The sequence below is a fragment of the Phalacrocorax carbo genome, chromosome 1 (genome assembly GCF_963921805.1).
Source record: "Phalacrocorax carbo chromosome 1, bPhaCar2.1, whole genome shotgun sequence".
Classification (NCBI taxonomy): domain Eukaryota; kingdom Metazoa; phylum Chordata; class Aves; order Suliformes; family Phalacrocoracidae; genus Phalacrocorax; species Phalacrocorax carbo.
The window spans coordinates 30,006,043-30,078,131 of record NC_087513.1 but is presented as its reverse complement, the minus strand read 5'-3'; the positions used below and the strand labels follow the sequence as shown (position 1 = coordinate 30,078,131).

General features: G+C 40.7%; 2 protein-coding genes across 2 annotated transcripts; both read right to left on the bottom strand.

The window, feature by feature from the left end:
* Positions 1–43,753: 43,753 nt before the first annotated feature.
* On the bottom strand, positions 43,754–48,443 carry GPR85 (G protein-coupled receptor 85). The gene is made up of 2 exons (XM_064447290.1): positions 47,949–48,443; positions 43,754–46,306 (listed from the first exon to the last, which is right to left on the bottom strand). The coding sequence occupies exon 2, from the start codon at positions 46,129–46,131 to the stop codon at positions 45,019–45,021; it is 1,113 nt and encodes a 370-aa protein (XP_064303360.1). The 5' UTR covers positions 46,132–46,306; positions 47,949–48,443; the 3' UTR covers positions 43,754–45,018.
* Positions 48,444–66,282: 17,839 nt separating this feature from the next.
* On the bottom strand, positions 66,283–69,792 carry SMIM30 (small integral membrane protein 30). The gene is made up of 2 exons (XM_064447276.1): positions 69,613–69,792; positions 66,283–69,076 (listed from the first exon to the last, which is right to left on the bottom strand). Exon 2 carries the CDS (start codon positions 69,003–69,005, stop codon positions 68,820–68,822), a length of 186 nt encoding a protein of 61 aa, XP_064303346.1. The 5' UTR covers positions 69,006–69,076; positions 69,613–69,792; the 3' UTR covers positions 66,283–68,819.
* Positions 69,793–72,089: the final 2,297 nt, after the last annotated feature.

Sequence of the window (72,089 nt, the reverse complement as noted above, 5' to 3'; positions counted from 1 at the left end):
TCATTTATCGTTCCTAAGGCCTTGCTTCTAATCTCCTCAGAAAATTAACCAAGATGTTAACAGCTGAGAAAAGATACGAATGCTCACGGGAGGAGATAGGAACACAGTCATAGATCCTCTCATGAACAGCTCTTGGATACTAAAGAGCAATTCCCACAGGCAATGAGGTGAATGCCAGCATGTCGAACACTTTATGCAAGAAAAACCTCTGCAGTATTTCAGAAGTATTTCTACCCAAAAGTCTACCTGAAAAACCATCTCCATAAAAATGTTTTTAAGACATTAATTGTTGATGTTTCTTATGGGAGCTGGATTTTGTGCAGCTCTGAGCATCCACAGGAGCCACTCCCAATTCTGGCAGGTCTGTTGGGGCATGCAGGCACCCATGGAGAGCTCGTGACTTCCCCCACACCATGGGCTGCTGCATTGAAATGCTGCTGTCACCCCTAAGAGAGTCTCATCTGGATCCCACCTCCTATGAGAAGAACCAAAAAGAAGGGCAGACTGGACCTGCGCAGGCAGCCCTGTGTAATCCCCAGCCAGGTGGGGCAGCAGGAGATGTGCCTGTGTACATGGTACAATTCATGCCTCTCACAAGCACCGTGTGTTGTAACACCTTCCCTTACACTGACGGAGCCAACGGTATGAGATTCAACAAGGCCAAGTGCCAGATCCTGCACTTGGGTCACAACAACCCCATGCACTCCTGGGGCAGAGTGGCTGGAAAGCTGCCCGGCAGAGAAGGACCTGGGGGTGCTGGTTGACAGCTGGCTGCACATGAGCCGGCAGTGTGCCCAGGTGGCCAAGAAGGCCAACAGCATCCTGGCTTGTATCAGGAACAGTGTGGCCAGCAGGAGCAGGGCAGTGATCGTGCCCCTGTACTCGGCTCTGGTGAGGCCACATCTCGAATACTGTGTTTGATTTCAGGTCCCTCAGTACAAGAAGGGTGTTGAGGTGCTGAAGTGTGTCCGGAGGAGAGCAAGAAGCTGGTGAAGGGTCTAGAGAACAAGTCTTATGAGGAGCGGCTGAGGGAGCTGGGGTTGTTTAGCCCGGAGAAGAGGAGGCTGAGGGGAGACCTTATCGCTCTCTACAACTACCTGAAAGGAGGTTGCAGCGAGGCGGGGGTCGGTCTCTTCTCCCTAGTAACAAGCGATAGAATGAGAGGAAATGGCCTCAAGCTGCGCCAGGGGAAGTTCAGGTTGGACATTAGGAAAAATTCTTTACCTAAAGCGTTATGCAGCATTGGAACAGGCTGCCCAGGGAGGTGGCTGAGTCTCCATCCCTGGAGTATTTAAAAGAAGGGCAGATGTGGTGCTTGAGGATATGGTTTAGTGGTGGACTTGGCAGTGATAGGTTAGCGGTTGGATTTGATGATCTTAAGTGTCTTTTCCAACCTTAACAATTCTATGATTCTATGATTCTATGAAGTCACATGGATGTATAATGCATATATGGCAGCTGCACAGGATGCCCTGAAAAAGCTTGCCCATTTTAATTGGTGCTGAAAGGCAGACCAGCTTATTTAGATTCATCACTGCTATGTGAAACCATGGGTTTTGATTCTCATTCAGGGTGCTATAAGGAGAAATCCCACTGGAATTCATCTGAAAACTGGGTAAATGCGAGAAGAATCAGGCTCATTTTATGCAGTTATTTCCTGAATGTAGATAAATGCAGATCACCTCATGCTCTTTATAAATTACATTGTTCAGCTGATGTATAACTCCCTCGTGGAAAGCTGCAGGATGCTGAAGTGAGTCTAGATACAGTCTCAGCTGTTTTAATTTGCTTTGCATCTGTTTACTCGCAAAGATATTAAAGGACAAAGTTTTACAAACCTAAACGTATTCTTGGTGGCTTAAGGAAGAAAACAGTCCCTGGGTCTATTTGCCTAACTGAAATGGCAGTATCTTCTGTCTGCACACGTTGAAAGCTTTATACCAGGGAAATTGCCACCTCTTTTCCAGTTAGGTACCATCAGGATTACTAATGGCTACACTTCTTCCCTTTGTTTGCTTGTTTTGTGTCCTCTCCATTGTGCACTGTCTGAGTAATGAGCTGTGCAACGGCATTTGTTCACAAAATGAAACTCAAGTGATTTGGTCCCACTGAAGCAGAAATTCAGACATTTGCTTTTACCTGTAAAAGAAGCTTTGTTCCAAGAGTTACAAAGTTAGATAAGAATAAACAGCAAACAAATAGCAAGTGCCAAATACTTGGAATCCCAGCATGGTCGACAGTAGGGATTTGTAAAGCTTTATTTGTTCAAAAAAACAAACAAGCAAACAACAAAAAAAAGGTAAGATAGCCCCTGAATTTTGTGGTGCACGTCTAAGTGCAAAGAACAAAATCCTTTCCGTAGACATAGTCATACAACAACAGCTGGAAATCCAGAAATGGCTTGTGGTCCATATTAGGAAAAAAAGAATATGCCAGAACCCCAGTTAACAGAGCCCAGGAGTAGAATTGGTCAATATTTTCTGTGAAGGGAGCACACCAACATATCAGAAGGCTCCCAGACTTGGCATAATGCAGGTTAATAAAGTACAGAATGTTAATCCTCTAAGAGGGCAACTGGAGGAGGCATTAAATACCAAGATTTGAAAACAAATCTCCCTGCATCTTTTCAGGACAAGTCTTTTCTTCCAGTCTCACTTTCCAACCCAGTAGCTTCCAGGGGCTCCCTTTGTACCCCTACTTCTCTGAGTTCCCTAGAAAGCTTCCTGCTTTCCACCACCCTTGAGGTTGACATCGTTCCAGAGCCCAGCTCCTTTCAAGCATCTCCTGGATTACTCTGACTCCCTCCGACCTGCCCCATCCTGCAAACACAAAGCTTCCTCCATTGGAGCAAGCACAGCTGCATTTGAGGAAAGCACAGTTCCTTTCTTTCCCTCCCTTCCTCTAGTTCCACCTCACCATCCGTGGTACTTTCCCCTCTGCCACATGACCACTGGGTTATTTTATATAAACCATACACTATACAGTACCATTTACTGTAAACAAACACACTGATCAAATATTGCAGAGGGCAGAAAATGGGACAGGGGAGTCCTATACATAGCTGTGAACAGCCACGTATCCTGCTCCCATGGAGGAAAGGAGTATGGAGGCAGTTAAAATGAACTAGCATTTGAAGGAAAAACATATTGTTTCCTCCTGCAGAGTTCCCCATTGCCCAGCCACATTCCTCAGCTGGATGCACAAAATATTTTAGCCTGAGGGAGACAAAAAAAGGAGAAAGATTATAAAGGTTAAGACTGAAATGGCTTTCTAATCCAAATATCTAGTCCTTTTAATTTCCTGAGAAAATTTTGTATTTTAGCCTGAGTGTGCTTCAGGGCAAGCCAAATGAATTTGTTGTTTGATCTACGAAGACAAAAGCTAAGCCATGTGAAAACCTCTTGTGCCCTCTCAGATATCTACCAAATGCTGTGCTCTTCCAGGATCACGAAGAAAAGACACGCAGTAGTTGTGGCAATCTGATGCAGATGGCTAACTCCCACTCACAGTGCTCCTGCATCATTCTTACTTGGAGAGTAGATGGGTGTTTGGGACTACGTTCCACTGCAGAAGAATTCTTCCAGGAATGGGACAACTTGGTTTGTGGCAGAACTGTCTTGGCATAAGGCTAGTTGGAAGCCTACCCTTCATATGCATTTTTTGAACAAAGAGAGGCACAAGGCTATATTTGCAAAGTTAGATGTCAAAAACCGGGACCTCTGAGTAAAAATTAATGCAAATAATCCATTATTCCTAATCTCTAGGAATCTACACCCCAGATTGCATCCAGTGTATTATCTAGTAAACAGTCCATGGGAAAAGCACTTGACCAGTGCCTTAATGAGACCACTTGTATTTAGGTGAGTTCTGGCAGGCATTCGGCTTGTATAATTTTCTTTTTCGAAGTTCTAAGCTTGCCAAGGTGGCATTTAGTTGGAACATTTCATCTGCTTTAACACTTTTTAACTCCCAGAGAAGTTTCTCCCTTATTTTGTTGAAAGCTGCCTTGGGTAGAGTGGAACAGAGGATAAGATGTTAGTGTGGTTAGCCCGAGACCCAGGAGAACCAAGTTCAATTTTCAGCTCCACCATAATCTTCCATATGACAGCTCATTGTTTCTGCTTCATTTTTATTGCTTTTGAAACAGAGCTGAATAACTTTCTAGATTTCTTTTCAGACCATGGGTTGTTCAGCTCAGTCTAGGAATCACTAAATGAAACTGAATGGCCTAAAAATATGAGAGGCTAGAATAGGAAAGTTTTGTGTCTCTGGGAAATAGTGATGACACTATTTTCTTACTTAGAGCTGTAGAACATACAGAGATATCAGTAGCTTGGCCATTAAAGTACAATAGCTAAAAATAGAGTGTTTGGTTAAACATCTCAAAGAACAACAATAAAAATTCTTTTAAAATGGAAATCTTTAGAATTTGCTAAGGAAGGGAGAAAGTATCCAATTTTTCCAATTTTTGAAAATACTGTGTCAATGGCAATAGAGTTCATAAGACATGTGAGTACATGGTTATGTAAAAATACAAAAAAATAGTCACTAATTGCAGAAGATTCATTGAAATTTTATTTTAAGAAAGCTCTGATTTTAATACACTTGTGTGGACTTAACATTAATTTTCCGGCACAACCAGGTAACTAAGAAAACAGCCACTGAAGCTTCAAAAAATCCAAAGAATTTACAATCTTAGTGAATCAATGACAAATCATCTGTTGGCTCAGTGGGGCCAGAATTTCACTTACAATGTTTTAATTCTTCTCTGGTCTCTGAAGTTGTGAGAATGGAAGTGTAGCAGACATGGATAATGTTTTGGAAGGGTTTTCATTCATTCACATCAGTGACCGTAAAAAATGTAGTTAGAGTCTGAGGTTACAATTTCTGGGGTTTTTTTGGAAGGGTATAAAATGTTTCAAAGCCTTTAACACATCTAACATTCCCAGGGTTAGTAGGTCCTTAGATGAATTTGACAATCCATTTCACACTTTATTTTCCCTTACATTAGCAAAGTGATGCCAGTGCGTTTAAAAAATATTAAAAGTTATGTCTGAAACATGATTACTCAAAAAAAGAAACCATGGGAATTTATCTTACTAAGGTCTGAGAAAGGGCTACAAAACTGAGATTATTATGATGCAATTCACAACAAATAGATTGCTTTGGATTAGAACTGAGAACCAGTGATTGGAGATCCCATTCTAACATTCTTGGAAAAATACTTAACATGAAGGTGCTTGTCACCCATCAGTTGGAGAGAAATTTATTTCTTAGTTTTGAGAGGAGGGAAAATATGCACTTTAGGCATGTAGTATTTCCTAGGGCAAATCTGAAATAATGGTGTCTTTGCCTTGTTAGTAACAGCTGAATGGATAAAGGTGCACGAGCCAGCCTCCTTCCCTTCTCTACCATCCCTTGGCCAGTACAGTTGTTCAAACTCTTGTTTGAAGAACTTTTGATGATGCCAAGTGTGCAGCACTGCTCTTTCCATGTCATTGAAAGAGACCTGTCATTTGCAGAGCACCTTCCAGAAAGGATTAGACCATTTCAAGGATCAGCCCCAACTTTATAGCTGATGCCAGGTATTTTACATGATGCAACTTTGACACTTTTGGGAAAATGTTTTGTAGAAATAAATCTATCTGTACATCTGTCCTTCATCCGTCCATCCATTCATCCATCCATCCATCTCCCAGTTTTAAAAAAAGGCTGACATTTCACACAGAAAAATTATGGGCCACAAATGAATCTTAAAGGTGACATCTTTGTGTAGTAAAATGGATGTCTAAAGGCATTGTGAGACATAGTCTTTAGTTGTTTACATCATTTTAATGACTTTACATGAATCTATTAGTTTGTATGTGAGTTTAATACAAATGATAAATCTCTAGCAACTTTTAACTGTTTGCAGTTTGGGAATTAATTAATTTGCGAATTCATCTGTAGTTTTGACCTGTCCAATTACGCTGTAATCCAAGAGCATTATGTAATCATAAATTGCAACAGAAGTAAAATTCTGTGATTAGTCTGACTTTTTCTGTATTTTGAGCACGACTGAAGTTTTCTGTCTTACCTTGCATCATCAACAACATAACTCTTCCAGGAACCATCTCAGCAGGAAATTGAGTTAAAGTTCTTCATTAACACCTCTTTCACCTTATGGAAGATGGGATGAAAACCTGTTTGATCCTTTCTCGGGGCTTAGATTATTTCTGAAAAGACTCTGCACTCCCTCTGCACAGGTGTCCTTCTAAGCCACTTCTCACAACTTAATTTCTCTTTGAGGAGTGGAAATTAATGCCTCATATTTATGTTCCAGTATTTCTTGTTGTGTCAGTAGGAACCAGACAACAATGATCTGGAACACTTAGCAAAACCAAACCATACAACGTGATTTGGTTAAACAAGTTTGACTCACTAAGACACAAGGTACTTACTTGAAGCAGGAGAAGATTGTTAGAACAGGTGTTCACAGGTGTAACTCCATCCAGGAAATAGATTAACAGTTATATACAAACATGTAGACAAGAGATACAGAAAAATTTGCCTACTCTGCTGAGTCAAAATAACAGGGCTATCTTGCATTTCTCAATATTCTATTGATGTTAGTAGATAGCAGTTAAATAATTTCACAGATACAACAAGCTCCGCACCTAATGGCAAAGTTCTACAGAATTTAATTTGGAGCATATTTACGACCTTTTTTTAAAAAAACCCAAATATATAGAATTTGGAATGATTTATCATAGTCCATTACATTCCAAAAGTTTTTAGAATCACTGCAGTTGGACCATATTGATTACCAATGGTTCTCTTGGTCTATAATTATACAGTTCTGCTGGACTTGACAGCCCTTGTCAGTGACAAAAAACAGCCTCACTGACACTGGAAATAGGTCAGACTTTATGAAATAACACAGTCTCATTAATGCTTGATCCAGAAGAGCATCCAGATGCTGTCCTTAGTCATGACTGACTTTCATTTAGAGTGAAATGAAGAAACATAATACGGTGCAAAGACAAACAGTAAAGTTCATCTTCTCTTTGGCAAAATTGTTATTTTACTTACAGCTTTCATCACAATATACTTACAATTGAACTTGAGCTTACCAATTTATCTCCAGGCTTTTGCCACCAAGCACAGGTATGATGACCCTACAGCAGGTGGCAGTACAAGGTGTAAGCCAAAATAATATAGTAGCTGTAACTAACAAAATGATGGAATTGTCCTTAAACTCTTCAATAACAGTGGTTCTTAAATTCTTTCACAAAATATGAAAAGGAGCATAAATTAATCTCTTTTTAGGTCAACACTTATGCATGTGCTTTAATTTCAAGTTGTGTGCAAATCTTGTTGAGTCCAGTAGAATTTATCACACTGATGCTTTCCTGGGCAGGAGCCTGCAGGAAGTGTGTGAGGGAAGGTGTGAGCCAAGCTACAGGACCGTGCTGCGATCACAGTTTAAGTTTAATTTTCATGGCAAAATATTATCCAGCAAATAAAACAAGTAGACATCTGTAATGCCTATTGCCTGCCCTGCATAGTCAATATCATAATGTATTATTTATCTCTTTCTGCCCCCCCAAAATTAAATGAATATTGTTAATAGAAGCAGTAATGCATACACACAGAACTTGTCATCTTCAAAACAGTTTCATGAACATGAATTAATCTACAAAGAAACGTGCTCTTTGAAAATTTCATGAAATATGGCCTTTAGCTTTTTTGATATATTTTATAACTTCATACTGTCACATCTTGTGGAGTTGGGTAAATTGTTGGCATTAGCATCTTGACAATATACTTGCCTATAGAAATTAATTTATATAAATATATTATCTTGCCTATAGAAATTTATAAAAGAGAACAGGATTTTCCTGAGATTTTGGAAGCGGTATCTTACCCTGGGATACAGGAGTTTTGCATCTGACAATTTTAGAGAAAATTAAGAAAAATTATACAGTGAGCACTAACATGTATTTATTTTGTCACTGTAGTTGTAATTTCTGGAGATCATGCTAAGATTTTTTTTCCACGATCTCTAAGGTAGCTTGACTTTCAACCACCCAGGCAATTTTACAGGTCTGAAGTATCACTTAGTAGGAGTTTTATTGAGTGAAATAAAGGTTATTCCCCTCCCCTCAACATTTAAAAGAAATTAATGGTTAAAATCAACACGCTAAGAAATGGTTATTTTCTTTCAATGGTGGGCAGATACTAAGCAGGTAAGGAAACAGATGGGGTATGGTGCCTGGGACCTCCAAGTATCTAAGGCCGTTTTAGACATGATAGAAAACACATGACAGAAGACTTGAAATGTGGAGAGGGGCTCCAGGAACAAACCAGTCTTCACATGTCCGACTGGGCAACTAGAGCATGACATACTCAGCGGCTTTTCTGAAAACGTTGACTCATTTTCAAAAGTGTGTGTTTTCCTTCTCTATACAGAGCACACTGTAAGATGATTCTATTTCTAGACAAACAGATGCCAGTAACTTAATTTATTCTTCTTAGAATTCACATCTTATACTCTGTTTGTGAAAGTTGTGCCCAGTTCTATGTGCTGTTTTTGCTACTGCTGTAGATACTCTAAAAATAACATATGTGAGGGTGATATTTTTAGTGCTCATTTTAAATTACCTCGTCATTGGTTGCAATCACATTAATCACGAAAGTTTTTGGGTGCTCAAATAAATGTATGTACCTCCATAGGAGCACTGTTATAATTTAATACCAACATACTTTTAATACAGGTCTTAGTTTTACTGAGAGAAATATATCAGTTGTGTGTGAGACTGAGGTGAATTTTTGGAAGGGATTAACTTCTATTGTTTTTCTCAGATGAGGATGTCAGAATAAAGAATAATATGAAACTCAAGTAGTCTAGAGAAAGACAAAAAAAAGTCTGCTGTGGACAAAAGCACTTGTAAGAGTTACAAATCTTGAACCATGAGACCATTCTCTGTGTTTCCTATCTTCTTTTCTACTGGGAACTGGCCATTTTAGGAGGGACAGAGGCTGGGAGATGTTCTGAGTTATTGGCAGGGCCCCTACAAAACCTGGATAAAATACAGCTTTTGTCCCCCAGTGGAAGCCCACAGAGAACAGTGACACAGCTGCTGCCTGCCATCGCTGGGAGAATCAATCCCCACCAAGAAGAGCTGCTCGCATGGGGATGCGATTTGCATATAAGCACTGCTCCCATGGGTAAATCGCCACCAGGTAAAATAAACCTTTACAGAGGTCTGCCTTGTGTCATCCTCCTACATGGCACAACGTGTATTAATAAAATATCTCTGTTTAACAAAGGGATCTGTCTGTAGCCCAGCTCTTTGCTAAGTTGCCATAAGCTTCTAATTTAATTGAGGATTCCCAAGTTAACAGCATTTTCTTACTCAAGGAAAAGGTGGTCATTTTCTGTCTTGAAAATGTCTCACACTAAATTCCTTTCCCATCAGTTAAGAGATCCTTTTTGACATCTTTAAGCCACTGATATAATAATTTCTGACAGCATCAGTGTGCTTTAGCCATGGCATCCTGGAATGCTACTGCTTCTAAAAATGTAAGAGAAAATGGCTGCAATTTTTTAAAGTACATTGGAGGTAAATAAGCATATATATTTATTTTAAAGGTATTTTAAAGGAGTTTAGAAAATGCAGGTTGTACTTCAGCATCTTTTATTGTGAGAAAGTGAGCTGTTATTTCTGTCACTTGCTGAGAACTGATGTCTTAATGATACAGACCTGTGCTTTGTGGCAGAGCCCTGAGCCTCACAAAGATTAAGCCGAAAATATTCATGTCTTTTTTTTTTTTTAATTTAGGAAACCTGACTGTCTTAAAATTATGGTAAATTCTGCTATTAAAAAATACTATAGCAAAGAGTTTGCATGCTGCTCTGCTTGTTTTATTTAATGCAACATTAAGGCTGTCCTTAAAAACGCTTTGCAAAAGCTTGCACAGGAACAGGATTTTTTTTCGTTGACAATATCTTGTCTGAATAGGAGCCCTCCAACCAGACATTTTTGTTGTTTTACATAATATTTTTTTCACTATTTGGAACTCATTTAATTAACTACTTTTTTAATGAGCAAAGATATCAAATAAGTAAACATGGCTAATGAAACCTAGTCTGACAACATTCCTATCAAGGAAACAAAAATCTGTGCAGCAGAGAAATTTTAGTCATTTATTAGGAGCTGGTAATCATCATGGCTCCTTGCTCATAGGAGCTTTATGAATTTTTGATGTACCAATATAAAATCACAAATGAAATCTTTCCTTGCTTTGTGTCACAGTGCATAATCCCTGGTATAAATGCTGAGCAAACACCAAATTTACACTCTGTTTACTTGCTGCACTACCTTAGACATCAGAAAAGGCTTTAGGTAATTACAGCATTCCTATAAAATATGTTATAGGGGGTCACCTTCCTCATTGAAATCCACTGCATTTTGGTGCAGTGATATGATTTTTTCCCATATTATTCATCTCGTCCAACACACTCCCCCATCCCACTCTCTGTAAAATATCTTTTAAATCAAATCACAGTTCTCAGAAATGTATTTGCAAAGTCTCCTAAAACACTTCTTTCAGGAGCGAAAACTGTATTTTACCAAATTCCATCAGCACAGCACTGCTTGTAATTCTACAAGTCTAAATAATTAAATGAACTCTTGAAAGGAAATTGTAGCCTGTTTATTGTGGCAATCTGAAAGTTTGAGTGTTAAAAGGTACTTCTTACTAGGAACTGATCACAAAAATTATTGGAAATTAAACTGCTTCACTCATGAGCTCTATAACAATGTTCAAGGGGAAATTGTGACATTAACGCCGTGATGATATTATAGCACTTTCAGTACTGTAGTGCATGAGTATGGCCTGCAGGCTATCTGAAGTGAAGGACTATGATTCAGCAGCATGCGAGGTGTTTTTATGTATGCGATAAAAGGTGAAGTTTGTCCCAGACACCTGTTCTCTGCAAAACCTTCTGGAAAGGGCTCCAGTCATCCCCCTCGCTTCCAGTAGTCACCATGTTTCTGATCCTCCTAATCTCCACTTACTGTTTTGTGAAGGTTAGCCAAGGATGTGGATTAGAAGTATTGTTGATTATTTTTTATGCCTTTTTAAATGAAAGCTACCTTTTTTTTTTTCTTTCAGCTCTCCAAAATAAGTAGTTTTAACAGAACACCTAGGCATTTCTCTTGTATGGTTCCAGCTAATCTAGAATCCATCACTTGTACCTCTGCATTCCAAAATATTCAGCTGTAAGTGCCTTGAACTTTCAAAAACTGACTCTTTCTCCCAGAGTCAATAGTCCAAAACCACAGTAAAACTAGTAAATAAATAAACATCAACAATCTCTATTCATAAATGAGATAATTATAATAAATTTAAGAGGCATGATCTTGTTTATTTGTGTTTTGGGTTTTTTTTAGTGATGGAGCTGGATTGTTGCTACCGTAGTGGGGTTATTTTTGGTTTGGGTTTAATTATTTCTTGCATTTAGAATGACCTTGAATTGGATTAAGTCATATTGACCTCTAATCCTTGGGTTCACCCTTTGAGTGTCTTAAAAGAGCAGTAAAACACTTGCTGTACTCTAATTCCCCAATAAAGATTTTAGCAACAGATTATATACCTCTGCTTGCATCTCCTCTTCTTAAACATTCATCTTGATTTTTATCAATAAAATCAGATCTCAAAAGTACTTAACAAGTGAAACAATTATTTTCACCAGAGCTTTGGAGCTGGGGTCGTAGAAGCAGCGGGTGGTGAAGTGACTATCTCTCTATCTTAACTTCCTTTTGAGTTTCACTACAAATTTCTTCTGGACTGCGTGACTAGTTTCCCTTTAATTTATTGATTCATTTTAGTGTTGTTTTGGACACATGACTTTAATACTGTCTACTCTATTAGAATGAGGAGGTGATTCTGTATTCTCTCTGATGAGCTGCAATGTAGAAAAGTGTAACTCCTGAGCAACACCTGTAGGCTTCTCAGTAGTTTTCTTTAAAACTTTTTGATAGTTTAGCTCAGTTTTCCCCAAAGTATGACCCATCAGATGGATCCAGCCTGCCTAGCAGTTTTCTAGCCCACAACCTATTCCTACACCCTCTTTTCTAAGCACCCGCAGGCATGAGCAGGGAGTGGGATGGTGGTTGAATTCACGGTTTTGCAAGCCTGTGATGTGTTCCTTGCCTCCTTCATTCCCTTTCTCCACAGCCCCTTCATCAACACATGACTAGATAGATGTGCCTCTTTCACATGGCAAAAATGATAGCATCCCTCATTAAAATAGAGGTGCGTTTCTGGTCCAAGGAGTGAACTGGCGAATGTGGCTTAATGCTGCTTGTGTGCTACGCTGTCTGATAAATTTGTTTCTTCACTGTTTGATGCCTTGATGTCCTTCTCCTGTGATACTGGTGCCTGTTGATGTTAGCTGGTATGGTGCCTCCTTCACCTCTTAGATACAGGACACAGTACTGTTGGCAAGGTGCCTCACATGAGAAATGTATCTTACCAGATTTGCAAGGTAAGTCTGGTACAAAACTGTTTGCTTGGCTGACTTAATGGAAAATAATAAATGGAAGTATTAAGTCAGATCTCTCATTTAGATTAATATTGCTGTCTGATTCAGAGCACATGGCTTGGCCTTGCGTTCTTCCAGCAAAGCCCTACTGCCTGCAAAAGCAATTTCCCACCCATGTCAGGCTTTGATTCTGTCGGTCTTTTTAGTCAGTACCTCACTTAGGCACACTCTTAAAGTTTTAAACTTGCTTACATGTCTTCCTTTTGACGTGTTTATTTCAGTCTGAAAGTAGGAAAATGCACATTTTTATTATATGTCCTACTTTAAAAGATGGCTTATTTTAAAAGAAGCCGTGACGCATTCTTCAGATAATCCTTACTCCCTTCTGAAATATTCCTGTTTCCTGGAAAGATTCTCATTCCCTTAGTTCTGCTTACCACCTTACTAGCAGGTTTCTGGAACAGAGGAGAATTGTGTACTGAACGGGGAAACCCAAAAGACTCGCTTTTGCAAATCGCTTCTGTAAACAAGGATGGGCTCAGATGTGCATTGAAGTACTTCCTTGAATTTCATTTTGCTGATAATTTTGTTTCAAAAGAGACTATAAGATCTTTCCTTTATATACAAACTTCTATTGCAATTTACTATAGAAGTTCCCATTCCATCAATAAAAGTCAAATGACAATTTTAAGGTTAAAACAGAATTGAGATTCAGTATATCTAGGTCTTTTTCTCGTTCTAACAAGGATTTTCTCTACAACTTTGCTATAAATCACTTGTCAAGTACATCTGTATCCAACACCACAGGCAACTATTGCCAGGAGTAAGAAATACCTTATTAAATGGCAGGCTTTCTTCTTATGGCCTCATTTAACCCACATGTAAAAGCGAGCTGACATATTTTCTGGAATACTGATGTGTTTCATTTGCTGCTTTTTGGAAAGAACTTCTGGAGCTTCCAGAAAATGTTATAGAAATGCTATAGAAATGTGGAACTATTATTTTTGAGAGAAATCATTCTCGTTTATAAAAGTTGCATGGAATTTAGCAGATTTGAAATTACAAATATTCCACACAAATTGTGTGTTAGAAAATATATTTTAGAACTTAGAATGACTTAATGAAATAATATTGCTAGTATACACTTTGTAGTGTTTTCAAAGCAAAACTATAGTTGATCTATTCACTGGAATGGCTGAGCAAGCCTAAGGAACAATTATAACCTTCTCGTAAATTCTGTATCACTTTTCCTATGAGAATGATGGAACTATGTTGAGATTTTTGAGCCCACAAGGCCTTTTGGGAACAATTCCGACAAAGATTTCTCATAGAAAAACACACAGATGGAAAGGTTTGTTATGATCACAGTCGGATGAAAACCATCCTAGGGATTTGCAAATAGCAGTTGGCAGAAAATATACAAATTATTATTCTGATACACTATATCCAGAAATAAATCTGTTACGAGTTATTAATTTTTATAGAGACTTTTCCTTACAGTTTATTTATTTTAAGTTGCATTTTTGAAAGTCATGAAATGACAAAAGAACCTTGTTATAGGGGCTGAAATTACTGTCATCTTGAATGGAGATGGGACTTTGTACTTTCTCTTGTATTTGTGAACTAATGGAATAGGAAAATGGAAGTAGGACTATTCCTTGATGGAAATACCTACTACTTTAATGGTGTAGACATGGAATAATGTCAAAGATCGTTTAACAGTGAATTATCACTTTAGATACTTGAAATCAGTAGGAAACATTGGCAAGCTATGTTGAAATCTGCCATACTGAGAGATTATTACCAACTGTGAAAAAAAATAATTTTTTTCTTTCTGTCCCTAAAACATAACAAAAAAATATGCAATATTTTATAAGAAGATATCCCAAGTTTGAAAACAGATTCACTGGAAGAAAAAGATGACACTGATGATGGAGGTTACATCTATAGGAGGGAGCATTTAAGATCAGATCTTTAAGACATGACCATCTGTTAAACACACAAAATGTGAGGTAAACAAGAAAACTGACATTTCTAACAACTGACATAATTAAAGAAACACACATTGTGGCACGGAAAGCTAATGAATCCATGCCTATAATCCTCAAACATTTATTACAGTTCTATAAATAAATGTCTCTCCTGTAAAAATTTTTATTTGGCCTTTTGGCTGAGGTCTCTACAGGTATGGACAGTATAGGCTTTACTAGGAGGCAGGAGACATGAGTCTGAACTTCCTGCTGCTTCTTGAACTGCCTCAGTCTAGCCAGTAAGAAGTGCAACACTGTCAGCATCACAGTCACTGGGTAAAATACTTACTCTTTGCAGAAGTTATCACAGCTCTGTTCTCTTGACTGTCTCTGACCATAGTAATAGAATTGTGATTCACAGAATCACAGAATGGTTCAGGTTGGAAGGGACTGCTGGAGATCATCTCGTCCAACCTCCCTGCTCAAGCAGGGCCATGTAGAGCAGATTACACAGGACCAAGTCCAGATGGCTTTTGAATACGGAGACTCCACATCCTCCCTGGGCAACCTGTGCTGGGCCTCAGGAACTTTCACATAAGTTGATGTTCAGCCTGCAGCTCCTGCGTTTCAGTTTGTTGCCCAGTGACTCTGGTTCTGTCACCGAACACCACTAAAAAGAGCCTGGCTCTGTCTTCTTTACATTATCCCTTCAGATATTTACATATATTGATCAGATCCTGCCAAGCCATTTCTTCTCTAGGCTAAACAGTCCCAGCTCTCTCAGCCTCTCCCCATATGCCAGGTGATCCAAGCCCTTAATCATCTTTGTGGCCCTTTTTTAGACTCTCCCCTGTATGTCCATGACTCTCTTGTACTTACTGGAGTCTCTCCAGTATGTCCATGGCTCTCTTATACTGAGAAGCCCAGAACTGGACACAGCACTCCAGGGTGGCCTTACGAGGGCTGAGTAAAGTGGAAGGGTCCCTTCCCTTGACCTGCTAGCAACACTCCTCCTAACGCATCCCAGGATACCATTAGCCTTTTCCACAAGGGCACATTATTGGCTCATGGTCAACTTGGTGTCCACCAGGAGCCCCAGGTCCTTTTCTGCTAAGCTGGTTTTGAGTTGGGTGGCTCTCAGCATGTACTAGTGCCTGAGGTTGTTCCTCCCCAGCTGTAGGACTTTGCACTTCCCCTTGTTCAACTTCAGGAAGTTCCTGACAACCCATTTGTCCAGCCTGTTGAGGTCCCTCTGGATGTCAACACAACCCTCTGGTGTATCAGCCACTCCTCGCAGTTTTGTAGCATCAGCAAACTTGCTGGGGGTGCACCCTGCCCCATCATCCAGACCATGTTGAACAGCATTGTATGCAGTGTTGACCCCTGGGGTACAGTGCTAGTTACTGGTCTCCAGCAAGTTTGTAGTGCTGATCAGCTACCCTCTGGACCTTGCTGTACAGACAGTTTTAAATCCATCTGACTTCTCAACCAGCCCAACATATCCTCTGTGAGGATATTACAGGACACAGTGTTGAAAGCTTTACTGAAGCCCAGGTAGACAATATCCACTGCTCTCCCCTCATCTGCCAAGCCAGTCATTTCATCACAGAAGCATATCATGTTAGTCAAGCATGACCTCCCCTTTGTGAATCCGTGCTTGGTTTTGTCTGTGTACTCTCCCTTTGGTCCTACCACTCTTGCAGCCCTCCCTGCACTGTTATGACAGGGAATGTTAATAATTCCTTACTTAAAAAAGGCTTATGGCCTGTAGCTCAGGTGTTTTCCTAAGAGACATCATAGCCTGAAGAAAACTGAAGAATTAGTAAACAAGTTTGATAATTATTATTAACATTGCTGTAAATAGACAGGTTTTAATATATTAATAAATAATAAGAAAGGCATACTTCTGTCCATATATAGAGATACTGTATATTATGTTTAACTCAATGTGTTCTTTTTACATATAATTTTTTGCTAATGCTGTGTAACTTGAATTTCCAGGAATTCTGAGAAGTCAGGTAACCCTAAAGGAAGAATGTCTACATTCCAAGAACGTGTCCAAGATATCTTGAACCACATGTGGAAAACGATGCAGGTCATTTAAAGTCAACTTTCAACTTTTCATTTAATAGTGTGCATTGGGCATCAGCTGAAACTCCCTGTTCCCAAATAAAACTGAATGTTCTGGTAAAAATGGTGACTTTTGGACTGATGTTTGAAGTACTTGCAGTCTATTTGCCTGTTCAACCTATTCCATCTCTAAGCTAAACCCTCCATCAGAATATTCAGTGTAAGTTGATGTGATGGTTTATATTGCTTTCAGAAGGGACAGCACGGTATTTTTAGGACTCTGAATTGAGATTATAGGATGCCAGTCTTTCAGATTTCATTTAGACAGACTGTGCTATCTTCCATATAATCATTGTTTTAGAACCTAAAATTCTTTTGTCATAGGATCTGCTGTCATTTCCCCACTGACAAGATTTCAGTATGAATGACTTTATGATATGCAGTATAATATATTACTAGAATTAACATATTATTAGTGCTGGGTACTGTGAGGTATAATGAATGTGTGCAAATTTGTTCAGACCACATGCACAGGATACTAGTGGCTCCTGCTTCAGGTAACGCTCACCTGTAAACTCTTCTAGGTTGACTCCAGGGTTTACAGTTGTTTTGCATAAAACAATGATAACTTGAGGGCAGATACAAAACAAAAAGAAGATATTGTGTTACTTGTCAGCACCGGCAGCATAGTCTATGTGTTTCTTGGTGAACGAACCAAGAATCTGTAATGCTTTGCTGGAGAAAAATGTGAACTCTATGTAGGCCAAACAGGATTATCTTCTTAATGACAGCAATTTGCATTACTTTTAATAGGATTTATTCTTAGTGGCTTGTAGCAGAGAATGAATGAAACATCTCAGCTCTTTCAACAAGATGTTCCCTAAATGAGTTCACAGGGTTGTATGTAATACTGGTATTGTATAGGCGCCATTGTGAAACAAGGCTGAATTCAATGACACAACGAGGAAGAATCATGGAGGAATTGTTTTAGTCCTTTTGAACACAAGCAAACATTTTGTTCGTGAAAAGAAATCCTCGTTAAATTTTTGCCTGAGACAAGGCAAGGAGAAATACAGACTATTAAATGTGTTTGCTAGTGCATTTACTCGAAGGTGTTTTGTGAGGAGCAGAGTGCAGCATCTATTGTGGGTGCAGAGAGGAATGGTTTTGCCCTAACAGCACAGCCAGGCTGCCAGCCTCCCACTGCTGCTATTTCCTTCTCCACAGGGACAAAAAATGGGATTGGGGAACACAAGTAAAGACAAAAAAAAAAATTTACTCTAACTGGTTAAATTAATGCTACCTAAGACTTGCTCTCTGAATACCAGATAAGACTGCAATTCTACAGAGCTTTCTGGGTAAGTGGTCTGACGGAAATGCACATGATTAGGAGAAGCCTCAGCACAAGAGAAACATGCTGCTGCCTGGCTTCTCAGAGCTGCTCTGCTAACGTACACAGTGAAGGTGAGGTGGTGATGCAAAAAGCCTCCACTATCAACATACAAAGTGCAATATAGAAAATGTGCAACTTAATAGTAACAGTTTTTCAGATGTCATTTCATGCTTGCTGCATACCCACACATAGGTTGAAGTCTTTGCATAACTTAGGCCAATGTCTTCAAGTTGTGTCAAAAAGCAGATGCTACTTATGAGTTTCACACTGGGGATGTGTAGGCTGCATAGTAAAACAGCTAACCAGATAGCCTTAACTACAAAACCTTGCTAATTTGTGAACTATATCAACCCCTTTTACCCTTTTCTTATGTTTTATATGCTTTATGCTTAAGCATTTGTAAAGATAAAGGAGATCAAGCCCAACATTTCACACAGTATCATATGGTGTAATGTTATTACTAGCTAAAATAAATTGAAATTATGTCATTGAAGAAACTATACCAGAGAACTAAAGCTATCTGAAAGCATTTTGGTATAAGCTCCTCCATCTGTCTCTATAACCTGACCACAAAATACTGCAAATATTAAACCATGTTAATTTGAACAGAAATACAATCTGCATTACGCTTACTTTTCAACAGTTGAATAACTGATAAGGGTTCATTTTGAATGGATACATTTGATTGAAAGAGATACCAGTATGAAATACAAGCCTTTAAGAGGAACTAACTCTATGGCTTAAGTTACTGTAAGAATGAGTAGCAGCTGATTGACTCTGAATTCCCTAGAGGAACTTTTATTTCTGAAGCAATCTTAAAAATGGTACCACTGAAGTGTAGCAATAATCAGGAACAACGTTTTCATAGATTATCTCCTGTTGTTTGATAACTAGGCAAAGTGTCAAATGATTTCATGCCTTAATAAGGAGCTACTGAAGAAGTACAGGACTATTAAGAAATATTCAGAGATATTACATAAATACTTTGTAGCCCCTGACTATCCTGTAGGCAGTTTTATTCACTGTAAAAAATGCTTAAGGGGATAGTCTTGAGTTACCTTCATAAAAGGTAAAATAAAATACTATGGGAGGTCAGGCTACCAACCAGAGCTAACCTGTCAGATGTTTGGGATATGGCCCAGAATGTCACAGACTGTGATGGCACCAGTATTTTGCACAACGAAACTAATTTTTTGAAACTGTGAAAAGAAATAATGTTGATGCTTCTTTTTCTTATTGAATAATAAGGAAGGATACAACTTGTAGACCGCAAATGGGAAAATTATTGCTTGTGTTAGTGAAAATGCCCCTTGCTTAGTTAAAACAGAAGTCCTGTTGATAAACAGGGCCCTTTAGCACTGTCTTTTAATTTATCAAGAGAGAATGGGGCAAAACTATGAACAAGAATAGGAACACTGCTATAGGAATGTGGATGACTTGCCTGATTGAACTCTGACAAACTGATCAGTGCAACTCCACAAATGAGCTAAAAAACTACACCATCGCATCAGTTCCAGCTAGAAAGCTAAAAAAATTACTTTTTTTGCATGTAGTATTTACCTCAATAACTTTTTAAAGTGCTCTCAAAAGAGTATGTATCTGAGTTAAAAATGCTCTGAATGACTAAAATGTATGATCCGTACTTCTATTTTGCTAAACAGAAAACCAGCAGTTATGCCAGTCAAATTATACCAGTCAGATTAGACTATTGAAGAGGGAGAAATTCATTACACCAAGAAACTATGCTCCTGTACAGTAGGTATTATTGTAAAGGAGCCTGAGTGGACTAAAGCCATGAATCACTCGTACTTCATGGTGAAGAGTATGAACAGCCTCTTAGAATGAGTAAGACTCTTTGAGTTGGCCCAAAAGCTAAAAATATTACCTGTATCTCAACCTTTAGACAGAGTGCCAAAAGAGCTCAGAGTACTGACTGACTTCCAAGGAAGGGGATTTTCTTTAAAATTATCCACAGAATGTTGTAGGCTTTTGTGTATGGTAGTCTTTCATATATCAATGAAAAAGTGTTGCTGCAAGGATTATCAGCTGTTAGTTGGCAGGGGTGGAGGCTGTCTCCCTGGGGTAGGGAAGTGTTATAAGCAATAAAACCAGCCCCATCACATGCCACCATGTATGGTACTAATGTTGTGGTTGAACCCTACTTAGTAGATAAGGTCATTTTGAACTGATCTTGCACCTTTTGAGTAATAAATATCTTGTACACAGGATTTTCTAATATACTCACAACAGCATAGACAATCCTGTAATTCCACTGGTACAGAAGCTTAACTGGCATGAAGTAAAGACCTGCATCAGAAAAATATGATTCCATTTTAGTAGCAAAATCCTTTGGTTGGAGTCAGCAGAAACAAAGATGAAAGTTTGAGTCTGCAACAGAATTGTGATAAGGCTGAGCTGAGTCATTACCCCTTGAAAATATTAATGTCGAGCTCTAACTCAGTCTTCAGTTTGCTTTAATTTCTTGCCTCTTTCAAGAAATATTTTAGCTAATGCCATTCTCCGCTGTGTGCTTTAGCTAAAACAGAGATCCGAGGAATGATGAGAAAACTGAGAGGTAAGTGATCAGCCAAATGCCCCGAACGGTGGTGTTTAGAACTGCTGGTCCTCTTGGACGCCAATCGTACTTGCACTGTCTCCCCATTCCTGCTGCTGCTTGTGTAACCACCGTATAGCACACCTGCATCAGGAATCCTCTCAAATCACAGGTTTTGCCTTTGTGGACAAGTGAAGAAATAGTATTTTGGTTTGACAGGACTTCTCATCCTTGAGCTTCTGCTCCAGATTGTGTTTGTTACTCCTTGAAACTTTTTCCCCCTGTTCAAATGCAGGCAGCCATGTAAGACTGTGCCAATGGGAGAACCATTGACGATAACACAAAATATGCTCAGTACAACCTCTGTGGGCTGGAGTGTTTTATACGAGGCTGAACAGGGCACTTCTGCACTCTGTCCTTGGGCAGGATCGAGCAGCAATGTAAATCCACTATCGTTAAGTGGCAATAGTGCTGTCTTATGACACAGGAGAAGCAATGGTGAAACTTGGGAGCTCCTTTGGTTTTAACTGCAGAAGCAAGTTGGGACTGGATGTAGCACAAAAAGAAGAATCTAAAAGAAAGGCATGATAAGGCCTAATGCCATTTAGCATGACAGTGGCATAAAAAATGTAGGACAGAAGACATCTGTGATGTCTCTGTGTGTGTATATTACTAAGGATACCTCTCAAAAGCTTGCCAGTAAACAGATATTCACGTTTTCCAGAGTTGTAAGGATGCCTGTAAAAAAATTACCTGTTTCATCTTATCTGCAGAAATGGTTCATTTTTAATGGTAATATTTTAAATAATGAATCACTTTCAGAGCTGGGAATAAGCAAAGGCATTTTCCATTTGGTTATTCATTCTCTTTATTTGCAGTGGCCATGTAGGAATTAAAATTAATCCTTTAAGATAGAAAAATGTAAACAACACAAATAAAATAATTCTCCTTATGGCTTAAGAAGACATATTCCACATTGGAATAATACTAATTCTATATTTCTGCAGCCATCTTACTTTTTTCTTTTCAGACATTAGCCTGACAAAAAGTTACTTTGTATTTCCAGTATGATTTGGAATTAAATATTAAGTAGCTGATTTATCAGGAAATTAAAGGTGTTATTTCCAAACAGCCTCCTTTAGCTTGAAACAAATTCATTGCAAGAACAGAAAAATGCATATTAGTCATCAAAATCTGTTTATAGACGAGTTTTAAGTGCTATCAACTAAAGGATTCTCATCATGTAGACTAAATTCCAGACCAATAATGCAGAGGAGAATTAGCGGAGGACAGATTAAATAGCCAGAGGTAACTGAAAATGAGAAAAAATAATAATTTTCATTTGGCTTACAAAATAAATCCAATATAAAGGTTTATATTTTCTAACTTGGTGTGATACAAAGCTTACTTCTTATACTGAGGCCAAAATTCTAAAAATTACTGCTTATTTTAGATATGTATTTCATGGGAGCCAAGTCAGATCCTGAATATGTCAGGCTTTTAAACTTGGAAATAATCCTGACTTCAGTTGTTACTATATCACTGCAGCCTCCTAGTGTGAAGAGGGAAAGCTGATTTTGGTTTTTTTTTTAATGAGTGAGACATGAAAGCTATGTCTGGGCTGAGGGTGGATGTCCTCTGCACTGGAACTCAAGGTCCCTCCCCCTCAATCCTTCACCTCGAGGGATGTGCTAGGCTGCTCAGCAATGTCCTTCCAGCCTCTGCATTCAGATCTCTACCCCTTTGGCTCAGATAGCCAAGAGTCCTTTTCTGAGACCTACCCACCCAACTCTAAAGGTTGAGCAAGTCTCATGGTTTCCTTTTAGACCAGCTGCTGTCTTCTGTAAAACCTGTTTAAACAGCTACCGTGCCTGCTCAAGAAGAAGGAGGCTGAAGTTTTAGGCTCTCTTCAGCCTCAGTGATAGGAGTCCCTACACTGACCAAAGGCAAAGCTGGAGGAAACTCCTCATTCTTCTTGCTCTTTATTGATTTCACACTCAGACAGGACTGGATGGAAAGCAACCCACCTCCGTCCCCCTTCTTTGTCCAGCTCTGACAGCCACTGCCAAGACCAGGAATCAGAACCAGGACTCCTCCCACTGCAGATGTAGGAATATGTTTAGTACTGAACTAAAGTCTGCTGTCACTCTGTATTAAGCTTGACTTAAACCTAGCTAATGGAGTGGGCCTGAGAAGGACATGGACAGTTCATCTCTAAGTCTTGACTGGGTAAGGTCATGAGATAAACAGTAATTAAATTTTTCAGTCTGGGCAACATGGTTAAACTTTGCATATTGCACATGGGTATGCACAATATTAGCATCACGGATTTTTTTCTATCATCAGAATCATGAAGATGTAGGTGTTGGTAGATTTTCTGTTGCCTAAGGACCCAGGCATAGCTTTGAGGGCTGCACCACTGCGATGAAGTGCTTCAGTTCCACTGAAGTCCCATGTCAGGTGCCTGTGTGCTTTGTGGGTCTGCGCACTAGCACCTTCCCGAGTCGCACAGGATGCCTGTGCAAGTTTAGTGGGTGTGAGGTCAGCAGGGAGTTGAACCTAGCTCTACACCCTAGACTAACATTTCCCAAAATGCACATCCCTCTGCTTTAATTCTGTGTTCAGCAGTTGCTTGTTAAAACATCAGGACTCCCAGATTTTGGCTACTGTCTTTTGTACTGAGCAAAAAGCTACATTACCTGTACAGTACTGCTGTAAATATATAGCTTGCAGAGCTTGTTGAAATCCTTTGGGATAGAAGGTCCTCTGTAAATGCAGGTATTTTATTAGTACGCAAGGGAAAATATATTGAAGTACTAAGTAAATATCTGCAGGGTGCTAAGCAAAGGTTAACTATCACTGCCAGTCAAACTAGGACAGTGACAAATGGCCTAAAAGAGATACTCTACGGGCAACAGCTAATGCTTTAAAGCCAGAGGAAGCATTGAAAACAGCCACTTGAACCCTTTTGTTTTATAGGGTCTTTCTTATGTATGGGAGTGAAGCCACCAAGACGGAGATATGCTTCTTCCTCCCTCAGAATCCTCACGGCAAAAGAGCATCAAATATTTACAACAAAACAGTTTGTACTAATGGCAGGGGAAGAGAGGCCGAAGGCTTGTACGCAAAAGAGAACCCATCAGATTTTTGGGATTATGGGAGTGTTTGCCAGCAGAGGTAAAGCTGAGAACTGGGAGACTTTTGTAAACTGTAAGTTATAAATTGTCCTTTGTGGTTTTGCCATCTAATGTGCTGGCTGTAAGTAAATTAGATAAGGACACAGCATCTAGTATTGTGACAATGTTTCCTTGTGGAGGCCAAACCTCTCTCATCAACTAAAGGCTTTGCCAGAATTGCTATTATAGTTAATGAACCAGAAAATAACATACAGCCAGGTTAATATTCTTCCCAAAACTTCTATTACAGGCCACAGCTAGGGGAAAGGACACTGTATTAGTGGCACGTGGCAGGAGGTCAATTACTGTGCAAAATCATTTCACCAGGTAATACTTAGTGCTCAAAACTTCATCTGGCTTGCAGTGATTGGAAGGCATCCTGTATATGAAATGCCCTGGAAAATGCAGGGTTGTCTGCAGCAGGTTACTGCATCGCAAATATTATCTTTTGCGTTTTTGCCATTTTGAAGCTAACAAATGGCGATGGCTTTGCCCTTTCAGTTATAATAATGTATTGTCCAAACCTCAACAATGCCCTCCCTAGGGACTAAGTTATTTTAATGGAGAAATTTAATTAAGGTTTTCCCCAATCCTCATTTTTGCAAGCTGGGAATGTACCTCTAGACTTAGTGCTGAAATATTATGGAAAAATACAGTTTCCCCAGGAATGGTGGCTTGACTAGACGTGAAATATTTAATGTTTTAGGACATTTTGTTCTAATGAGGTTAGAAAATAATTCTGCTGATACCAATGATTAAAATAGGGTATGATAAACATACGGTTCAGATAAGCACCAAGGCTCTAAGATGATTATCTAATCTGACCTTTTCTGTTTCTTTTGTTCACCTGGCACTGCAAAGCAGTGATAGCAGTGAGGGCCAAGTCATGAGATCCTTTCTTTAATTTAGATTGTCCTTACAAGCTTATGCTACTGCAGAACCACTCACTCCAACAGGGCCCCAGCATTAAGACACTACATTCCTAACTCTCCCTGTAAACACATCAACACACCAAGGGATTTTAGTAGAGTTGCTCTTTCATCAGCCCTTCTGCTGACCTACACCAGGCTGATCTTTCAGCTAAATAAATTCTTTTTTCCCCAGACGGGATTAAGCAGTAGCCTCAAATAAAACAGTACCTCTAGCCTTTCAGGCTTAATAGCCTTTTCACAAATTTCTTTTAAGTGCTGCTGTGGGCTTCTTTAAATATTGATCAATTTTTCAGCACCTACCTCTCCAGAAATTGCTCGCACTATTCTGGTGGCAGTTACGTTGATACCAAACATGCAAGTGAGACTGTCTCTTTACTCCTCTTCCACATGGCTTTGTTTAAATACTGAAGGATTTCATTTGGTCCATTCAGCCATACTTGTGCACTGGGAACTGATGTCTGGCTGATTACCAGGACAGTAAGTCACCATTGGAGTGATTGCTCATTAGTACAGAGCTTCTGATCTTTAAGTATGAGCCAATAAACTGAACAGAAATGCATATTGTTTGCTTGCGTCTGCTCAAAAACACAATCCAAATTCTATCAGTGAACTGTCAGCCTCATTGTTTACTGCTCCCTCAATCCCTGTAAACCTTCTCAGTCATGATTTTTTTTTTCCTTCCAGGTCACTGATAAAAAAATGAAACCATCTGAGGCCAAGAAAAAGTCCTTGAAGGCTGCAGTAAAAATTTTTCTATTTGATGAGGATTCAGAGTCTACAGTTTCAGGCTGTCAGTTACCTAGATTTCAGTAGCTTTAATCGGTTATTTTTGTATCCTGTTTCTTAAGCAGAAGGTTGTACAAGTCCAGGTCAAATGATGTACGCAAGTGTAAATATGTTGCATCTCCAATATTGCTTTTAACAATTACATTTGTAATTTAGTCAGAAGTAGTTAAGTATAGGTCCATTAAAACTTTTCTTCATTGGGATTAATCATTCATTAATCCTATCACAAATCCCATCATTGGGACTAATTATTGTCTAGGTTTTTTCTAGCCTTTTCTTTATCTATCCTGATACTAATACCAGGCTAGTCAGTTTGTAACTTGAGTAAACCCTTATTCACCCAGCATAAACTCTTTCTGCAGACAGTGGTCCAAGATTATCAGCAATGATTTTTGAGTTTATCAGGTAGGTTATAGCCTAGGACACACACCTCTCAGCAAAGAGCTGTATTCACTAGGCTATGATGCCAAATTCCTTCATGCTTGCCTTCCTTCCAGTTTCATCAGTCTCTCAGCACTGTTTAAACAGTGACTCACTTGAACAGGTTATTCCATAGCCTCACCGTGGGATGAAGGAATTGAAGGTTTGAATTCGCTCAAAATGAGAAGGGATTGAATTATCAGTTCTCTAATCATCCCCAAAGCCCTGTTTTAAAATAATCAGCCTTCCTCAGGAGAGCATTTCGTGCTCTGGATCTTGACAGGATGGGAAAGTCTCCCAGGACAGATGACCAGAAGACTGTTTCTGTGGCCATTGCACTTACCAACGAGCTCTTGCTTACTTTGCTCAGTTTGTCGGCTTTCTTGGTTGCCCTCTGGGTAGGCACCTTCTTCCCGTTAATTTGATATACTCTCTACAGATATATTGCCACTTCACTGAATCAACAAGTATGAAATAGTTGCCTTATCTTTAGGCATTCCAGGGCCTAAATTATGGTCAACTCGATAGTCATTTTGCTCCTCTATTTGATGTTATTGAAGTCATTCACTTTGCTGGGAGTGTGCCCAGATGATAGTTCACATCCTCAACTCTAGATTGATTTCACTAATATCAATATTTGACCTATGACAAATAAGGACTGGCTTTTAGTCTATATTGGGTAAATATTAAAATAATTGCTCTTTTTGTTTTAAACAATGCCATTCTATTTCTAAAGAAAAATTGTAAATTGTTCTAAATTGAGTTATTATTAATCTTTCATCTCATGTGTCACTGAAGTGTTGCATGCCCATATTTCCTAGTAAAATGAAAGTATAATTTAATAACTATACTTAAAATTATACTTAATTTTGGTGTGTTGGGTATCTCAAGATTAAATTCAGTGAGGCCAATTCAATTAGATATACTGTAGATGTCGGTGAAGATGCCAGATTCTGGAGAACATAGTTATTAATCACTATGAGCCACATCATGTCCTCTGAGTTAGCTAAATACACACACAGAGCTGGACTTAAACTGATATCCTTGAGGACAAGACCTTCTGATCCTTTAATGATTAGAGAATGATAACAATGCTATCAGTGAGAAAGCCTGACTTAAGAAAAATTTGACTATCCAGACCTAGAAAGGAACACTTTAAAGATTTTACATCTGAATATATTTAAACTAGGAACAATCCTGAAGATCTCAAGTAAAAAAGCTGGCATCCACCACAATGTGGCTGGACGATAGAGATAATTGTGTAATCAATGGGAAGAAAAAAAGTAAGTTCTGCAGGGATTTCTGATCACTGGTTTCTACTTTGGCAATCTTATCTGGAAGGACACTCAAAAATAAAAAGTTTAAACTTTTTTCAGTGTATCTGTACACCAAATATGCAATGCTGTGCACAGAAAGCATGGGAGGTGAAAAGCCCTTCACCTTGGAAAGTGAAGAGCTCCCATCTAGAGTTTTAAGATTAATTATTAATGAAAGAGTGAAATAAGTAAACCTTTGAATGCTGTATAGGAAATCTAGATTTTCTAATAAAACACTGAAGTGAAAACAAACACGTCAGATCTCTCTGATCTATTTCTATTTTAGGACAGGAATGAAGGGACCAATCTGCTTCATAAATTATCTTCCAAAAGCAGCCCTAATCCATGGTCCTAAATTCAAATCCTGTCTCCTACCTAACCAGGATGTGTGCTCCACAAACTTTGTATTCCAACTTGTAATACATAAAGAGGAAAAGGTATTTGAATTCCAGCTTCTGTGCCACAAATTTTACAAAATAAAGTACTGGGGAAATTCAGTTTGTTAAGGGAAAAGCAGCTTTTTGATACATGCATACGCAGATCAGCCAAGCTGACCCATGCTATCCATTTGGATCTGAAGTGAAATTAAAACATGTTATTAAAGTTGTTCATCTGCACTAAAGATGAAACCTGCTAATTATTACTAGCTCTGTTATGTACTGCAGTGTTGGCATCAGTATTTCATAACTAGCCTCATAGGGTAAAATGTATAATCATTTCTCTTTCTTCACTACTTGCACAGCAGTCAACTAAGACACTTACATGAATTTAAATCTTGTAGTGCCAAGCTAGTTTTTATTCCCCAAGCAATGGAGAGAGGACAGTAGAATTTCTGTTATTATTTACTTTGGATATCATTTACCCTGTATGTATCAGTCAAACAAACATTTATGTACATAATTAATTGTTTGCAGCTAAACAATTGTTTATCTCACTGAGGCTAAGACTACTAATGCTCTTACTTGACATTTTTACATTTTTAGCACTCTAAATTCAGTTTATGAAATCTCTTCAGAATTTCCAATTATTTCTAGAAGCTTACTTTGCTGCATGCTTATTATTAGCAGGATAGAAAAAAAAAAACCTGTTATGCAACTTTTCTTCCTTTCTTCATGATACATTTTGGCTTCATTCAGTGCCCCCTCCCTCCCCCCAAACCATGGGGAAGCCCTCACTGGCTTAAATAGGTACTAGATCAAGCTCTGAGGGAATCATTCAGGAGTTCTGTTTCTATGATCACACATTCACTCACGAGGGGACCACTGATTCCCTTTTCTTGCCATTTCTGTTTGTTGCAATCCATTCCCCTTAGTCTACTGGTATTCAAATAACCTTTCTTTCAACTACAGTAACACAAGTAATTTATTCCCAAGTCATTATTTCAGCTCTTTTCAAACATTGGCAGCTACTATCCTGATAATATTGAATTGCACTATGAATTCCTCTCAGGAGGAAGAGCCCCAGGCACCAGTACAGGCTTGGGGCTGACTGGCTGGAAAGCTGCTTTGCAGAAAAGTCCCTTGGGATCCTGACAGACCCCAAATTGAACATGGGCCAGCAATAAGCCCCAGTGGCAAAGAAGGCTGCCTGAGTGCCTGAGGCCGCTCTAGGAGCAGCGTTGCCAGCAGGTTGATGGAGGTGATCCTTCCCCTCTCCTCAGCGCTGGTGAGATCCGTGTGGAGCACTGGGTCCAGTGCTGGGCTCCCCAGTACAAAAGAGACGTGGACGTACTGGAGAGAGTTCAACAAAGTACTGCAAAGATAATTAAGGGCTTGGATCACCTGGCATATGGGGAGAGGCTGAGAGAGCTGGGACTGCTTAGCTGGGACCACTTGAAGAGGGATCTTATCAGTGTGTACAAATGCCTGATTGGGGGAGTAAAGAAGATGGGAGTCAGACTCTTAGCGACAGGATGAGAGGCAAAAGGCACAAACTGAAGAACATGAAATACCACTTAAAAATAAGAAAAAACTTCTTTATTGTGAGGGTGGTCAAACACTGGAACAGGTTGTCCCAACAGGTTGTGGACCCTCCATCCTTAGAAGCACTCAAAACCTGCCTGGATGTGGCCCTGAACAACCTCTTCTAGCTGACTCTCCTCTGAGCAGGTGTTTGGAGTAGGTGATCTCCAGAGGTCCCTTCCAACCTCATCTTTTCCATCATTCACTTTAACAGAAAAATACTGGGGGAGAAACAGGTATTGGAATACGGTTCTTACATCCTTGAATCAAATTCTGTGCAAGAGTATTACTGAGAATAATATCTGCTATCAGAAGTACCAGCAATGATGAGTGGTTACTGGTAATAGGTTGTACTTGCAAGATTAAGCCCTTCATAAATTCAAGAAATTCACTTCTAACAAGCCCATACTTTCAACTAAGGGTTGTGGGTTGTTCTTTAAGAGAGCTTAGTAGAGGACCGCATTCTATATACACTTCCCTGGTTAGACAGGTTTGATGGAAGGAGGGAATCAATAATTTAAGTTCTTTTAAAAATATGCACAAGTACATCACAGAGAATATCAAAACTTCAGGGGAAAGGTTTATTGATGAAGTTTATTTTGGTAAGCTCTTGACAGCACAAGGTAGCATATCATCTTTGCGTTGACACAAACACTATCAAAATTTGAAAGGATGTAGAGCAGAAAAAGATCTGCAGCTAAAATAGACTATTGAGAGAGCAAATTATTTATTCCTTCCCAATAGCTTGTTGATTTTTCTTTGTTAGAATGCTGCCAACACCTTTAAGCAAAATTAAAAAAGCATTTTTGTTATTGTGTGTCATTCTTTCCAGGTCTGTTTAAGATTCTCAATTTCTTTCCACCTTCCATTCAATGCTGAAAAATATTTGTTGGGATTTGTGGTGGGGATGAATGTCTTTATATTTCCATTGCTTTTGCAGAATAGCTCCTTTCATTACTCATTGCACTGTGGGCACTGTGCTATTCATTTTTACATTGGAGACCAAGGCCTTTTTCTATTTTTCTCCTTTATGTCCTTTGTTTGGTTTGCGATGAGAGTGATTCAGAAAGCTCCAGAGGGCAGTGTTGTGCTGAAAGCTTCGTTCTCTGGGCTCTGCCTGGATACTTTTTGGGCACCAGGAGGCTGAATGTTATTTACTCACATGCAGAATTGCTCAAATGGCTTAAGTCTTAATTCCACAATGGCCTTGGATATACACATTTTATGACTGGGGTCCTTGCAACAAACAAATTAACTGTGCTTGTGGACATAATATGATCTTCAAGGTTTTTCAAACACTGAGTTAGATGAAATCAATTTTAAAAAAATTTAAAAATCTCAGTCATCTTAAATAATGCTGTGCCAGATTCACCAAGCAGGCTCAATGGTTTGGAATATTAATTTGCCTGCTTGTGTCACATGGGGGAAAGGAGGAAAGAAATCATCCCAATGAGGGCACAAGGCAATGCTGTTCCCCTTCTCCCTCAGGAGTTCTGCAAAGGCACAGCAGTTTTCAGTTCCAGTTAAGGCCTCACAGGAGCACACTGAGAGAGGCTGCAGGGGAAGCATCAAATCACAAACCTCCTTCAAGTATGGCCTCCCATACCTTCCCTCTGCCTTGACCTGCCCTCGATGGGGTGTGCAGCAGAATTGCTAGCTGGCCTGGAAAAAACAGGATTACCAGCTAGCAATTGCCACTGACCCCCATACTCCTTAAGAACTTTCTGGCTGCATTTATCTCATTTTAAAGCACATTTCACATTTCCCTGTAAACCAAAGACACCTTGACTGTGTCTAAACTGACCTCCCAATGCACGGAATGGCTACTAATGAATGGTTATATTCCAGCAGCCTTTCAAACCACCAGACTTTCCCACCCAAACCCACACGCCTACCTGTCCATGCATTTCTTCTGCTCCTCGCCCCAAGACCATTATGTCTCTTGTAGTCTGTCCACACCACCTCTGTTCCCCCAGCATTCACATTGCTCCCAGGTACTCTGCCTCCTGACAGTATAATTTCTGTCATCTGTATGTCGTCCTCTTTAACACTGAAATCCAATGTCCACCTCCTTCCTCCTGCTGCAGTTCCTCCCTTTGCCCACTCTGCAGTGCCCACTGTTTATTCTTTCCTTGGTCCCCAAGACAGCTCGTGCTGCTCAGCGTGCTGCTTGGGTTAGAGGCATGAGCAATGATGACAAAGGCACGAGTATCCTGACTAGTCAACCAGTTGGCTAAGAACATGCCCATGCCACCGCAGCTCCTGAGTACGGAAGCACTTGCTCACCTTCTCAGACTGCAGAAATCTCCTTGTGAGCTATGTGTGACTTACAGCCATAGCCTGAACTGTATGGATGAAGCCTGCATTCAGGAGGAGGCTTTCAAGAGCTGGCACGCCACCTTTTTTAAACACGCCCTTCAAGCAATAGCAATGGGCCGGGCATAACCACAGCATAGCTTGTACCCACCAGAGGTATCCCAGAATACCAGCCTGTTTGGATTCTTTGCTAAATGATACCTGTAGGAAGGTACTATGCAATGGTCACTGTGAGCAGAAGCAAGGACCTATGATGGACAGAACAAGAGACACGGCACATTTTGCACTTTAGGTTGCTCTTGAGCCTCCATACTGCTGAACAGTAAAAACAGACTAAAGAGCAGATGCTGCAAATGTTTATAGACTTAAGTAGTCCTGACAGGGTAAACCTAAGTTTTCACCTGGGAATGGATTCTGCCCTTGTGTGAGACACTTGGAAGCAAGCACAGGGGCATCAAATGGAGCCAGCTCAGGACATGAATTTGTATTTGCTGAATTTTTGTTGAATAGGGACAAATATGGTTGATTGCTACAGTTGTTGCCCTCCAAGAACACAAAGTCTCAAGACTATAGTAACTGAAAAAGGAGAAAGGAAAAAATTGACAGAGTGGGGCAGTACTGGTGCAGAGGAAGTGGTGACAGGACAACTGCCATAGAAATACCTAATGCCTATAACTCCAGTAGCAAAACATTACAAGTCTGCATTTACATTCTTCATGTGAGTGCTGGCAGAAGTCTCTGCCCTATGGAACTACTAAATTCCATGTGGACTTTGAGGATCTACTAGAAGGCAGGGTCACTTGCACCCACACTGGTGACATGGGGGTCCCATGGGCATCCACAAGAGCCTCACTGGCAGGAACAGCTGTTAACAGGCTGTTCAGAAGTGCCCACAAATGAAGCAGGTTTTCAACATTCTCATGAGACTGTGAGAAATATATCACCCTTTAAACTGCTCATACAGCAGAGGGAGGCTTTGCTATTAGCTCTCTTGATAAACATATCCCCAGATTCGTGACTTGAAGACAGTGACGCGCTCCATGCTGAGAAAAGGGAGTGGAAAATAAAATATTGACATCTGCTTGTGGAGAAGTTTAAATTCATGCACCAGCTCTCCTGCACAGATAAAGAAGAATGAGTCTTCCCTTTTCGTTACATTCAGTCTTGAGAGTGAGGCAGTGTTCTCACAGAGACACATGAAGAAAGACTGAAAGGGCGTTCACCATCAAGCCTCAGGCTCTGATTTAGAAGCCTACATTGAAAGCCCCCGGAATTCAGAGAACCCCTCTTCAAACCTATCAATCAAACCGTCAATCTGTTTGCTGAAGCTCTGACAGTCAAGGGAACCTAGGTTGCTTACACAGACCCTCAAGGGACACATCTATACTCTACGATGCTACTATTCCCATAGGGTCATTATGTATCACCCAGGTTTTGCAGGTTTAGGTTCTAACATTGTATGGGTGTGACAGGGTTTCAGATATTAAGGTATTAAAATAACATTGCTAACATCCAGCTAACTGATGACAGCATTGCTGCCTGACAGAAGTAATTTTTTATTAAAAAATCAGGTATTGATACTTGTTTTTATTTATAATTTTTTTTTGTAACCCAGATTTGGAATTGCCCAGACAACTGTGACTTAATCATGTGTAACTGCCAGCTTGCATTTTTGCAGGCACATCTACCCTGACAAAGCCTTTTAATATTTAAAATCATGCAGATTATCTATTCAGCCCTCAGAAAACTCTTTGTGATGAATTCAGTATCTCAGTTTCAGGCAGTTCAACTGCTGACACCTTTCTTCAGGCTACAGAGAGACTTTATTAATTGTACCAAAAATCCTGTGCAAACATTTAAAAAGTATTATTTAATACTCAGTAAAATATTTTTTTATTTGAGTATGTTACTATCTATCAATGTTGTCACGAGTCTCTAGATCTCAGAAGTGTTTTTTTTACTCTTCTTTTAAAATGCATTTTTATTCTAAGAACCTCTGTTTATGCAAATTTCTCAGTCATGTCTACTCAGAAATGCTTATATCATATCTGAGGTCAGGAATTCAGCTGTATTTAAATTATATGCCAGATGGATGGGCAATGCATACATTTCAGTTCTTTGACAACTTAATGAACATATCTCTTGGCAAGATGAGGTTATCTGAACATCCCAAATCATCTGTCACAGTTGTCTCCAAACTTTTGGGTTGCAGCCTACTGTCAGCAATGAAAGCTGACCACCACGCTGTCTCATCAACCTTTAACTGAAAAAACTCTAACAATTATTTGCTTGCCTAGGGCAGCTGTGGGCATCTTACCATGGCCTTGTCAATTACAGGGAGTAAATCCTGATTTATAACGAGTTTCAGAAATCTAGAAACATTACATAATTAAGTCTCTCATCCTTCAAGTAAGTTAGATTATTAGCCATTTTATTCAGCTGGCAAACTATGCAGAAAAAAAGTTTTCAACCCACATTTTCAAGCTGACCACTGATCTGGTTACCTTATTTTTGGAAAACTATCCAGAAATACTGCTGGCCCTTATCTTAAAAAGCGGTCAGGAAATAGAACTTTTCTTCACAGAATATTTTCAGTTTCTCAGGAAGGAAAAGTCTGAGAAGTAGAAGTTGAAATTTCCTGCAGAAGGCCAGGATTCAACAAAACAAGTTAAATGGAACATTTTTGATCAGTTTTACCACCTATACATTTACCACATTAACATAATCTATACTTATGGGAGCTGTATTCCCTTGGAAATTGATTTTTCTAGTGTCTTAAACTGGGAACCCTAAATGTCCTTGGATTGCTTAGAAGTAGTGGATAGCTGAAAAGTTGGCCTATACAAATCACCCAAGGTCACCCATGCAATGATGTTAGTGGCAAAGCTGCAATGAGAACCTGGAAGTTACTGGCTTTCATCCTAATGGTCACTTCACCAGACCAAGATACCACCCTTATGGGAGATAATGATAATAAAACACTGCAGTGCTCTCAAATTGCAGAAACTGCACTTTCACTGTTCTGAAAAGCTATCATTCAGTCTGAAAGTTATCAAAATTGCTGGGCCAACATCCTCTAAATACATAGTGTCATTTATGAAGAACATGAAGTTTTTCTTAGTAGAGTAACATTACAAAAGGAGCAAGAAAAGGAATATGGAAGCAGAACAGAAAATCCTGTTAAAATGTTAAAAAGGAAAGAATGGTAAATAACGGATACTATTCAGTCTTTCTTCAAGCTCCTACTGAACTCATATGTAATACTGTCTACAAGACACTGAGAGCACTGAGACCATGATTGCCCAGACCTCACAAATGTTGGAATCCCGTGTCCCTTGACATTGTGGGTTAGCACAATGTCACTGATAAGCAGAACCTCTACTGGACAGCAGCAACCTCTTCCTGTCTGGGCCACCCTCACTGTTGGCTCTTGCCATCCTCCTGCAACACAGCTGCTCTTTGCTTCTTTGTACCTCCCCTTCCCTGTCTGACGTCGCTCCCGTTTCTTGTTGTCATCATCCTTTCCATCTTTGCCAGAGTCGCCCATCTCCTGGAATCTCAAATCTACATCTCCCCACTTTACTCCAAGGACTTTCATCGAGATTTGGTCTTTCTGCCAGCCTTCCCTTCAGCTATCCTCACCTCCCACCACCCTTTCCAATATCTAGTCCTGTCCCTCTACCACCCCTTTGCTGGTTTCATCACCTTCTTCTGTCCTTTGTCTCCTCCCACAACAATTCAGGCATTATGCAGTCTCTTCTTTAATTTGAAAAAAAAAAGAAAAAAAAAGAGTGCTAGTGTGTGTCTGTATCCCACTTATTTTGGCAACTATTCTGCCATCTTATTCTACCTCTCCTTTTTAAGCTCACTGATGGCAATCACTAGCTGGAGTCAATCTCCTTGGCTTTCACCAATTGTTTCCATTGAACCTTACTTTCAACATGACCTTTAATAACCTCTTTCTACCTAATGCTGTGAATCAGTAGTTATTTTCTGTTCCTCCTTCAGCTTCAATGCAACTTCATTCTGCTCTTCTTGGCCTATCATCTTTCGTTCTTTATCAAGAGGTTCCAATCTGCTCATGTTGACAGGCTATCGCTGGCAATTATCACTCACAATTAGATTTTCAGGAAACAGCCTTTGTCCTTTCTCCCATGCTGCTCTTCTCTTCTTAGAATCCATCCCCTTGTTATTTTTCAATTCTTTTAAAACTTTCCTTTTCAATCATCTCTCTCCCCTCAAAAAAAAAAAGGGGGGGCAAAAAAAGCACCTGAATACCCCGGGATCTCCTTGCCCATCATGCTCACCAACACTGTCTCCTAATTTCCTTGGAATCCTACTTTTCTGTACCCATCTTGTGTTATCTTTTAATTGTTTGCTTTTAGACAGAGGCTGCTTTTTACAGAACCTAATACAAAGGGGTACTTGTCTATAAAGAGGCTATTAAGCAACATGGTTATATAAATACAAATTACAACAGGAATTCAGATTTCATTGCTGTAAGCATAATAGGAAGACCTTGACATAAAGAGAACATAACTAAAAAGCTTAAGAATGTGAACTGGGCTTTAAAAATTCATTTCTTAGACATGCTGGGCATACATAAGTATAACATATACATCTATTGTATGGCATACATCCATTGTCTTTAGAAATTAGGGTAGATACATAGGATCCTGCCTTCACTGAAAGCACTATGCATTTTATTACTAATTTCAGTATGGTCAAGGCTTTTCCATCTGAGTCTTATCATATGTGCTTTTTCAATATATGCAAAGAAGCAGTCAGGTAGAATATATATAACAATAATATTCATAGTTATATTCAGTGACTAAAATTTATCTTGACAGCTTGGTTTCTAATTCTGTGTTAGGTTTGAACACTAAGTCTGACAATACCCAGGTACCAAAGCCAATGCTTAATGGATCACATACAAGACTTAAGAAAACACTGCTTTTTTTTTTTTTTTTTGCGGTAGCTAGTTCTACACAGTCTCTTCTGAGCTTTAAATTAATAAATTATTTAGCAGCCATCACTTGTCCTTAGATGGCACAACTTCATGTCAATACCACCCAAAACATCCTTATTTACCAAACCTGTCTTGCATGAAATGGAATGAGGATATTTACGTAAGGAAAATGTCAAAGCAGGAAATTAACCCCTTCAGGGGTTTCATATAATCAAATATTGCAATAATTGTTACCGTATCAGCATTTATTTAACTGATGCCAAAGGATCATAATACTCCCACTGATACTGTGTTTGCCAGCTAGACTGGTGGTCTTCCTGGTTGGGAGGGGGCAATGAGCTTTTCTGTGCCTTTAAGTTAGCATGCTAAGAAGCAAACTTAACAGGAAATGTTAATACAAAGGGTACAAAATTGAATTGTTTTCTCCAATAAAAAAGGATACAACAAATCTCAGCTTTTGTGACAATGTGCCTTTTAGAGGAAAGTCATCTATATAGAATGGTCTCCACAAAAAATGGTGTCTTTCTGGAGATTTACATTGGAGAGACTGAATGCTGACTGGGCCAGACTGTCTGAGGTAACTACGCTGAAATACAAGAGTGTCTGAGAGAGATGGTAGAACTGTGAGGGGCCTCCACATGTATCTCCACCCTTGCGAAGTTCTTCACAGCAAGTTTGGGCTGAAAAGGATTTGCTCCACCCATTCATTCCCTTTACATGCACTTCCTTCCACTTATTAAGAACAGAAACTACTCACAGAAAACACTGAAAGAAAAACAAGTTTCAAAAATTTGACTGTGACCAAATAATCCATCTGGAGTAAATCCTTAGGCTGCTGAGTTTAGTGACTATTACTACCGCACAAGGTGCTTGGGGCAGGAGCCAGCCTATAACGTGTACTGCTTCCAGTCTGCCCCTATGTAAAGAAGTGGGGACAAGGACTCAGCTGCAGCACTACACCCCACCTTACTGCAGATGCCCTCACCACCACTTTGGAACTTACAAGAAGGTTTACAAAGTAGTCCAAAAGCATTATTTACAACTACTAGCATAGGAAACTATTTGTAAATGTCCTTCACCTTCCTTGCATCTGATTTCATACTCACTTACTGTACTCTAGTGTGATACTCTGTGCCCTCCACCAGGGCTTGAGCGCCCTACTTGGTATCCACTTTGGAGAGACTGAGAAAGTGTGTGTGTATATATATATATGCGCACGTATACACTCCCTCTTGAAACCAATCAAGACTGCTTTTGCACACAGACGATGACAGAGATTTAAAGTCCTGCTATGCCATGCTCTCACTGAGAACTAGTCAAGTAAAAAACATGAACACTTATATAAATTATCAAGATCTTATAGTCTTTATTGAGACAAGTTTCCACAAAAGATAGGGAAAATTTTCCTTGAGTAGGGATTGCAGGAATCGAGCCAAAGTTACAAGGATTACATATCAAATGGTATGCTATTTTCTCTTTTTCTTTTTTGCTTTATGCCCGTCTTGCTATAGCTATGACTGAATATGTTAATCAAAATCCTATAGAACTGTACTCGTGTGTGTGTGTGTTTACTTTTCATTTACATAATCATGTTACAAAAGGAGCATTTCTCCTTTGTGCTAGATGTCTTACGATGTAATTTAAAGTTGCAGTTACTGAAATATCCTATTCTAGCAGCCCCACCGCTGTCGATTCTATTGCCCAGTCATTACCATAAATTATTGTACAGGAGCTAAATATACATTTCCAGTCTTCAGGATGTCCAAACAGTCCTGCAGTCAGAGAAATCAAATGTTCCCTGTGGTGTGCCCTAATAATCTGTATTGAGTGTTTTGGATCAAATAGGAGAAATTTTCAAAGCTTAAGGGCCTTCAGAGAGAATTCAGGAAACACGTAATTGCAGAGTGCCTTAATTTCAAAAATAGGATTTGTGTGTCTGTAACACAGGAAATGCTTATGGAAATGAGCAAGCACATACACTGATATATATCTCCATAATCAGTGCAAAGCTACAAATAAGTTTTACTAATAAATATGTATTTTAAAGAATTACAAACTTGATTATGCATAAAATCAAATGCTCAACTGGTAATGGGTGGGATGGAATGGAGCAGCTGAGATGGCATGCATCTTCCAAAAAATCCAAAATCAAGAACAAAGCAGATCATCTGAGTCACTTCTGAGGGGCCAAGAGGACATGAAATACCAACCAGCTCACAAAAAACCATTTACCTCTGGGCCTCTGCTTCTTCTGTTACTTCTTCTGTTTTGAGAAGAAGAGCACGTACCACCTGTCTGTAGCCTATGAATGTTTTCTAGGCATTTGTTATCTCTGCTCACTGCTGAATTTCACCCATCAGCACTCAGGGTATGCACAACCAACGTCCTGCTTAAACTCAACACAAAGCGGGTCACAGGCCGGTGGTGGGCCAGTTCCATGGGAGGTAGTTTCACTGCGGGACAACAGTAGGAGTTTAACCAACTCATAAACAGGGGTGAAAACCTTGTTGTATCCTCCAACCTGCTGCCTAGCTGTCAACTATCTGTGCCACCCTCTTAAACTATCTCAGGGACCTGGTCCACCACAATTATTACAGTGCAAAACTTTCTGTTTTTCGCAAGTTCTTCAACGTGCATAAGGATGTTAGCATGCCTGAGTTTGATGGTTACAGAATGAAAATAAAAAGGGCTTAGGAAATGCTGTAGTTAATGGTGGCATGAGAATTGTATCTACACTGGCAAAAATTAGGCAAGCTGATAGATTATAACCATGCAGGATATACAATGCATATACAGTAACCTTCCTCACTGCAAAGATAACCTAAACAGATGTATTTCTGGCTGTTCTTTCTTTCCCCTCCAACATACTTGTTTTTCAGAGTTTGCCTTTGCATTCCTAAAACTGAAAATTTAACATTCCATGGAAATAAGAGAAAGAATGAACTGGAGGTGTGTTACTGGGTTTTGGTTTTTTGCATCATAAGTGATAATTTACATTCTTCAACCATAAACTTTGTGAGTTTATTTAAAATGTGAGTACAACAAGGTCACATATAGGTAGTATAATAATTGAAAATCAGATTAATCATTTAATACTTGGGATTTTTAATTCCACATTACAGCAGAGCTTGTCTTAGCCAACCAATGAAGGGGCGAAAAAAATATCCATCTTTAGCTAGACAGCTCTTTAACAAAGGTGAAGTAGACTTTTCTTGAATTAGTATTGGGATAATTTTGAATCATCTCTGGAGACAGTAATTTGCCTGATATTTGAGAAGTTTTGTTGCAGCTAATGCAGTTTGTTGAAGATTATATCAGATGAATTCTGGTTTTATATCTCTTGTGCTTATTAAATACAAAGCATAGTACAAAAACTGTGATGCAAAGAATAAGTCTCTCACTGGGCTGCATCAGTGTCTAAAGTGTCTAAAGACATTGTTCTTTCAATGCATCAGGTACATAAAATCACTAAGTACTGAAAAGGGCAGTAATTGTTTTGCTGTCTTATTTGTTATTTCTTGAAACATGTGGACAACTGCAATTATTTTATTTCAAATGGCTGAAGATTGTTGTTAGTTATTTCCTTTTTAGACTATTAAAAAATCTAACATTTACTGTGGCACTCCTTTGATCATCATATACTTATGTAATTACACAGTTCAGCTGAACAAAAACTCTTCACTATTTATAATGGATAATCTTTAAAATTCACCCTTCTTTTTCCATGCTGGCTAGTTGAAGACTTTACCCATTTACATGGACAGCTTCTTCATATTTTTTTCTAAATATAAAGCATGAGCTATTTTCAGGCCACTCAAGGAGAGTCATGGTGTGTAATATCAAACTCTTTGATTTGTTACTGTCATATGCATTGCAAAATGTCATCTTGTCCTGTCGTTAATGATCATGGCTAGAGAATGCTTATGATCATTACTGATTTAGATCACTGATTTCTTCCACTCAAAATCACTTCATTAAACTAAAGTGAAGAACATATACTGACTTATAGTTTTGAAGAACACTCTCTCAGACTAAGCCTTCTCTTTTCTCTGAAAAGTTAGTTGGATTAGTAGCGTGCACTTATACAGCTCTCAATGAATATAAACTAGAAGGAAGTTGTCTATGTGGTATGCAGAATTGTACAGTCAGCTCTCGGTTGTCTGTGGGTGTGTAACCCAGGTTGCAGATTAGCAGTGCTATGCTAAAACAAAGCAGAAAAAAAGGAAAAAACACCCACCATTTTTCTTTGAAATTCTGATCTCACTTTTTACTTCAACTTAACTTCATTCCTCGATAAATATAATAAACACAGAAGTTCTTATCTAATGTGCAAATGCTTTGTATTACCTATGTTTTAGCTTTACATAGGTTAGTCTACTCCATTGCTATTTTCAACAATTGACAGCTGACCGCGTAACTATGAAAGAGCCCAGCAACCCACAGTTTCATTCGACATTTGCTAAAAACCAATTGTTTGTCAAAATACCTCTCTAATTCACCTCAAAAATCATCAGAGTTCGTTTTTATTTTTTAAACCCATGAGCAATAACAGCTTGATGCAATACTGGACTCCTATTATTATAAGTAAAATGTTCACATGCTTGAAAGGCAAAACGAAGGCAATACAAGTGAACAAACTCAATGCGCTTAAAAGGAGACAGATACAGTGGACTCCTTTGCCCACAAGGGCTAGAAACTGACAGAAAGTCATTTGTAATAATATTTTGTAGCTGCACCAAAACCATCATTAATTAGCCAATGAATTAGCATTAATTGGCTAACTGTACGTTTTATTCATTTAGAGGGTCATTAGCACTGAATATGCTTTTAAAAAGTCATATGCTCTTGGGCAAAGCAACAGTAACAGTGATTCTCTTACGACGGAGTTGGGAGAGGGGAAGTTGTTTCCTGCTGCCCCCTCTCCATTCCCATTTTTCTCTGCGTAACCTAGAGAGAATCTATTTCATGACCAAAGCCAAAAGACAGAGATTGCCAGTGCGCTAGCCAAGCATCATGGAATGACGACTCTATCAACTACAAACGCAGCTGGAAGGAACTGGAGGGCTTTCTCTGCCTTCAGGAAGGGAACCCAGACACTGACAAACCTTGGGAAGCTGTTGCAGGAGCTTATCTACTGGGGAGGAGGGATGGCTGAAACACTTCTTAAGGAGCAGGAGAAATATAAGGCTTAGTATATGAAACATTTAATCTTGAAGAAGGATTGATGGAGAGGCTGCCAAACGGCCAGCAGGGAAACGGAGGGCAGGAAAGCAACAGGGGCAGACAGCCTTTTCTCCAGGGAATCTGTTCTCACTCTTTTTCTGCCACCAGGAAAATTAAAACTACTAACCTCACATTACCCATGAGCACTAAAGATCAATGCAGATATAAAATAGTGTGATATTCTTTGCTATTCTGAAAAGAGTAACCTACCTGCCCTGTATTCTAGCTTTGGCAACAGCTTAACTCCCATACTAAAACGAAAGCAAAAGGCTTTTCATACTGTGACACAACATGTAGTGAATTGGAATAAACCTTCTTGCTCCTTTGAATTTATACCCTAATACATTAGGTTTGATATGCTGACTAGGATCAAAATGACGCCGATGACAAAAACTGCAAGCACTGCTTTAATTCATGTATACATATAATTCTTGTAGGAATCGCTCTAAACTACTTGACATCCTGTGCCAGTGAGTTTCACTGCGTAATAACTTTGCATAAAACATTATTTCATAGGTTGCCTTTTAATGTCACTGAACATCCCCTTGTACTTTAAATACTGGAGAAAATAAAAGGAAATACTTTGGTCACAAGACTTCTTACTGGAACAATTATAAAAATTTCCTTTAAAAAAAGTACCTCTCCTCTGTCAGGCAGTAATACAGTTGCATGTTTTTCAGTTAGCCAAAGGAATTATATCAAAAGAAAAACATTTAGCAAAATATTTGCTTTCAGACTTGTTTACTGTTTATTATTTTAATTTACATCAGTTACTGCTTGCAAAACTTCCAGGGAAATAATTTTAAATTGTTGGTTTTTGTTTTGTTTTCTTTTCCCACTGCATAGTAAATACAGCCTTCTTAGTATTTCAGAAGCATAGTACTATAGAAATGTTAGGGCCTGCTTCTGCTCCAAATGAAGTTAATGGGAAAACACCAACTGACTTTATTAGGAGTTAGTCAGGCCCCAAATTTGCAGCTTTTGAGATTTCATAGTTGAAAATTTTCTGGCTAATCTTCAGAACCGACTACTTCTACAACTATAACACTATTTACAACTTTATTTATATGTACTTCTTTATTACAATATGTAATATCAATGTTCCTTGTAAAGGTTACTATTTAATAGAAATTAGACTGAAGTTATTGCCAATCAACCTTTTAATAAACTTAAGTGGGATAACTTTCAGAATTTTTCTCAGCATACGATTCCGTTTTTATTCACTCTTGCTATCTTTGACAATTGCTTAACTACCTTAATTTCAAAGCCTTTTTCAGTGTAATAAAAAAGTCCTTTTGGTAGAATTTTATTGGTCCCGTTTCAAATTACCTTCTGAAACATTCTTGTACTGATGAGGACTCATTATTTTAGCAATTTTTCTGTTTCAACACAGTATATAAAGCCATGCCTCTCAACCAATCAACCTCAGTATAAAAGTGTAAGTGAGGTCAAACAGATTGCTCACTAAATCTTTGATCAAGTTGTCTGATCACATATACACACAACTCTCTGAATTGTTGCATATGTTGTATAATGTTATCATACAAATTTAAGCATTTCCATTATTGACTGCTGCTTGTGTATGTATATATTAACTTGCTGGTCATAAAACTACAACAAAGGACAAGATATACCAATACTGAATTGAGACCTCTAGTCTTGTCTCTCCAAAAATTAAGAAAAAATCCATGTTCTTTATGATTGACCAACTCATGATGTTGTGCTTCAAATATACACATTTTCGAAAATTAAACTGTGAAGTTAATGTCAAATACTGTGTTGTAACTTTAAATATAACTGACATATTAGAACAGATAGATGGGTAATTATGATAAACTACACAATAGTGCTACTGTAGATAATATCATTTATCAATCCTGTGGTCCCCATCATTCATGCATTTACAGTTTGGGAATACAGTGACTGCAAAGGATAATAATTCATAATGGCTACATTCTCAGTACTTCATGCTAGCTCACTAAACAAAATAAAAAAGGTTAATTGTATAACTGGAAAAATGTAAAATTTTATTCCAAGAAAATTAACAAGCTACACAGGTAAATTTTGGCAAATGCAACTTTATATTGAAATCCACACATCTGTATCTTAAAGAAGGAAAGACTCACAGACTCTAATGTATTTCTAAAATACTAAGAAATCATATTATATGCTTTCACAAGTTAAAACTTAAATAATTTAAAACAACCAATACACCAAAATGTGCAGAAAATATAAACAAGACTGTGCCTTCAGTAGAATAAATGCTTCACAAATTGTGCAAGATATCATACTAAGGCTGCGGTCTCCCCATGACAGCTGTCTTAAAATATAAACATACATCAACTGCCTGTGTTTCTCAGAACAAACTAGAAAGGGCGGCACACCTAGAAAAAAATCATATCATCCCAGTGATGTGCATACTGATTTTGGGAACCATTGGAGTAAAAAGGAAAAAAGAGGACTAAGTGATCTTTCATGCACTCCCAAATGACTGACCAGAGTTATTGGTTCAATTTTCCTTGCTTATTTGCTTCAATGCTAAACAAAATGGAAGATACTAGATAACCCTTTAAGGCAACATGTGTTTATTCTGTAGAATTATAACTGTTCAATTCGACTGGATATTATCATTAACGTTGCCTAACAGACTGATATCTAGCTTTTTAAAAAATATAAATAAGAGTCTATTAAACTTTATACCAAATCAGCAAAAACCACAGAATACAGTTAAATGTTAGTAATTTCACTGTTAAGGAAAATGGTATTTAGAAAGAGTAATATATTTGGAAAAAAAAAGTAAAGTCTAAATCTGAACAAAAATACTGCTTTGGAATGCTCCCCAAAACTTACTCACAAGGCAAACAGATTTGTAAGTGTGATAATCGAATAATGCATGGCACATCTTTAATCAGTTACAGTACTTGAGTCCCCAGTTTTCAGTCTTTGCAAAACAATAATCGTATGAAATGTTTTAAAGGTCTTCAGATGTCTAAAATTAGTTTTATCAACACATTAACCTCATATCAACTTAATTTATTAAGATGTCCAATGCTAATCTTTTTGATGGTCTTATTTTATGTAGTGATATACACAGCATTTAGCACTGATACTTAGCACCTGCTACTTTCATAATCTAGATTTCAACCACATAAAGGAATTCAGGGCAGTAGTTCAGTCCTTTGTTCTTAATTACAAACCTTCAGCAGTGGTCAGCAGGAACATGTTTAGGTTTAAAATAGGATTAGAGGTGAGCTATTGCAAAGACTGCAGAATGTTGCCCAAATCCTTACAACTGCTGACATCCCATTCTTGATTTTCTTCTCAAGACATGGCTACAGGCCACAATTGCTTAGCAGAGAATGGTAGTGTTTCACAAGGCTAAAGATTTACAGATGCTCCCTCATATAACACAGTAAGGTTCCCTTGGTAACCTGGATTTTCTGCAGTAAAGAAGGGTTGTGCTGAAACAGCGCCTCAGCTCCCTGTTGGAGAAAATGCAGACAAAAGGATTGATTCCAGCTTGGGCAAAACTCATCCAGACAGCGGCCGTTAGAAATCCCCCTGGTACTACAGGCCCTCTTGCAAAAACTCTCCAGTAACAGGCTACCAAATAGGGACCCCACAAGGTCAGAAAGAGGAATGTCATGATGTAGAACATTCTGCTGATTCTCTTCTCCATTTTGAACTCATCTAAAACGAGTAGCCTTCTCCTGCCTGTGGTGTTCGCGTTTTGCCTGATTCCCAACAAGGTTGGAGGTGTGGGACCCCTTCCAAATCCAGCCAGCCAATTAGCAGCTGCTTGACCACTCGCTCCAGGACCATGAAAAGTCCAGTTCTGGCTCACTGCTGCAACAAACTGGACTGGCTTCATTTTCCTGCGATCGTGAACGAAAAATATCAGCTTGAGGTAGACAAGCTGTGTGGCTAGGAGGATAAGGGCAAGGAGAAGCATAAATCCCAAGGAATCATTAGCCCTGAAGGAACGATGCTGGAAAGTGCATTGGTCTTCCTCCCTAATAAACGAGTAGGTGCCCACGTCTAAAACTGGGGGGAAAGCCATGGCTACAGAGAGGGTCCACACCATACAGATCACGGCCAAACAAGTCCAGAAGGTCAGCCTTTTCGTATAAAAACGGTGGTGGGCAATAGCTAAGTATCTGGTGACGCTTATGCAGAACAACATGAAAGCAGTGTGAAAGCAGGACAAAACCCCCAAAAAGGCAATCACTTTGCAAGTAAGAGTCCCATATGTCCAAGTAGAGCCATTTTTTACAGAGGTGAAAACAAATGGAAAACAAATTGCAGATCTGAGGATATCTGAGCAGCAAAGATCCAACAGGAAGTAGTAAGGAGCTCTATGCAAGGTCTTATCTTTGACTAGCAAAATGGAGATCAGAAGGTTACCCACCACACTGACTCCTATTATGAAACCCAGTGAAGTCAGTTTCAGAAAAGCTGTTAAAGGAGAGAGATTTTGTAAAATGTTGTCAGCTGCATGGCTGTAGTTCGCCATAGATGGATGGATGATATGTATATTGCCTCAGTCAAGTCTCATGATCTATATATAAGAACAAGGAAAAAATAGATCCATACATCTTACTGAAAATGTAATCCACAAACAGAACTGATCTTGTGTCTAGTCATACAGTACATCCTCTTCTTTCTGATTTGTCATGCCATCAAAATATCTGAAAAAAAATCGAGCTATCAGTTCTTAAGTTAACAAGAAATGATGTCAGAAAGTGCTAACAAAGATGTTAATTTATGGAGAACCAAATGAAGTTGTAAATTTGAGTACTATTGTTTGTTTATAAAAATCATGAGGCTTTTTTAAAATATACTTACTGTTTAGCATGATTGATTATTGGCATTTCACAGATTTGGCTTGTTACAGTTTCAGAACTGACCGGTGCCCCTTATATTTGGTAGCATATATAATTTTACAGTTAAAGCCTCAGAGATTTTATGAATCAAAAGATTCACAGTTTGCAAGCCCAAGAGTTAATCACTGACATCTTTTTTAAAAAAATCCCCAAAGACTGCTGATATTTTGACATTACCTACATTTATTTTATGGCTACAGTATTTGTCAATGTTTTAGAGGCAGCTGCTGTGTTGATACGGATCACACCCAAAGAAACCCTGCAGAATTTATGTTTTTTAACCCAAGTCACCAAAGCACATTAATCACACTGTGTTAGTTCATGCACATTGTAAGAGAAACAGTATTCATTATCCCCCTCCCTTCCTTCCATAAACCATAATTTTATCATTTAGGCATTCAAATAAACAGGTATGCCAGACAGTCGACAGCACTATGCTTTAGGGTCTCTCCTCCTTCCCCCCCCCCCCCCCCGCTTTAATGCAAATCTTTAAAGCCTCAACATAATTCATAATAAGAAACGGTCAGTGTAAATACTGAGCAAAAACAGGCAACACACCCAAGATATAATGCCCATCCTTTTGGGAGGGCTGGTTTTGGTTATGCTTAAATAAACATACGATAAATTGATTTAATTTTTTTTTTTTAGCTAATTAGGGCTCTGCGATTCCCACTAATCCTCCCAGTGAATCGTACCGGAACACATTTCATGCAATAAAAGAAAATAAATTAAAGAACTGTCTGCTGCTGATGGGTTTTTTTTGTTGGTTTTTTTTTTTTCTCCCTCCAGAGCCAGGGACAGGAGCCACAGCAGGCATGATCAGGCTCCTTCGTTATTCACACGAAGTGTTTCCTATGCCACCTCGGGTGTATAAAGGATATTCCCACTGAATCCCAGCAAAATCCTTCCATTCTTACCGTCCACAAAAGAGCCTGATTGCTGCTGTGTAAACAGAGGCTGATCAGATCATGGCATCGTTTTAAAACCATGAAATCAGGCTCCCCCTCCCCCCTCCCGCCAGCCCCGCCGCTTCCCCTCCTCTGTGGAGCTGTCCCCGCCGCGCGCCGGCCCTACCGCCGCACACGCACACTCACACCCGCACACTCACACCCCCACACACTGCCACACGCACACTCACACCGACACACTCACGAAGACACCCGCTCCCCCCCACGCACGGCCATGCAGGGCTGGACTGCGCCGCGCTGCAAGGGAGCCCGGGTGCCGCTGCCTGGCAGCCGCAGCTGCCGGAGCCGTGCGAGGGCCCCCCGCGGCGGGGAGCTCGGGAGAGCGGAAGAGGCATTGTCTGGGAACACTTCCATCATGCCGCTTCTTCAGAAATCACCCCCCCAGACCTGCTGCCTAAGGCGGGGAGCCCTCCCCACACGCACCCGCGGCTCCGGCAGCCCCCGGCACCCCCAGACTCCCCCAGCCCCTCTCCTCCTACCTGTTGGTGCCGGCGATCCCCACATGCCAGAGCTGCTCCTTCCCGCCGACCGAGGGCTGCTTTATCCTGGCGGTCTCTTTTAGAACCTTTTTTTTTACTATTATTTTCCTCTGCCGTTTTTCATTCTTTCTCGCGATCCTTTCCTTTTTCTTTATTTTTCCCCCCCTTTTTTTTTTTTTTTTTTTTTTTTTTTTGCTTCGGTACCTCGACCGAGAACCCAGTCAGCGGCTCGGCCGGCGCATGCTCACTGCGCCTCCTCCCTGCGCGCCGAGCCCCGTCCTCCCCTGTCGCAGCGGCACGATCGCTCCCAGTAACGCGGCGGCGGCGACGGCCGCTTCAATGAGGGCACGGCCGGCAGCCTCAGTGGCGGCGGCGGCTGCTGCTGCTGTCTCGGTGAGGGCGGGCAGCCTCCGCGGCGGCAGCAGTCTCCTCAGTGGAGGGCAGGCAGCCTCAGCGGCAGCAGCCCCCTCAGTGGAGGGCAGGCAGCCTCAGCGGCAGCAGCCCCCTCAGTGAGGGGCAGGCAGCCTCAGCGGCAGCAGCCCCCTCAGTGAGGGGCAGGCAGCCTCAGCGGCAGCAGCCCCCTCAGTGAGGGGCAGGCAGCCTCAGCGGCAGCAGCCCCCTCAGTGAGGGGCAGGCAGCCTCAGCAGCAGCAGTAGCAGCAGCAGCAGCAGCGTCCTCAGTGAGGGGAAGGCAGCCTCCGGGCAGCGCGTTCCCATTGCGATGCATAGCCGAGCTGGATTTATTGGCGAGCCTGGGCAAGCAAGCTTGAGGAAAGGGAGGGGGAGGAATTAGGTCCTGCGCTACTTGTTTATGCCTTTGAACTCCCCCGCCCGCCCCTGTCGCTTAAAATGGGGGGCTCGGAAGCGGCAGCCGAGGTGCACGTCGCAGGCTGTCAGGAGACGGACCGGGCGGTTTCTTCAGGTGCCGCTGCTCGGATCCTCCCGCTCGTGGCTCCTCTCCTTTCCTCCCGATTCCCACCCGGCGAATTCCTCCGTCCTCACCCCCGAGCCAGCGAGGGCTCCCCAAGGAGTACCGTGGTTCGGGGAGGGGTTGTTTGCCGGGGGGAGCCGTGAGGGCAGCGCGCCTTCCCCTGGGCACCGCCGCTTCCCCCCGCGCAGCCGGTACAGCGGCTTCGCAGCCCTCAGCCCAAACCCGGCGCAGAACTGCCAGCGCGCTGCATGGCGGCGGCGACGAATTTTAATGTCAGCCCGTTCCGTCGGCAGCGGGGCCAGCGTCTCCCCTCAGCGCCCGGGGTGAGAGCGGCGGCGGCGGCGGTGGCAGCCGCCGCGGAGCAGCGCCCCAGCCGTTCAGCGCGGGGGGATCGATCCCGCGCCGTCCCGATGATGTCATAGAGGCCGGTGGGCCGCGGCGGCGGCGGCGCCGTGAGGCGGCCTGTGCCCTGTGCCTGGGTGGTAGGTGCCACCGCGGGAAATCCAGGAAGAAACCTGAAGGGTTTGGATAAAACTTGGAAAAAAGCGCATACCTCCGCCCTCCCGCCTCTTCGGTTTTGATGGAAGTTTATCCGGGAGAAGCGGGAACATAAAGGCTTGCCCCAAAAGTCATTGGTTTTGACCGCAAGGCAGTTGAGGAACGGCTTATTTTGGGTCGAGAGGTTTGGATCCTGAGGAAATTCTTCACTGGGAGCTTCCGCTCAAGTCAGAATAAATCCTTCTGGGGGATAGATTTATGGGGTTGATTCATAATGTGTGTCACATCTTTGACACCGTTAGCAGACTATGGGCATTTTTTAAGGCTGTTGTCAAAGTTTGGGTTCTTCTTTTGGCGCTTTCTAAAAGTCATTGAAATTGGTGGCCAAACCACAAAATTAGCTTCAGTAACAGCCCAGTTGAGCCCAAAGGTCTGCAGCCACTGGAAAACAGTTACTCCAGCACCACACCATTTCAAGGATGTGACTTGATTCAGTTAATATTTATTCTTGAGCGGAAAACTTGCACAGACCTCAGGTACCACACAATTTTTTTTCTTTTTTTTTTTCTGTGAATGTAATTATAACAACTTTGCATTGGTGCTCATCTTTGGGGTTATTTTCACTTTTAAAGACTGGCATTTTGGGTGATCATTAAAGTTACTACTTCAAGCTGCACTTTTCATGTCACAGTCAGCTAAGCTAAGCAGACCTCTCCAGCTATCCCTTTCCTGTTATTAAATATGTGTACCCACAGTGACATAATCAATGACTTTTAAGGTCATTCTTAACATTAAAATGTGAAGGACAAGGAAGTGGCTACTAAGCCAGCAAGAGTAGGCACTTCAATGATTTGTCTAATATAGCAAAGAATTCTCCGAACGCCATGAAAATTGAGCACAATACCAGATTAGGAAGCAGATTTATAATACACAGTACAGCATGGCTATAGTATTTCATGGTCAGGGCCTATTCTTACAATCTGATTTATGATTTTTTGTTAAGAGTAAACAATACGATACCATCATTATTGTTGTAAAAGAGATCCAGTTCAGTATTTTTTAACCTTTTCTGTCTGTGCTTTCTCTTAAAGATGTTACAGAATTATATTGCTATATAACATTAAAGAACTTGCTTTTCTTTTAGCCCTGTCACAGACTGCTTAGAATTAATCTGTGGACTTCAGAATTCATTCAGTGTTCAACCACTGGTTCAGCATAAATCCATTTGTCATCATAGGTGTAATCTGAGAACCAGTGCTCTAATTTTGTTCAACAAAATGTAGACATCTAGACTGAAGTGACATATAACGTCAATGGCGAGAAAAAAAGATGCTTTGGGAAGCAGATCATCTCATTCTGAATCACAAGTCTAAAATACGTCAGATGGATTGTGCTCCATTCTCTTTATTGTAAGGGTAAAATTAGGCAAGAGAAACCCTTGTTACAAAGGGATTCTGGTGGAGCGTGAGATGACTCTGTGTTAAGCTGTTGTGCTGGGAACAGATCACATCCCCAGTGGAGGGAAAGCAAATCCAGGAGTCACGGGGTTGGGAATCTGGGAAGTGAGAGCAGATGTCAGTTAAAGATCACTCCAGGAAGCATGGACCAGGAAATGAATGTACAAGTGGAAGGGGAGGAGAAGAAGAGCTACGAAAGGACAGGTGAAGAGATCTGTGCTAACTAGTTCTTCAAAAGAGCTGGGCTAGAGATATGAAAGGTTCAGACAAAAAAGTGTGAGGCAACCTTTGTTGTTGAGGCAAGGTGAGTGGATTAGGGGTAGCTAAGCAGAATTTCCTGGGGCTTTGCCACAAGGAGGGATCCTGAACCCTGAATGAATTGCCCACTGCACAATGTAAGGGGGCAACACTAAGGGCAACAGGAAGGAGGTTAAAAAACCCCAGAGGACCTGAGTGTTATATAGGCATCTCAGAGGAAAGTGATTACTCTCAGGAAGGTAAAAGTCTTTCCTTGCCTTTTTTTTTTTTTTTTTTTTTACTTAAGTATTAAAGTCTGCTTTTCCCCAAGAAGGGAGGGAGAGAGTGTAAGAGAAATGTAAGCACTGAGCATTCATGTAAGCAAAAGGAGCATTCATGTACTCCATTAGAGCTAGCAGCAGACTGATGAGAGCTTTCTCTAGAAAATGAGAGATCCAAGACTATTTCCCTGATTTTCTGATTCAGATCAAAAATGTGGACCATCTCCAGGTTTGAGCAACCCCACTGCAAAGTTCTTGACAGTTATGCTACAGAGCTCTTTCATTTTCTCCTGTTGGAGTTATTTAATAATCATGGCCTGGAAAGTAACTGGTGAAGTACTCAGCTTTGTTGGGGATGACTGAGGATCCTGTATTCCAAATGTAATTTTTTTTTCAAGTTTTGGTACCGTTTAAGAATGACCAAGGGGCTGGGTCCAGTGAATTGGACCCACTAGGTTTATTCCAAGATCAGGATCACCTTGCAGAAGAATCCTACTTTGATATTCTTGGTCCTTGGCATTATCTGCAGATCTGGGCAGCTCATCCCTGTGACATGGTGGTGATGCTTGGGTGCACGTGGCCAAGGCGCCAGGTACTCAGGCACTGAGGCGGGGGACAGTTGAATGCTATTGCAGAGAACTCTGTTGGTGTGTAAGTAGAATTTGGGGTACTTGGCACCTAATTTCTGTTGAGGATATACACCCTGGAATGCTGTACCACAGTTGTGAGCCAGGTGAGGATGCTGAGTAGGTGATTCTCATTGTTTTGAGCTTTTTTCTCATAATGGCAGGGGTTTTTGAGAAAAGCCTGACTTTGAGAAATAGAATCATAGAATCATAGAATGTCCTGAGTTGGAAGAGACCCACAAGGATCATCAAGTCCAACTGCTGTCCCTGCACAGGACAATCCCAAATTCACACCATGTCTCTGAAGGCGTTGTCCAAGTGCTTCTTGAATAGCGTCAGGCTTGGTGCCGTGACTGCCTCCCTGGGGAGCCTGTTCCAGTGCTCCACCACCCTCTGGGGGAAGAACCTTTTCCTAATACCCAACCTAAACCTCCCCTGGCACATCTTCCTGCCATTCCCTCGGGTCCTGTCATTGGTCACCAGAGAGAAGAGATCAGTGCCTGCCCCTCCTCCTCCCCTTGTGAGGAAGCTGCAGACTGCTATGAGGTCTCCCCTCACTAAATCTCAAGTGATCTCACTAAATCTCACTAATGGGGCCTGAGGTAGAGATTGGGCTAGAAGACAGGCTAGTGATGATAAATAACTATCAGTTGAAAAGACTGGGTGAAATATTGGCCTTACCAAGGTCAGTAACAACTCTCTCAACAATTTTGGTGGAATGAGAATTTCAGCATAGGGCTAGAAGTTGTGAGTAGCTAAAATGTAAAATCTTCATATCCCTATTCTCTTGATCATTTCAGTAATTAAGGTGTTTACTGGCTGTCCTGAAATTTGTGTATATGCAATGTCTCCCCAGTCGGCATAATGCAGACTCTGAAGCACTGTAGGATTTTGCAACACTTCTACAAAACAGTAGAGATACTCTGCAAGGTGTGCCCACCCCTGGGCAGAGGCCAGCACAAGATTTATGTATTGCTTAAGAGACTGTGATAGATGCTATCAAAGCACATCCTTTTCAAAGGGCTCAAGGAATTCTTCCAAGGGAAATTTCTTGCCTGTGCAGTAGATTTGTGCAACTTTAAAATAGTATTTAAGTAGGACTTATGTAATAGAGAGACCTGTGTAAGACCCCTGCACAATGGAGAATTTCACCTGCAATATATTTGGTTCCTGTGCTTTGTAAAGTGTTTGCAGAGTGAAGACGTTTGTTTGTAGTGTGGCTCCTGGGTTGGCTCTCAGCACAGACATAAATTTCACCCCACAGTGAAGATCTCTCTAGTAGTCTCTGCCTCTCTGATGCATGTTTTCACCTCTAACAAAACTGCATTCATCTGACTATAAATTCCTGTGGATAATAATTGCAATGTTTTTGTATTAATCGTTAGCCAGATCATTAGATATGTTATAAATACTTCTCAAAAATGTTTAATAGGTATTTTAAAGAATGTTTCATAGCTGCCCTTTGAAACTTAATTTTTGTTCTTAAAAGTGGATCTATGTTGCACATTTACACAGGGATAAATGAAGGTTTAAGGGCAAATATGCATAAGTTTATCTGCTGAGCATATGAGAAAGGCTTTGTCCTGCAGAGGAAAACCTCTGCTCTGGGTGACTCCAATGGGAGTGAGGCACCAATATCCTTCCAAAAATTCCATTAGATACTTACCTGTATCCTCAGGCTTCCAAACACCTTTTACCAGTTTGTTCATTAGGACTACATTTGAAGGACTGGACACAGTCTTTGACATCTAGGTTTCATAGATACACTGTTAAATCAGTGTTGCAGTGTTAAGTTTAGTTATTTTTTTGTGCAGTTTAAGTAGTGGGGACATGTAATTACTTGACTTCACTTGCATATCAGGTAGTTAAAAATGCAAATGAACTTAACTGTGGCCATGAATAATTACCAATGTTAAATTGCACTGCTAATTACTTGTGCCTGCAAAAAGATAAGCTACATTTTTAAATTGCTGGACTTCACAAATGGCCTTTTTATATATATAATTTAGAGAGAGAGTTAGAGAGGCAAAGAAAGGTTCATATGCAGTTGCTGTTGTTTGTGTGCCATAGGTATGTTGTCCTGTACTGAAGAATTACCAAATTAGTTGTGTTCTCAGCTGAGGTGGAGTGATAATACGTTACTTAAAAAAGATAGAGCCAGTCACATCTACAGTGATGCAGAATGATGATTGAGCTCCACAGAAGGAAAAAAAAAAAGGAACCTCACAGTATCTGAAGACGGAGTTCCAAGTAGATACATCTGTTGAGTTAATACTTTTGAATGGTTGAGAATATTTCTCTAATATTGCCATCTTGGATCCTTCATAAATTGTATATATAAGTAAATTAATATACAGAATTTAATCTTCAAGTGATTTTTTTTTAGCTCAAGTTTTGGTGTTTTGTCTTTGGGGTTGGTGGTTGGTTTTTTTTGAAATAACAGAGGATAAGCACGATCTTGTATGCCTGTTTAACAATTCTTTTAATGTGAATAATTCTGAACCTGCAGTCTTGTTAGTGGGAAGTATCGAAATTCTTATTCCATCAACAGTTTTTAGTTAATGTGGGCGGCATGGTAGAAGTGCCTCAGTAACACTGTCTGCAGTGAGGTCCTGAGCTTCTGACCTCGGAAGGACATTTGCTCTTACTCCCTGCACTCTTGGGGAGGAGAAAGAACCCCTTGTCAGAACATCAAAAGAATGTGGACCAAGCTTACTGAAGTTCCTGCTACATCCAGTCTCTCCACTCTCTTCCTTTGCCAGAACATCTGTTGGTGTTTTGGTAACTGAATGTGGAACAGGAGGAAAAAGACTTTCTTCTTTCTCCACTATAAAAGATGAAATACCATTCCTTACAAATCTCCTAGATAGCATTTGTTGAAGCATGTGCACAGACATTGCGAACAGTCTTACAGAAGTAGTGTTTCATTTATTTAATGTATTTTCATCTGCAGTTTAATTAATCCAATTAATTGTACATATTTTAGTATAAGCTACATTACAATATGTCTTTCAACTACTGTAAATACATTCCATTCCCTGATTTGTTTTTCTGTGCATGACATACGGTAATGTGAATTCATCGTAGCTGTGCAATTCAGCAACCAAAATAGTTGAAAGGAACGATGCTGAGCACAGTTAGGAATTCATGACTAAATCTCCTTAGGAGAAAGGCATGATTTTTGCAGGAGGCTTGTCTAACCAATAATATGAAAACAATCTGGTGAGAAGCAGGTGGAGAGTCTTTCAGAATTTAGAAGCTGAACTGGCAGCACTGACCCAATTCACCCAGCCATTAGCCATGCTAATGACTTTCTGACTCCAATGTGTGGCTAAGCAATCTTGGCCTCTTCTCTGGCTGTTGTTCTCATATCTTACTTTCTGACACTCTACCAGTCACGTTCAGGTAAAAGTGGAGTATCCACAGACAAGAGAAGATTTCCAGCCAATGCAAGTCAGCACCTCAGGACCAGTAACAAAGAAAGCTATATTAACCACTGGGGGAGTCTGTTACTGTGATTTTAGCAGTGTCATCTATTAACTTTAAAAACTGATGATGGACAAAAGCTTGTAGATTTTCTTTTTTAAACAAAGGAAGTGTTTGGTTTGTGCTGTTAGTGCACTTCACCCCTTCTCAGGTATGATGTTTGGTAGTCCTTCCATCAGTGCTATTTTAACACTTGAGTTTTCAATAAAATGCCTTCTCAGAGGCTATGTAATGCTCCTGGTTTACCTTACTAAATGGAAATTCAGGACCTGAAATCAGCTAACCACTGCTGAAGCACACAGCAGCTCTGCAGTGTCATGGTCATTAACAGTGCCAATCACAGCATTCAGGAACCCTTTTTTCTCTGACCATTACAGATGCCAGTGGAACACCATGGAGCAAAATGAATGGGGTTAGTGACATTACAGAACAGAATGCTTGCTTTGAGAGAGGAACCTGGAAATGCCTGAGAATCAGGGGAAGGATGACTTCTTCCAGCTGAGCTGTGTCCAGCATTTTTATGCACCTGATATTAAGACAGATATGTGCAGAATGCTTCTTTGGCTGACTGCGGGGACTGCCAGGCTGTCAGGAATCGCTCCCATCTCTTCTTGTGCTGTTGGCTTACTGGAGAGTATTAGGACGTGGTTGGGCCCTAATGAAAGGAGTGGTTATGGTTCATTATTTTTCATATACTTTCTGTCATGAAGCTATATAATGACTAAGTGAATTTATGCACATTTCCTCCCCTTCACTGTCTTTTAAACCTGGAGGCTGATTTTAGTGAAGTCAGATATATGAGCAGAGAGGTCTTAGAGGCAGGTGAGGTTCCTGTTAATTTTTTGAAAGTAGGTGTTGGCAGCTTGTCCTAGAGTTTACCTTTTTCCCTGCTGTTCTTTCAGGCTGGCCACCACTTTCAGGAGGTGAGGCTTCAGCATACAGCAAATCATCCACTGGTCAAAACTGGCCACAGGCTGGAGTCTTAATCCCTTCCCAGTCCAAACTCTTGGTGACCAGGCTTGGCTGCACTCAGCTGTGCAGCTGAACAGGACACTGAATATGTCACCATGGTTTCTGTAGGGGCAGAATGGCAAGTAGCAAGCATAGCACTGTGTTAGACCCAAAGACCATGCTGCTTTGTGGCAGACTACACGTGTCCTATTCATAGTTCAGTATCAAACAGATCGACAGTCACACTGCTGAGCTCCTCCTTGCTTCTGTTGCAGTAACTGCTCCATTTCTTCCAGTGCCCATAGAACTATTTGCATGACTATTATTGGTGTGTAGGGATATATGTCAGATCAATCACTTTTTGTAGAGCTGAGATATATAAATACTTCAATTTTCTGCCATGTTTAAGGTTATGTTAGAGGTGAGCCATGAATGGACAGTATGTTGTAGGATTAGAGAGACTGTTTGGCAATAGCATTTTCTATTTCTAGCAATACACTGAGAGGGGGATTTAAAAATAATAGGATAAAACAGGATAACTGTCACTGACAGCTTTCATAGAACTTTTAGGCTGTGCTCAGGGACAAAAATTAAGTGTCAATGTTAGAAATATTTATTTTTGCTGATATGACTGTTTCACATCTAGGCATTAGACTTCCTACTAATTTGTCATTTAATTTAAGATAACACAGATGTGTACAGTATAATGAGTCTGGACTGATTTAAAGCTATGCAAAGAAAATATAAATTGGTTAAAAAAGTATACTCCTCAGTGATAATGCTTTGAGTGCATAAGGTTGAGACAATGGAGAGTCAAGTCTGTAATGTCTGAGATGGGGAGTGGCTTTACAAGCAGCTAGCATGAATATATGTTCTACTAGTGAGCGTCAGGCCTTATGATCTAGAAAGCAGAAATACTTTTGAATATTCCTGTGTCAGCTCAGCTGTTACCTGTTCACTGCAACTAATTTTATATCTAAAACCTAATGTCATGGTCCCATTTTGTCAGTTTGTTGGATATGAAGTCTGAAATGTTCTCATTTATATGTAGAACAAGCAGAAGCAATTTTAAGTTTTATACTTGCGAGGATGCAGAGAACAGTCTATCTCTGGATAAAGGTAGGTCATCTGCTAAGAAACATGACAGGTCGAATTCTGCAGATAGTATCAGAACAGCACTGTGATGGCACAGTAGGAGGAACTGCATGAATGATGCATGTTCTATGATATGCGTATCTTCATGCAAGCTCTATGACACAACTGTAAATATAAATTTATTACTGCATTGCCTATTTCATGGCAATGGAATGAATGTTTTATTGAAATGTCACCTGCAAACCTAGTCAAGCCTAATGTTAGCAAATGGCAATCTGTCTTGCTTAATTGGACTAGTATTTGCATACAGTTAGGTAATGTTTGAGTATGGTATTTAAAGAAAGGGTAAAAAAACTGAGCAGGAACAGGGTGTTGCACTGTACTAGATAAGACTGGCAAGAGGAACACATGGGATCTGATCCCTGCTACCTAGGTTGTTTAGTACTGGTTTTGCTTTGTTTTCTGATTGACTGCTTAATGTCAGGCCATAGAGCTGGGACCAGGACCTAAAGCTTGCCACAAGAGTCAGACATGGGAGTCAGTCTCTGTTGTTCACATCCCCCCTGCCCACCGTGCCATTGATCTTGCATTTTTACATGTAGAGGGTTCAGGATAAACAGGAGAGTATGCTTTCCAGGATTGTACCTCCCAGACTCCAGGGAATTCTTTTATGAGGTGGGAGACTGGGCTTGAATTGCAGCTTTTCTGTTTTGTGTGATGTAACTACTCAGTGGTTATGGAAAAGGTGTGCTTCATGCAGCATTTGTGCGTTCATTGGGCTCAGCACTGCTGCTGATGTACCTTACCTGCACACACCACTCAGGTCAGACTCTTCTAGGGACATTGCTGGGGGCGAGACATTTAAGTTATGCTCTGACTCACATCTGGATCATGGAGATTCTACACTGCACACTCTTGGACAGTTCTGCACATGAATGGAAAGCCTGCAACCTCATGTCCAAAGTGTAAATGTCAACGGAAAAGTGAACGCAGGTAAGTCTTGCTGTTGCTTCAGTGAGGGATTTCTGGGTCCCTTTTTGGAGGGTTTACATAATTTTATTAACCCTCAGTGAACTTATTTACTTTTATTAAAATAAAATATGGAAATAAGAGATCTAAATAATAGTAATTTGTTTTTCCTAATTTGGGATATGTACCGGGACATAAAACCACTCTTCTGATGAGTGAATGCACCAGTTCCTCACAGTACAGGACCAGCAGTAGCCAAGTAAAATGTACCTGTTGTGTAATTCTGTGCCGCATTGTAAATTTGGTATTAATGTAATTCTTCAAAAGCTAACAGAACATTTAGTTGGTATACTGTATCTCTCTATTATGTATAATATCTCCTCATAAATATGCATACATAACAAAACTGTGGCAATTTGAGGAATTTATGTAAAACTTATGAATTCTCTTTGATATCGTGGGTCCTCAAGATACATCTGTTTCAACCTGCGCACTCTATATTGAAAAGAGAGCAGTTTTTCTTTCTTTTTCCTAACCTTTTTACTGCATTTTATTTTCAAAGGACATTGCCACAAGGCCAACCATGGCGCATAACGAAATGCCGACAAACTGAAATCAAATGGAAGACCTTCAGACAAAAAGAGTTGGCAATTGCTCAGAATTATTTATTTGTTGAAGTGGGTTAGTTACCACAACATGGATCTCATCTTGGGAAAACTTGGTGATGCTGAAAGAGAAGTTAAAAAGGGAAGGTAACTTAATGGCCATTCTGGAGTAAGACAGAAGAAATCAGAAGAAAAAACTTGTTGCAGGAATGTAATAACTTGTTTTCTGCTGTCATGGGCAGAGAGAGGCAATTGAGAACATAGAATTTTAGAGGAATTGCAAGGCCAGATTTAAATGCACTTTTGACCAATTCAGGTGAACCTAGTTAGTTAGATAATGAATGCAGCTGGGATAACCGTTGGTAGATACAGTGAGAAGTTGGAGAGAGCTAATGTTATAGTCTTAATTACAAAACTTTCAGATTTATGCTTCACTTGGCAGCCTTGGAATACGATTATGAATCTACTTAAACCAAAACTATTTTAAGGTGAGGTAGGTTTTCAACTCTTAAGCCCTTTAACCTTTACTTAAAAATGTGCTGAACTGGGGATGTGGATATTCAAATATGGCTCCTAATGAGCAGATACAGTAAGATACCTTTCAAAACAGAAAATAATGCTAAATGTTTCTTTTTCATGTAAAAAACATACATGTTAAATCATGCTTGGGGTTTTCTGAAATTGAAAAGTATAAGAAAAAATAAGAGGATGAATAATTATTAGTACTAAGAATATGTTGAGTTTTTAACAAAGAGCTTCCAAGTGCTAAAATGAAGAAAGAGATACAGGTCTAGTAGGCTTTGACTTGGCATTATGGTTTAAGGCTCAGGTAGGCTGTAATGTGAATAAAACTTCATTATATAGCAGCTGTGAGAAAGGATTTCTGAAATGTCTCTACCAGGGGATGGTGAAAGATTTGTTCTGGACTGTTCAGTATGAGCATCCTAGAAGGAATTTTTTGAACCCGTGTAGTTTATGGGCTTTTATTATTTCTGTGGTAAGTTTAGAGAAACGTGCTTCTAAAACTCTTTACAAATGCCACAGTTCCATATAAGCTGCACATTTCTCAGTCTTTGTAATAAGACCAGAAATAGTTGCTGTAAGCAGGTGGCAGGGACCAACTGGTTCAAAACTGAAAAAACCACAATCTTTCTTTCATGAAGTTTACTTCCTTAGCATTTATTTCTTGTGAAACCAGAGTGCAGCTTTTGCAAACACAGGACAAAACCAAAGTGGGTTTTCAACACCAGATAACAAAAACCCAAAAGCCCAGTCCTGTAAGAGGACATGAAATTCTCACTGAGCAAATGGCTCAGCTACTACTGCATGAGAGAGAGGTTATTTAAGGTATGTCTGTCTCTTCACCCCGTTTCTATGATATTTGCTTCCCAAGGCCTGTATTTTGCACTAAATCAGACAATTTTCATTGTCCTGAGTTAAGACAGTCGGCATTATGATATATTAAGGTAGCAGTCTGACAACTATTATGTACAGCCAGTTTCAGATTGTTTTGGTGGTTTGCATAAAGCGATCACATGCTCTACATTCGCTGTTGGAATGTCAGTATTCTTTTGGAAGTAGAAGGGATTTTAATTCTTAATTCTTATTAAGTCTGCTGGGAGTTAAGCAGAGAAACCTCTGGCAAAACTCATGAAAGTTCAGATTTCGAGTGCTTTACATTTCTATCTACAGCTATAATAATTTCCTTGCTAGCCCTTCTGAAATTGAGAGCATGTAATCCTTTTTACTGGGATTTCATTGTTACTTCTGGATAGGAAAAGAAAATTTACAAAGTGTTTCTCATTTAATACAGAGAATCTCACATAGACTAGGTGAAGGGAACAGTTTGATGTGAACACAAACCAGATTGCTCTTATTACTGAAATGATAAGAACAACAAGGCAGAAAGGTAAGCTGATGTACATCAGATGTGTACAGCACACATGCATTAAAAGTGTGTGAAGAGGCATTTTATATTAGTTTGGTGTCCTTGAGAGTGGGCTGTCTTGTGGATTTCCCTTTGCCTTAGTTGATAAATCTTGGGAGAGGAGAAACAATGGAGTCTAAGTTGAATATACAAGTTCTAAAGTGTATTTGTGGAATAAGAGTGGTGAGAATTTTTTTTTTCTAGTATTTATTAAGATGTAGGTCAAATAATTTACTGGTAGCTGGCTGAGAGAAAAAAAAAGACAGCATCTATTTTAAGAACCAATTTAGATTTTCACATAAATGGAAATCAAGAATAATTCTACTGCATTACACAGAAGTGTGAGGGCTGGTGCAAGGTCAGAACGAAGCCTCTTGTGATTTCTGTTCAAAATGAATTTAAATCAGGATGACTGCACTGATTTCAGCAACTTCAGGCTGTTTTTTAACCAGGTGAAAATTTGCCATTCAGTTATCACAGTAGATAATTCAGTTTATATTTCCTAAGGAAAGAGATGGAGCCCAATGTGGCTGCAGTTCCCCATGAGCACCATCTGGTGCAAGGCACACTACTAGTCAAATGACTGGGACCCCTCCAACCTATCGACGTAGTTGCTGCATCCAAACCTGTGTTTTGTTTTTGACCTTGTCCTAACCTCCCACTGTTGCCAATGGGAACTCCACGTGCAACACAATCTTTTATTCAGGCTGTCAAATCTTAATATTTTCAAAACGTTGACTTGGGCAGGAGTTGAGATAATTCACATTTAGGGCTTTGCACTGAAGCACTTGAATTCCATTTGGAGTACAGTGCTAGCCCCATAAACCCATGTCTAAAAATCCTACTCTGAAAAGAGGATTACTGTACATATGGTGTATTTGCTCCCTTTTTTCCATAACCTTTTAATGCCTCAGGGATTGAGTTTCACTAGACGCAGTGGGAGGATCCTGGTACATCTGGTTTCCCTGTGGTCTTACATGATGACTGAACAGCCTCACAGCTTTTGCGGTCAGGTTCCCTATGGGCTCACACTGTGATTAGATTTGTTCACCACAAATATATCCTTGTTTGCCATAAAGATACGAATGAATTGAGCTGCTGCTTATGCATCCCATTTACAGCTAGGATTTCATAGAATCATACAGTAAATTAGGTTGGAAAGGACCTCTGGAGGTCACCTCGTACATTTCCTGGCTTGGTCTCTTCCCAAAGACGATTTCTTTTTTTCCCCTTTTGTGGATGGACAATTTAGAAATATCCTTTCAGCTGACAGAGTGACCTCTGCTTTCCTACTACTCTCAAATGCAAGCACTCACCCCAGCCCATGCACATTCCATATTTTAGAAGATTATATACAGGGGTTTTAAAAATAAACTGTAACATACAATACTAAATTTTGAAAAGTGAAATCTGGCATGGAAGAAGGTGAAAGATGTATAAGTCACACAGCTATTCCTGAATGTCTAAACAAATACCTGATCTTCTGTCTGGCTTTTGCACAGCAGGAGATGGCCCTGTGGAGCGAGAGGGCAGCAGTGGCCTGGGGGTGCATTTGGCACCCAGGGAGACCCAGCTCTCTCTCACTTCCCAGGCAGGCTTTGAGGTTATCCAGCATCCCCTGTATCAGGACAGCCTGCTGCCGTAACGCTGGCGTGGGAGATGGTTGCGGCAAAGGTGTAGGGGATTCAAAAGACCCAGTTTGGTCACCCCTTTAGGAGAGCTTGATTTCATTTTAGGACAATAAAATTTTTTGAGCTGACTTCACTGAGATTTTCGTCAGGGCCATAAGTATTACAAGATAACACTGACTTGTTCTTGGAAAAGCACATTTTGCCTATTTTTAATGTATAATAGTTTCTGGGATTTATGTTTTCATTCTGCAAATGCTATAGAATGAAAAACATGACTGTGTGACATTTATTGCTGAATACTGGTTTCTTATTGGAACTGCTCCAGATATATGATCAACATCTTTAATTTTTATGAAGAGATGAAAAGTGACTTGGGTAAGGCCCATTGCGATATTACTTTTTATGAAAAGGGACTTTTGTTTGGTTTTTTTTTTTTTTTTAAGTAGATACAGACTATAGTCTATAGACGCTATAGATTATATGCTGTCTCCAAATCTCAGATAGACTTTTGGAAGTTGACCACAAATGGCCTTTCTGAAAAGATCAAACTTAAAAAAGGCATGATTGTTCCTTGCTATTTGTGCAGACACTGAAATAAATATGTGCTATCAAGGAAAAATGAGTCAACATGACTTCTGCTAATCCTCCAGATCATTTGAATAGATTCAAATAAAGTTTAAAACTGCAACTGCGTGACTTACGAACAGTCGTGTTCAGTTAAATTCTGAGAAATAAGTGCAGGTATTGACCATATAATTTCCATAGCCATCTGAGTTCAGAAGAAGGTTGGCAGAAAATGCCCTTGAACAGTTCTAGAATTAATTAAAGATATTCTCATTTCACAGGTAATTAATGAAATGGAAAGTGAACATATTTTGATAAAAGTGACAATTTTCTTCACTTTAATTGTGCCAAGACTAAAATTGGTCATGTTTTAGGACTGCTGCTTTTCTGTGAGAGGGTAGGGAGGGGATGCGCAGTTCTATTATTTATTATTAGTATCATTGCAATATGTGCAAAGAGTTGGACAAGCAGTAGAGAAGAACAGAAGAAAAAGACAAACCCTTCTCGAGTAAGTTTCATGGAACTGTGTTGCTTTGCAGCATTTTGGCTCCATTCAGGAAGAGAAGGTAATTTTCATGCTTTTATACTTGCAAAGTGGAGAGTAGCAGTACGAAGATGAGTGTAAACATTTTAGTGTCTTGAATGAACGGCAGGTGGGAAAGCTGCCGGTAGTGTTGGTTCTAGTTAAAATCTCCAAGACAAAGACTAGTGCGGAGGAATACAGCCGGTACAGGAAGGCTTAGGCAGCACACAGACTTTAACCCAGCCCAGCAGCAAGCTCTAGTTTTCTACAATAGTATGTCTGGGAACACAGTTCTTTCATCCCTGCCTTTAATGGTTGCAACTCCTAGGCCTGCTGGAGGCCACTCCACTTTCAGGCCTTCACTTACATGGAGAGTCTATATGGGTCTCTTTGCTTAGCACTCTAAAGGGACGTTATGTTTTGGTTTTCTCATTAAAATCTCTGTTCTGATCTGGTCAGATGAATGATCCTGAAACAAAAGGCTATACCACTAGTGTGCCTGCACCTTAATGGGACAGAGCCACCCACGTGTTTTCAAATTTCATTACAGAGCAACAGAGCTGAGCAGACCAGTAGAACACCATACCATAGCTTGGTATGTAAATTCCAGCTTCCTTGCTGGAAAGCTTGCTTTCTGAATATTGGAAATGTAGTATTTAGGTGCTACTGTGTATTCATGTGAACTGAAAATCTTCATAATTTGAAAACTGGTTACATTATTTAACAATTTAACACTTAGCAGTGTGGTCAGTATCTCATGTATTAAAAACTTGTCTCTCAAAAGTTTTGAAGATTGGTTTCAGCAGGAATTAAGTGTTTTGGGTCCTGTGTATCTTTAGTCACATCAAATCTCACCCAATATGTTTTGCTGCATCTGGTTCTGAATTAGTGGTTTTATTTTTCTAATCTGGTGAACAACCCGTACTTTCTGTTGACTTCAGATCATTTACTAACACTTTGTTCAGGTGTAAACCAAAGGCCATCCAGATCCAAGCCTTCCTTTCCACCACTCCTAACAATCTCTTGTCATTACATCAGTTTAGATCTGCCAAACCTTTCATCAGATGTAAAAGTGAACGGAAAGGTTACATCTGTAGTATAATAATTAGAGCATTTACCATGGTAACAGACCTATTATGGTTCATCCATTTAGTCATATTTTATCTTAGTATAAATGGTGAACTCAACTCCTTACTCCTTTCTCACAAGGCTTTTGTAAACAGCTTTGTGCAAAGAGGAACCAGGGCTTCAGACTATGGCTAGTCAGTACACAAGAGTCCTTGGGCTAGCCCAGGGAGAGCTCCCGTGGTAGGGACATGGTGGCCCAGAACCACAAGCCCAGCTCACTCCAGAAATCACAGCGAGCATCCTGGAGACACCACCTACTTCCTATGACAGAACCGCAAGTCACTGACTCTCCTTCCACTTGTCCCACTCATCAAAGGATGCGATGGGGACACAAACATGAATACCTGTAAGCATGTAAGGGTTCTCAGGTGGAAGATGCCATAGAATTGCCAAGTCTCATGATAATGTTAAAGCAGCATTACCACCAGCAGGAGGTCTTCTCTGAGTAGGAGAAAGGGTTCACAGCAGTGGTTTATCAGTTTTCGTACACCCAGAGAAGCAAGTGCATTGGGAGTGGGGTGAGGTGTTTGTGTTCCAGTCCCAGGTACTGCTGTACCCAGCAGAGTGGTAACACCTAGCTGGTGTTATGCCATGAGGAGTGAATGGATGTTGTGTGCGTTCACAAAGGGACCGTACACTGGCTGCTAAAATGCTTATAGAATGCTGGTTTTGAGCTACGCTATTGTTAAAGCAGATGGAAATCATAGCAGTCGAAAGCTACTTGTTCCTGACTTGCAGCTTTCTTGCACTAATTAGAGGGTAGGTTGTATTTTTTAAGAGGTGGGCATTGTCAGGCTGTTTTTGCTTTCTGCTCTGAAGACAGCCCCATATGCTGTTAGTTTAGTGCACAAAGTGAACTGCTTTGTGTGCTAGCTGAAGTCCCGAAAGAGCTAGAACCCCATTTTCATAAAATGCTGGGATAAAACAAGCTCTTTCAAAGTCTAACAAAAATAGTAGAATTCAAATAACTGTGAAGCACTAGAACATAATTTTTCTTTCTAAAAAAAGAAAATGGTCCTTTATATTCTTGGGTCTCAGCTAGAAAACTGCCATAAATGGCTTTTCTGGTATAAAGGCAAGTACATAGTAGTAATGTTGAAAATTCATAGTCAAAAGGAAATAGAAATACTTCAAGTTTCCCTTGTACCAGAGAAACGGGCTCCTTCGCAACTGCAAGCTACCAGTTTCAAAGCCCCCTCAAAGTGCTCTAAAGTACCTGATAATGAAACAAGTAATAGGACCAAGAGAAGTACACTCACTGTACAGGTGTTCACCTGAAGACGTACCCCTACTCCACACTTGTTTGTAAAGTCACCTACATAAGCAAAAGTATATACGAAAATAATATTTAATAAAAGGAATCGCAGCAGTTTCAGTCATTTCTGTCACCCCAATTTTCCTTTTCATAAGAACTACTTCATCAAGCTGAGGACAAATCATACGTGGAAGTTTATTAACACAGAAGAAAAATGGGTATCTGATTTTACACTCAAGTCATCGATAAATGCAAGTCTTTAACAATAAAGCTGCTGTCAGAACCCAGGAAATAACGCCATTATGCTGTGCAAACACCTTTCCATGAAGTACACAAAACTTCGGTCAAAGAACACAGTTCCTCGTATCCCTATCACCTGACGCTAATTACTCTGCTAAAATTTTGTTCTCCTGCAGTGAAACTATTGCACAATTCAATGAAACTATTGCCAGGGAACTTTTCCAAAGTGAAGATAAAGGAGTGTCTGAAAAGCTGCTCGTGATAAAATTTATTCTGTTGAAAGAGCAGTATTTTAATATTCTACTGAAAAATTGGCAAAATTCTCTAATTTGGGGAAATATAAAGGGAATTGAATGGTGATTTTGTGGGGTTTTGGTTTTTTTTTTAAAGGTAATGGTTTAGCCAAGCTGGAACATGGAAAATCACACTTGATATGTGCTTGCATCCACCCAGCTGAATAATCACATACAGGATCACCTACTGCTGCTGAGCAGCTTTCAAAGGTGATGCTACTGTCTGAAGCTGCAAATTAGGGCTGTAAATTTCATTTGTACATAGTAATTGTGCACCACATCCCTTTCTGGCTTTTGGAAGCCACAAAAAGGGTTCTGGAACAGCTACCTGGCAAGACTTGCATCTCATCAGAGTAACTTTGTGACCATTATTATTCCTGTAACTTGAGAGCAGAAACCTACATTCTAGTGGCTTGCTGGGTTGAGTCCTACAGTTTCAACCCCATGTGATTTTGGAAGCTTTCGTTTTACCTTCCTCCCTCTATCAACCATGAGAGAGGGACAGAAATTGCAAGACTGAAATAACCAGGACTACTATCTCCTCAAAGGCTGGAGAGAGAAGTCAAACCAGCCACAAATGGCATACAGAAATCTTAGAATTTGGAGAAGATGCTCTGCCCACCCAATGACTTATATAAGACCTGCCTGACAACTCTTCTAGCCATTGCTTTGTGCTCTACTCAACAGAGGCACATACAGATGAAGGGGAGGAACAGTATCAAAATATATAGCTCTGCATCACATTTAACCTTTTTCCCCAGCTCTCAAAGACAAAAGCCAAGATTACTAGCAAGAGTGGCAGCATCCACAGCACAAGATCAGAAGGAAATTCTGTGAGCTGTGGAGAGCTCACCTTCCTATGCTCCTTATTCTGCTGCTGTTACAGATGGTGCTCCTTGTCTCAAGCAGACAGCCAGAACACCTAACGAGCCAGACGGACTTGTGGTAGACATCCTTGGCTGCGCCGCTTCACCTTTGGTACTTAAGGAAAGAAACAGGTCCTGGATATCCTACTAAGTAGAGTCTTTCAACCATATACCATACAATCTGACCGAGCACGAACAGAGTAAGAGTATTTACACCTCCCATTTTGCAGCAGGATTTTTTACTTTGGTTTTATTCCTAATCTTCTGTGGAACTTGTATGCATCGGTTAGGTAAGAAGCCTAAATGCTTACCTAGCAATGTAAGTTTGTCATGAGGAAGACACTTGAGAACAATGGACCTGTTGACTAAAACCAAGATTTCAACATGTTCTTTCCATATTGCAAAAGAAATGTGCACAACTGGCTTGTTATAATTCTAATAACCCCCTAATGCAGAAATGCTACACGTTATGCCTTATTAAATAGGTAAGTCTTCAGTTGTGGGGAAAAAAAATGCAAACACCAAATGAAATAAGCCTTAAACCTGGTGTGCCTAACAGAAAGCCAAGTACAAAAAATAAGCGAGACAAAAACCATACCCCTACTCTGATTTCGTAGCCTTACATGTACTTTTCTGTGAAATACAGGTTAGAGAAAAATAGTGGTTCCATTCTTAAGTGTATCTACTTGGTAACACGAACACAGGCTATGGGAGAGGCACATTCTAAAATAAAAATACATAAGGAAAAAAGGTTTCCATGTTTTCTTAGTTCTCTGAAGCCTCATCCCTGTGCCAGCAGAAGTGAGCTGTTAGGTGTTAACTGTTATTACAAAGAATGTGAGCATGTGTACACAAGTCAAAGCAGTCTGCTCGCTAGTTATCTAGTTAGGAGTACTTCCAAAGCTCTGTCATCCTGACTGGAAGATTAATAGCTGCCTCCTCCTGATTAACCCTTGAAACCAAAATTGTGCAACTTGTTGATGGTCTCCCTCATGTGTCCTATTCATAAACATTTACTGTGAACCACTCTGTGGTTTCACTTCCCCATTCAAAAAGTTTTACCCTTCTCTAAGGTGATATTTAATCACAAGCAATATAAAATCATCTTACTGTCACGAGGACAGTTCCTGCAAATCCCTTTTACGGGATGCAGTCTTGATTCTGTTGTACTGCACAGTAAGAAGGGTTTGGACAAATATCTACTACATGGTTTTTGAAAGTTACGCAGAACCGAAGCTCAGTCTTACACCCCAAATCTTAAACCCAAGCCGTGTTTGGAAATTCACTTCATCTGAGCATCTTCTTGAAATCATTGCTGCCCATTCCTTTTCCTTGCGTACAAGCCAAGGCAGGCACAGAATCCAACGACACTGACAGCGAGGCCTAGTAGGAAGGCGATGGTATCTCCTGCATCCAGGGCTTCAACTACCGGCAGCACCAGCAGCAATGAAACGAGGACCAGGAAAAGTTTTGAGGTGTTCTCGGTGGAAGGCATGCTGGTGACCAGCTGACCCCACGGGGCAATTAAACGAGGGAAGCGGTGGAAAGTGAGTACTTCGGCGGTATCTACAAGGAAAACAGAAGGGACATTGACAAGATTTCCCCTCCTTCCACCCGGCATTGCTCGGGGAGAGGACGGCACGCCGGCGAGGGTGTGAACCGAACCGAGGGCCCCTCGCCGGGTGGGCACGCCCGCTGCGGGGCGAACGCCCTGCCCCTTCCTCCAACTTCGGAAGCGTCCCCCGGGGCGGACGCCGGCACCCAGCCGGACGCGCCGCGCCGCCCCCCGCCGCTTTCCCCGCCGCAACGGCCCGTTCCCGGGGCGCGCAAGGCAAAACGCCGCGTCCCGGTGCCCCGCGGCGGCCGAGGGCGCCCGGAACAAGCAGCTCTTCCGCCAGCCCCCCCGGCGGGGAGTGACGGGGCTCCGTCCCGCACCCTGGCCGGCCGGCCGGCGCCTCCCCCGCAGCGGGCGCCCAGCGGGGCGGCGCGGCCTCCGCTCGCCCGCGCCCCGACCCGTCCCGTCCCGTCCCGGCGGCTGCGGGCTGGCTGCGGGACGGCCGCTCCCCGGGGCAGGCCCCGCCCGCACGGCGCTCCTCAGTCACCTCCTGCCGCCGCCTCCGGGCTGGGGGACCGCCCCGCGCCGCGCCGCACCGCGCCACACCACGCCGCCCGGCGGGGCTCTCAGCTGCCGGCGGCGCCGTCCCGCGCCGCCTCGCCGCGCTCCCGCAGCCCGCCAGCGGCCATGACAGGAAGGGGCGGTGGCGCGGCCGGGGGCGGGCGTGACCCGGCCGGGCCGCCTCCCGCTCCCGGCACGCACCGCCCGGCGGTCGCCGCCGTTCCGCCGCCGCGGGGCCGACCCGGGGCCGGGACCCTGCGGAGGCCGCCGGCGGGATGGGGCCGGGGAGCTGGAGCCGCCTGTGGGCGGGCGGAGCGCCACCGGGGGCCCCGGCACTCCCGGGCGGCCCCCGAGCCCCGGCCTGGCTGAGCCCCGCGCCCAGGCAGAGCCGTGTGGCGGCCGTGCGGTGAGCCCCGGCCTCCCCAGCGCCTCCGGAGGGAGCGGGGCCGCCCGCAGGCACTGCGGCTTTGGTGAAGTAAAATAATGAAAATGCACCCACCCGGGCTGGGCGTCTGCGCTTCTCCCTAAAAATAAACATACAGCGCAAGTTACCTTTAGCTTGACCACAGGCAGCGCCTGCTTCATTCCAGATTGAGGCTCTCCTGCAACAGTGATAACGAGCGCTCATCAGTGCCATCATAACTGATTGCTGCTCTGGGAAAGCAGTCAAAGGGTTCTATAGGGTGGAGAGTAGCCTGGTGCCTTGTAAAACAAAAAACTAAGACACAGAGAAGTGTTATCAGGTAATACCCGAGACCACCCACAAAACCTGAAGTCAAGCTTGTCCCGATTTTCATCTTGTTTCTGCTTTTGACAAAGCTGTTTGTAGAAGATACCGTGTTACACTGTTCTGTTCCACAGAGCAGGGTTAAAATGTCGTTCTCGTAAATGCCGCAGGGGAATACCAGCTAGTTCCTAGTCAGAGCTCAGTTTTTATTTTTCAGTGGAAAATGTATGGATATACATATGGAAATAAGTTTGGATAAAAGACCTGTAAGCAACTATTACAAATTCGAAGTAGGCGTGTCTTTGGAATGCTGGCAGAAATAATCGGAAGAAACTGTGCTAGTCTAATGTCAAAATCAACCTAGAATTTGTGATTCATTACATCAAGCATTAATTAATGAGTGAGAACCCATGTTCTCACAATGTTTCCCTAGATTTGTGCAAAAAACAACTTTTGTGAACATTTCTTTTTGCAGAAACAGTTCCCGATGAGCTTCTTAAAGAGCAGTGGAAACCCAGATACATTATTCAACATACGTATAGCTTTGCCTCTGCCTTATATCATTTCACTGTAATTGCCCTTGAGCAACCATTCTTCGTGCTTATAGGAACTTTGTAAGTGTGAGGTGGGATGTTACTGTTGTGCGGATCATCATTCTTTTATTGATGCCTTCTCCCCATCTGTCTGCATCCATCAGCTGCCAATTGTCTTAGATGATAAAATTTCTGGGATAGGAACAGTCGTTTTGCTCCCTCTTTATACCAAGCAGCATGAAAGCATCTTCTTTATAAACAGCAGTGCCTAGACTCTGTGGTAATGCAAATAATAATAACTCATAAACATCCTTTTTATTCATGAAATACCGATTTCACAGTTTTTCAGATCTGAAATACTTGATGCTTCATGTTCAGTTCTGAAGGCATTTTCTCAAGAAGCTGATGCCAGATAGTCTCACTGGAGAAAAATCTTGAAATTTCTGAGAAAGATGCCATGGCATGGAAGAGAGTAATGCTACAGTGCCTGGCCCATTCCTTGATGAATGACAGATAAATTGTAACCCCTACAGAACCTGAAGAGCGGCAAGAAGGTAGGTGTCATCTTAATCACTGCTGTCATCTAGGAGAGTGGGCCTTGGAGTCCTGGCCCTCTTAGTTCCTTGCTTGGCCTATTTACTGCATCCTGCACCGTCGACAGGTAAATGTTACACTGTTCTGCAATGTCAAAAAATGTTTAAATCATCCTTGTAAATTCCAGTCCTGTATGTGCTGTTGCCACCACTTACCAACTAAAATTTTCAGTAGTTGTCATTTAGTCCCACAAAACAGATGTGAGGGCGTTGAACAACGACTCTCAGGTCTCTCTTTTATAACTAGAAATGTCAGTACCAAAGAGCTATGGCGTCTTTGGACTTCAGCATTTTGAAGGTGAGGAGTGTAAAATCCAAGGGGAAGACTGGGCTTAACATACCCATCTTACCATCTCTCCCCTTTTCTCAACAACTGTACAAATTTACAGGCAATTGGAATGACATGGAGAAGTACAGTAGGGATGTGGAAGATATTGACTGTAAGATACATAATTTATTACTAATATCATGGAAGTGCCACTGAGAGCTAGAAAGCAGTGCCGTTTGGGGATATTTCTTTGGCTTATTAGCTCCTTCAGTGCCATTGCATTTTGTAGCTTTGGCTTCAGAAACAGTGCTGCTTTGGAAAAAAGCCAATAAAATCTAAAGA

Bases quoted from the DNA above. Each gene is read 5' to 3' on its own strand.
- GPR85 (XM_064447290.1), bottom strand. From the start codon at position 46,131: ATGGCGAACTACAGCCATGCAGCTGACAACATTTTACAAAATCTCTCT.
- SMIM30 (XM_064447276.1), bottom strand. From the start codon at position 69,005: ATGCCTTCCACCGAGAACACCTCAAAACTTTTCCTGGTCCTCGTTTCA.